This window comes from Aplidium turbinatum, chromosome 15 (assembly GCF_918807975.1).
Source record: "Aplidium turbinatum chromosome 15, kaAplTurb1.1, whole genome shotgun sequence".
Lineage (NCBI taxonomy): Eukaryota > Metazoa > Chordata > Ascidiacea > Aplousobranchia > Polyclinidae > Aplidium > Aplidium turbinatum.
The window spans coordinates 17,928,888-18,000,976 of NC_137486.1; the positions used below are offsets into that span (position 1 = coordinate 17,928,888).

A 72,089-nucleotide genomic window follows, 5' to 3' on the forward strand; every position below is an offset into this window, starting at 1 on the left:
CTGTTTGAAAAAGAACGCCACAAGCATTTCATTTTTTGTCACAATGATACGTAATAATACGTATTTCGTATTTTTATTTGTGATACAATTCTTTGAGTTCATTTTTAAATAAGCCCACTACTTTCTTCAGATGCAATGTTTGTTTTTTTTACCGAGGGCACAGAGCTACTCCGAAAACATTTAAATTTGTTTTGTTTTGTTACGATAGCTTATATCTGAAAAGTGTTGCTCAACCTCAATAGGCCTATACGTTCTTGTCGACTATTTACGTGAGGAATACGCATGTTAAATAAATTGGGTTTGCCGAGTTTACAACAACGTCTTCTAGCCAAGAATACGATAAATATCGTTGGAAAAATCGCAACACTTTGGCAACTAACAAAATCCACAATTAGACTTTCCGTTTACATCTTGAAAGTTCCGGACAGAACTTATGTCCGATCGAAATTGCTTGCACAGATATGCAAACCATTGAAACAGCAAATTTTATACACTGCAACTCTTCCACCAACAATATCAGTTGCGTTGCTCTTGTTTGTCAACTCATCTATTTTTATAAAAACTTTCGGGCAGCACAATTGTTAGGATAGTACCGGCACCGCATGCATTGGACTCTCTGTCTTCGACCTACAATTAACAAAGGTAAGGTATTTATAGATAATAGAATTCTGTGGTTTTTAAGTGGCCAAGAAGGCATATGGTGAGATCGCGCAGAGAATAAGGCCGCTTTCCAAAAATGTGAACGTAGTTTGACACCAGGTTTAGGCCGATTGCTAATAAACAGCCCTCACCTCTACCCAAAGTGTAATAAATTCGGTAGCCGTAGTTGTTGAAAGAAAAGCGATCCCTAGTCTCGTTAGTGCCGAGGGTCTAAGTGTGATAAGAACCTCATTTTTTCATCCTTCGAAGCTCAGTAGCCCAGTATGGGACCATCTTTACCTTTAAGGATATCAGTTCAGTAAATATAATATTTAATCATCTTAATAGCTGCCATAAAATAGCCTACAATGCTTTACAAGAGTTATTACTTACGATGTAATCGCCCACACATTTTCGGAAGAAGATATGGATGAGGCTTACTCTTTTGCCTGGCGCAAAAAGTCCTGCATAAGTTAACACCACGAACTATTTCATTTGCTATTTGTTCGAATCTCATTTCCTCCTCCAGAAGTTCTGCCTCAGTCATATTTCCTGGTTGTCGCAAGCGGTGATGTAGAAGATAGTCCAACAAAGCTTCGAGTGTGTATGGACACTTTTTCTGCGGGTACAGTATAAAGTTTTAAGTGAAGTTATAGTCTACTTTTCTTACAACCTTAGGCTACATCTGAACAGTAAGTTGATTTTATTATCATACACTGAAGGAAATAGATGTAAGCCTATAATATCTACACACAAAACATATCCTGTGTGACATCAACCGAGATTCATTTTATTGATATAGTTAAGTGGTTTCTTTTTTGTCTTGTTATGTTATAATTGTCAAAAATATTTTTCTCAAAAGTGTATAAAGCATCTCAAAGACCATCTTACCAGTTCCGTATCTTCGCATTGTGAAACAACGTCATCCAATAACAAGCATTGCACTTCTGTGAAGGAACCTTTTACGCAGTTTGATATATTTGTACCAACAAGTTGGTGTTTTTGTTTGCACTGGACTACACATTGAGAAGACGGCGAATTTGCGACACCAGTACAACTTTGTAGAATACTGTGGTTTGAATGAAGTTTAGTGGCATCGCAGGTCAACTTTGCATTCATAACTGAAAATTTTATATAAAAAATGGTTCAAGTCTAAATCAAAGGAACAAAGAATTCCCTAAAGTACATGAAAAGAATGAATTCAAAGTTAAAAGTTTGAATTACAGCATGAACATTATCAACTGTTATCATCTTTTGAACTGAAGTTTTTGAATTGCCTTAAAATTTTACTGAATAATAGCGAGCGAAGAGGAGAAAGCAAAATCCTTTACATATTTAAAGAGAGGATAACTTCCCAAACAACCACTTTTTCTGGATATGATCTTTATCAGATCTGATACGGATCTGACCAGATCTGGAACAGATAAGGTGGCTGTCTAACTTTATTTGACAATCGGATTCTTCCTCCACAACATTCATCAACATAACATATAACTTGCAATTCACATATAAAAAAACGCGTAGGTACCAGAAATGTACATGGACTTGAATCTGGATTTGTACTTCTGCTATTTTGGGTCTAACTTTAATGTCGTCCTAAAAACTACCAAAAAGTATGTTTTCATTATTTTGTATTCAATAAGCTGATTGCATAAAAACCTCTAACCATAATAATCCTTTTACTTTGACGAGTAATTTTACTTTCAGATTTATAGGCTAACGTTAATTCATTGTCGGATTTATAATCTTAAATTGGATTTGAATTTGAATTTAAAATCCGGAATTGGATTTGAATTTTAAATTCCAAAATATGAACATCTCTGTTCGGTGCGCTTATTGTTAAACAATTCAATTTGATTGGCCAGAAACAGTTAAAGACCATTTGGTCATCCAGTCAGCTGCTCCCAGATGAAGGTTAAGATGGATGGTAACAAAAATTGAGAACATCACAGAAGAAAACGTCATACTGCATGAGGAACTTACATTTGTAGCGAGCACGAAAACCTTTGTCTTCAGTTCTTCCATTTGTGATCATAAGGATTCGCAATCGATTTGTTGTCGAGAGGTAGACAAAGGGTGTACTTATTTTTCCATACAAAAATATTGGTTTAGTGTTTTCGACCAGCCGCCCTTCTTTCAGCTAAATAATGTTGAACAGCATTAGTGGTTTTAGTTTGGTATGCAACAAATGGTTACCAATACTAGACTACGTGGGTTACTGACTGTGGTACAGCAGACAAATCAGCGACGGAATTTTGTGTTTCAGCATTTGCTTTATTAAAGTTGCATTTTTACATGCAATAACATTATCTCCAACATTGGTTTAGGCCTACACAAAATTAAAACAAATCTTCATGTAGTCGCCACTTTACTATGTGATAGAGCTTTCATCTCACTCCAGAGCAAAGATTTTAACTGAAACTAGCCTATACTGAGACGCTACATTAAAACAGTCAATCTTTGAATTTGTCATCCAAGACAAGCAGACTATGTAGACTACAAATGATAAATGATATCATACAAAAGTACATAACTGCAGACAGTGCACACCCTTTCGGCCTCCCCAGTGCAGTAGGTACACTGGTATGGCCATGGAGATGTATACCTCCATGTGACACTTTCCTATTTGTGGAACCTAAGCTCCAAAGTAGGCTGCATATATATAAAACATATAAAAATACAAAAGTCACTAATAAAGAACGATATAAAGTTACAACAAAAGGCAACAATAAACATTTAGTTTTCTTAGGTACTTTTATGTAATCCGTCTTGATCCCACGCGTCACATCCTCAAGTTGAAAGTCGAGGAAAGTGACTTGAATAACTTGGTTTCTTCTTGCTTTGATGTAGAAACCAGTTGAATTGTTCTCCGGGTATGTGGCAGGGTACCCAGGACTGGTGAATTCTCCACCATCAGGATGGTCGAGCCTTAGAAATGTTGCTTGGGAATCTGGAAATAGAATAGGCATACTTAATTATAAATACGAGAACAGTAAATGAATCGTCTCGATCAATCATATACTTTGCAAACATAGCTGAGATCGATGGGTATCCTTAAAACTATGTCTTTCTCTATTTTTCGGTATCGTACTACATTTCCAAACTAAAAAAATGAATATGCTCGAATATAAGCTTACAATAGATTTCAGATTTTTCAATGTTGAGCACTTCATAAAGCAATTAGTTTCCTCACTTTCCTGGCTGCCTAATCCATGCATGCTATTTTTATTAGTCAAAGCTTTTCCCATAACCTCTTTAAGGGACTAAATAATTACAAAGTCGATTACAATTAGTCGTTCTCAGAAATGGAATACATTTGAATCTTCAATAGCAGTGATATATTTGAGCTGATGTGCTCTCATATCGCACAAGAAACGCTTGCATTTTCAACGGTAGCCTACAGCAGAAATTATCAAGTATATAGAACAAACGAGATACAAAAAGTCTTTACATGAAGGATGAAGCTGTCTAGGTTGTAGACTGCTGTAAGTTTGAAATCGTACCAAAATCACGGCAGTGGAGCAATGGAGAAGCCGTCAATACCAAATGCGAGTGATAGACTGTCAGTAGACTACTAATGATCTGGTCTAACTGTTTTAAGCTCAAGAGACAAACTTTTCGTTTAAGTTTGTTGACCAGTGGGAAGTGAATAATCCCTTGGTGAGAGTTTCCCGAGATCTAGTTTTTACCAATGTAGGTTGTTTGACAGAGTGATAAGTCATGATACTATTGTAGGCTAAATCGGCTGATTAAAAAGGGCTGATTTATGGACCGCTGCATAGAGAATATGATATATGAAGTAGTCCATGGCTGATTAGTGATTAGTTCTTTTCTACTAGCATAGAAACTTTTATGTTTTTAATTCGAAGTGACAAACAATGATAATAACTTCACAAATGTAGATAATCATTTGTGAAGTTAACAACAATCATGCTGCTAAAAGCAAAACTCACTCTTGTGATCATAACAATCAAAGGAAGTTTTAATAACAACAATATTGCATTGCCACAGTTTATGTGACATGACTAATTTCACACAAATTCGTGAGCAAGCAAAGTAATTTACAAACAACCAATGCTTTGTCTGTTTGCCTTCAACGCTGAAAAAAGTTGAGAAAGAAGTTGTTTCTGGTAGATAGGCCTAGTCTAGAAAATTTGCAAGTCAACAAAAACGCAAATACGAAATTGTATTAAATTTTCTAATCGGTTTACCTTTCCCAGGAGCATGCAAACTAAAGAGAAAAAACTCTTATCACTTGACACCAGTTTTAAAATAAGCGGTTTTCTCTCCAGAAGCAAATATTCACTGGAAGATGAGTAGTTACTATAAGTGTACGTTTTGTTTTATCGTATTCAGACTTTCGCCCGGTGGTTGAAAATATTGGATAAGTTGACAGGAAGGCAAGGAAGCCAATCTTGATGTCCATCTTCAGGCGTACCACTAAACGTTTTACCAGACACAGCTGCATGTTACTAAACGGTGTTGAACCTTGAACTGGATCCCTTTCGAGGGCCTATGGGCTATGCAGCCGACATGCAGCGTATAGGAAACGTGTAGTGCAAGAACGGCACAAATACGGACGAACCGTTTCTTTGCAAGCTTAAGTTTCCCTAACTAGATATCCTGTTGCATACATTTAGCATTGGTTTAAAAAAGCACTCGAGTCTTACTTATTTTGACCCTGAATTTAAACTTCTTGCACGCTTGATAGAAAGCATTCAAAATTTTCTGTAAGTCAAACTGAACTTCACTCGGGCTAACCACAACCCTATAACCCAAGCAAAAAGTATGTTAAATACTAAATACAGATGTCCTCTGATTACGGCTTCGGCTATTGTAGGCAGTTCATCAGAAAACGCAAAAAAAGCGGAAGTAGCTTTGAAAATGGAGCTTTTCCATTTCAAACATTTTAATCAATCAATGCTTTGTTTGCCTGAAGTAATACAAGTTAGAAATGTACAAGTTATATATACTGTACACTAAAACAGTTGCACAACTTTCCATATCGACAGGGCCTGGGAGGCGAGATGACCATACCGACCAGTACCGTTTGTTGGTGAATTGCCAGCAACTTAATACTGATTTTCTAATTTAAATACAAAATAAAAGTACTGTACCTTGAAACAAGAAGCCGAATACAATCGCTAGAGTAATAATCTGAAAATCCATTGTTGTCTGCTGATGACTCTTCTGCGGAAGATGTGTCGACAATAGATATATCTCATACGTTGACGTCTTGCTTTATATAAGGTACGACTCAACAGTTGTGAAAATAAAGAGAGCGGAAATCACCACACAAGTTTTGATTTTCTCGACATTTCCTTAAGCTCAGTTAAATTTTCTTTAAGAACATTTTTTTGCAAAAATGGTTGAAAAAAGGAAAGCGGTAATATATCGACTTTGGAGTAAAAGGCCAAAAAAAACAATTCTATTTTTCTTTTTTAAATTTTGTTAATGCTTTTACTTGGAGCATTAATATCTGTAAGTATAGTAGTCAAATAACAGTAGATAGCCCTAAGTGCATAGGTTTTGAAAACGCAAAAAAGGGAATTTCTCAAAATGTCACTTACAACTTTCTTGTTTTCGACCGTCGATATACTCGTGCAATTAATGGTTTCATGGCTTTTGTCGGAACAACAAAACACGGTTAAAATTCTGCCGATATAGGCCTACTGAGTATATTTCTGAAGAATTTTTTAAACAAAGTTTTATGGTTTTATGTACTGATACGCCTCGCAGAATATACCATTTAACGTAAACAGTAAAAATAAATTATACGAAAATCTATCAACGGCGTTTGCCGCGTTCTGTTGATAAGAATACTGCCGACTGTTGCTTTATTTCTTCTCTTGGGTCACACTGCACACAACCACCTTTAAAATAGACTAGAGACGCTGTTGCGTATCAAGGAGAGGCCAATTGGGGTGATTGCCCTTCACTAAAACACAAAAAAGTAACTTTATTCACGGTGCATTTGCAAGGTCGGATTAATGTAGACCTGCACAATGCACATCATTGTGTTTTGTGTTGAAATTGCCCCCCTCCTCCTTCCTAAAGCTGCCCTGACCCGCCCATGAGCGGACTTGAATCTAATACTCAGGTTGGTGATAGCCACCACATTTTATGATTTTAATAATGTCCTTCCGATAAAAAGGAACAATCAAATAAAGCTACAATTAATTTTGTACTTGTGAGTCATCTGGCCTTGGATTTTTATGTTGCCTGCCGAGATGAATTCCAAGATCTCTGCCAATTTATTTGCACCCCTATGCGGCTGCACTGCTAAGTCAGGTGGTTTCAGCGCATGGCGATTTAGATACCGTCTTGTCAACGTGTTAACGTATAAAAATGGCTGGATATTGATGTAGTTGTATGATCAAACTACAAAATGGGTTAAACTTCTTTGAAATTGTAGTTATGAGAAACTGAAAAATAAAAACCAAAGAAATAGCCTACAGTAGAAGTCAAACGTTATCTTGTTTTGTAGTTTTTATCAAAACATCCAAACAAACTAAACAACAGTGGCCTTCAACGGGGCAGGGGCTCCGAGAGGGGGGAAGTCGGGCAAGTTTCCCCCCTAGCAAAACGTTGTAAAGGAAAAACGAGTAATCTAATCAAAAAATAAAGAGCCCAAATTGTAGATACCAAACTCATGTTCAGCAAACAAACGTTTCGAAAACTATACTGTCTTCATCTTCAGTGCTATAAATGTGTATATAAATGTGTATAAATGTGAAAAACGAGTAGTTTTTTATTTTTGTACTTTTGAGAGGGGCCCATTTTTACTACTAAAATAAAAATGTACCAACTCAATAATAAACAAATTCTTAAATGAAGTCTGAATGAAGTGCGTACTTCCAAGTATTTCTCAATTACTGTAAATGTCACTTCAGATGGTTCTCATCAAGAACAAATCATTTTCGTGTTGAACGATGTAGGCGATGTTGAACAGCTTCAAGGCGTAAAATCTAAAGCTGAAATGATTTCTGTATCACTGAACGGTTTCGATTATGTGGATAGTTTCAACTTGAAAACTGGTGCTGCTTTGGCTAAGCGTGAACTATTTTTGCTTGATAACTGAACTTTAACTTCAAAATCTGCGTTGGCCAGGCATATGATGTTGTATCCAACATGGCCTATCTGGGAAAGGGAAAAGTATCAGTCCAAGCACAATTAAAAAAGTAAACCCTGTCTATTGTTTGTCTGTGAATGTGGTTGCTGCTTAAATCTCGTTGGAGTTCATAGTGTTGCCTAAAGCGTTGTTCAAAATGTCATATCATTTTTGGAGTAATTGATCGACTGTAAGCTTGTGGCATCTTTAAAGTTATAGTCCAGTCAGAGGGAAAATTCTGAAAAATCAAAAGAAAGCTGTCCTATCATCTTTGCAAAGAAAATTGACTTCGAGAAGGTAATCAAGGCGTGGTGTAGTCAAACCCAATGCTTTACATTACCCTTTTGCAATTTAAGCTCTAAAGACGTTACCGGTACTTAAATGCATCAAGTTGGAACCAACAATAACTTGGTCGGAAAATGAGTCCGTGCTAAAGTATAGCGTAGGCCCAGGCGGGGATTTGCGGTGGGCCCAGAGCGCGCGCCCCCACCCCCGAAATTTTGTGAGGAATTGTTGAAATTGTATGTTTCCGCATAAAATGATTTGATATGCTTCTAAACAGCTAATATTAGTCCCACGGCGGACTTAACTTATCCTGGGGGAGAGATATTTTTTTGTTATTATTATGGTTGAAATTATCCAATATCCATCGATCAGACTCCATTGTTTTCTTTCGTAAACAAATAACGTCAGTTGAAACTATCTAAAACCTTGAATGACTGTTTTATAGTTTTTAGTCTTCATTAGAATTTCAACCAATTTCCGTAACATACAAATATCCAATTGGTCATGGACACTGCATACAGGGTTTCAAACCAGATTTCAAGTTTACTTTGCATGCTTAGCAATTTTTATTCAAGCAAAATTTATTTTTTTTAAATTCACAATTGATGAAAATATCTGTTTTAATGTCTATTTATAGCATATCGTAGATGTCGTAGTATCATTGCTCATATCTGTTTTATCTTTTCAATTGATTTTCAAATTTTCTCCCCCCCCCCCAAAAAAAAACTCCTAGATCTGGGCCTGTGTAGGCCTATACTGAAATGCATCAAGTTGGAACCAACAATAGCTTGATCGAAAGCTGAGTTAGTGCTAAAGTAGCGTAGGCCTACAACTAGCAGTTTTAAATTTGTGACTGCTTTGCATTATGTGGATTACGGTCCTAAACAAGATTCACTGATGAATTGAAATTAAAGGAAGATGTAGTCTACATAAAAGAAAGCTGAGAAGAGAAGGCAACAACAACTTTAGCTTGCAACAACAACATACCTACCGTACATTGCAAAGGATTTGATAGTTGTCCCGTCTGGTTTGAGTTGACGATTGATATTATATGTGGTGCTGACTGCTGAAATTAAAAAGTTGTGTTTTGACCTTGGAAAGTAGATTTTGAAAATAAAGGTAAGTCCAATAACAATTTTTTTATACTTGGTTACTGAGATAGTTTCATTTAATTCGTTTGGTAGCTTACCAAATAAGCTACGTTCTGAATAAATAGCGGCATTGAGTGCCAAGAAGGTTTGCTGTAGTTGAAACATTTTCATGGCGGTTAGTTAAGGTGTTAGTTGAGCCACAGCCTTCGGTGTTAGTTGAGCCAGTGGCTGGTGTTATTTTGGATGCCGTAGCAATACCTTTATTGTTTTATCTGCACATTGAGTTACGAGCGACTCTTGGAACAATTGTTAACCTGTTTTCATATATTGATATTATTACTTTAAATATAAACTAAGACTTTGCAAAGAAACATGGTTAAATTTGTGTTTTCACAAATAATAAATGCGGCTCAACTAACCCTAGTCTTTGGCTCAACTAACCCTCACCGTGGTGTTAGTTGAGCCATTTGACTACTAGTTTTTAAGTTTTTAAACATCTGTGGACCCGGTTGTCGTCGTTCGATAAGGCTTATACTTCCTACAGATATCGTTTAATATACGTAGGATGTAAAGCACAGTGAATGAAGAAATAAAAGCAACTCATATAAAAAAAATGCAAAAAGTGGCTCAACTAACCCGACCTTCTCAACAAACTCAAACATGAATACTGCAAAGTTTAGGTGTTCATCAGGACAATTATCGTTTCTCGCACTAGTTATTGTCTCGACATGCAGGCTTCAAGCCTACTTAAACACAATTGGAAACGTTAATGCAATCTAATTTTGTCTCGAATTTCTAGTGGTCTTCAGTGCTTCGAATTTATGTTTATTGTTGGAAGTTTTTTACGTAATTCAACGTCAAAAGTAACCACACATCATTAGCCAATCTTTAAAACATTGTGTTCTATTTCTCTTGCCTTCAATCGCACTTTTTTTCTGTTGGTCGTCACTGCTTCGAATTTTTATGTTTATTGTTGGAAGCTTTTACGTAATTTAACGTGGAAAGTAACCGCTCACACATCATTGGCCAATTTTTTAAAATATTGCGTGTTTTATTTTTCTTGCCTTCAATCGCACTGCAGTATATAACCTGGTGAAATTTTATTTTGTATGTTATTCGCTCTGAGGATGCGCATTGTCATGGTGCGCAAAACGTCAGTGAAGCAATAAACCATCTTGTTTGTTGTTAATTTTACTTTCAATTTCATCAGATGAACGTAGCAACTAGTGCTAGAAACGAAAACTCAAACATATCGTCGATGAGTTTGAAGCTCCCTGAAAATTTCATCGTATGTCTGATGTGCAGTTGCAGGCATGTAGGACAAACTTAAACCATTTGTACAACAATGACATTTTGGATGAGTTGGTACTTTTGACAGAAAGCTACGCAGCAAACTTTAGCTGCAAACCAGAACGAACCACCCCATGATCTCTATACAAAGAAACCATCGATTGCAACTTTCGAAATGTTTTTCCAAATAGTTTTGTTATTATTTTTTTTTTTTTCCGGTAGCTGCCTCCAACGGTTGCGATTTGAGAACGCGGTTTTAGCCATTACTGAAATTTGTAAAGAATTGTTTGCGCTCCACTATCTCTCAAAACCGATTGAAAAGCCTAACTAGTAACTAATAGGCTACATGCTGTGCATTAATTCAGGCGTCGCAAAATGTTATCATTTGATGTTGCGATCCGTAACTTTGCATTGCAAAAAGTCTGGAAAGGGTTGAATTTAATCAGGGATGTCTAAATCCGGCCCGCGAGACGTTTTTGTACGGCCCACGCCTGTTGTTGTACAATGTGTTATTTTTGGCCTGCAAACACACAAAAATCATATAAATTCAACTTGCATTTATTAGAAAATTAATGTAGCTGTTGGCCCGCGAACACTTCAGTATTATCAAATCTGGCTCGCGTGGAAAAAATTTTGGACATTTCTGAATTAAATGCTTGGTTGAATTATTTTTGTTGCCTGTATTGTGTGTTTGCAAAGGTTTTTAGACAAAATAGTTTGCCTCAAAGGCATATTTGCTGCAAGTGTAATCCAGTGATTATTGTTGATTTTTACATTGAAGGAAGTTCTTTCATGCTGAGGAAAGTAGGCTAACTTCAGCTTGACACGAACATGCAACGTAGTTGTATATTTGCTAAAAACTATTGTGGGGCCCATTTTTCGCATTGTTTCCCGACCAGTGCTGACTTCTCTCGGAGGCCCTGCAATCTGGTAGGCTATACTCTAGGCCAGGGATGTCCAACCTGCGGCCTGCGGGCCACAGTGCGGCCCGCCTGAGATTTTTGTGCGGCCCGCCAGTCATTTTCACTCCAAGTAGTATTTTGAACTTTGAATCTTAGCCTAATTAAACTGTACCAGTTAGCTTTTAGGGCGAAGTAATAGTATGGGAGCATCAGGATTATATAAGACTAGAAGAGTTAAAGCACACCTTTAGTAGCCTGCTTGGGTAGCCTAGTATTATTTGTTCCTATTTTCAAAGATGAAATTAATGCTTTTTAATTGTTCCTTTATGTACCGATCTTTATTGAAATTTAAGGTTCTGCGGCTCATTGAATTATTTCAAGTAAAAATGCGGCCCAACATGATAAAAGATTGGACATTCCTGTTGTAGGCTAAGCTAGCTGTCAAATAGTGTAGGCCGATACGTAGGTTGAATAGCACAGTTCTTGGTTTCTATCATCATTATTTTTCGTATTTGTGAAAGATTAAAGTAAATTGTACATTAACAGTACGAAAGATCTCAAATCCTATTTATACAGGGTTCATGTTTTTGTTTTTCTGCTAATTTAAAATATCATTTACCCTGCTTTAAAGTTCGTCGTTTTAGGATTAGGCAACAAAGTTTTATCGAGTTTAGCAAAAGCACGTGATTTAGACAAGCCGCGTGATTGGGACAGCAAAAACACGTGATTGGGACAAGCCGCGTGATTGAGACAGCAAAAGCACGTGATTGGGACATATTGTATAGGCTACTGCGTGCAAGTGTGACGTGGTGTTGCTTCAAAAAGCGCACGCGCATAAGTGCATGCAACTAATCGCATTTTTAAATTCCACTTTGTATAAACATTGCCTTGTTAAAGAAATCTAATAACCTAAGATAATCTGAATGAGGGAAAGTTTTCCCTGAAAACAAACATGTTCACTCTCAGTCTCATGACTGGTTATGATGACTTGCTGCGTGTTAACTTGGCTGCAAAGCTTTCAAAAAAAAAGAAGGACGGTCTGGAAGAACACTCGTAGATACATCATGTGACCATAGCTTAAGTACGCTAATAATGAACTATCACAGGAAGAGGAATCATATTGGAGTTCTGGAAAAATTTATGTAATAAAAATTTTAATTGGAGAAATGGGTTTGTTGGGATTTCTTCTCAACTTTCCCAAATAGATAATTTATCTGTAATAAAGGCCATTGCTGTTTTAGTAACTTACAGATGTCTTTTACTTGTCTGGTCAAGAACAGTTTGCCTGTTTCATTGATTTCCAGTCAAAAACAAATAAACTCAATTTAAACTGAATACTTTAGTAGCTACAAGGGAAAGATAATTAAAAAGACCCAATGGCACAAAATATTTCTTTTAACTCGTCCCTTTTAGTAAAAATACGCCATTTGCTCCAAACGCAGCCAACAACATCTACCCAAACTAAGTAAAAACAACGATTGTAGCCTATCATTATCATTTTTTACGCTTTTGCATGATGTCTTGTATGATTTGTAGCAAACTGATAAGCCTACATTAGAATCCTTTATCAAGACGTAACAGGCCACCTAATTTAGGTAGGCCTAATGCCAATTTTTAGTTGGGTTGTCTTTTACAATTATTTTTTTATGAACACAATTAAACTTTATTTAGAGGTATAGCCTCCAATTTCTTAAAAAAATAGCAAAAGGTATTCTGCAAAAAAAGTTAAAAATTGTACAGCGCTACAATCAACATCAATCTATAACTCTTAACAAATATAAACATTTAACTTCAAATGAAAGCCACAAACAATACTTCTATCATCAACCCTACTTGACAACCAACAACAAAAATGATATTTACGTTGTGAGTTTCGTTAAAATGTAAAAGACAACGCAAGCGCAAAAAGTAACGAATTATCAAAACCACCGTCTGTTTTATGCTTCTTTGTTCTAACTTCGCGTGTTTTTTCATCAGATTTTCTCGCAGAAGATAGGTTAATGCATAGCCCATAACGGCCAAACTTACTTTGTTACACTATAGTTTTGGGTGCGTTAGAGGGACTTGTCATGCACTCCTACTCTCGTGATTTAAACTCATTGCAAAAATGTTACACGTTTTGAATGTTGTTAAATGTGCAATGTTGAATAATTACTTGGACGTAGAAAATATTTAAAAAAACTGTCCATTGCAGAAGTTGAGCAAGTCACGAACAACGGGAGAAGTGTTTTAACACTCGTCAAAAACTAATTCTTCAAATTAACTTCATTTCCGTCTGTTATGACATTTTGCATTCAGAAACAAATTCCACTTCAACCTTCCAAGGGAGAATAAAGGCTTAGTACGTGGCTGATGACATCACTGATAAACTACATCGTTGGCAAGGCAAACAGACAAGTTTAGAGGAAAGTATATTCAGTTAAGCTGCAGAAAATAACCAAGAGAAGTTGTAACCTAGCCTACTTGTGGCTAAAGACATTACGTTTGAGAGGGCAATAAGTGACCTATGGCCTTACTCAGGGGCGCCGGAAGCGGGGGGGGGGGGGGCAGGGGGGGAGATCACCCCCCCTGCCTTCAAACTTTCTCTGGATGGGGGGCAAGCGGAGCAAATGTGCCCTTTTAAAGTCATGTGAGCTACTGCACATTTTTCAATATAACAGTTTCTGCAATTCGCTTTTAGCCTAATTACAATCTTTCATTTTTGCCTCAAAATAATATTCACACACAAAATTTTGTATCACAGTAGGTTACATCATTATAACATAGCTTGATGCCCTTGCATGCCATTGTTTTTTGTATAGCAGTATGTAGTTCTTGTATCATTACTCGATAATGAGCTATTGTGTAGGTCACAAACATAATTTATTGAAATTCTACCACTCCTTTGCTTCTTCAAATACGGTTTTGTCACAACCATGTTTGATGTTACTACCAAGCTGTGAAAATCAAGCGCCAATGATTCGAGGCACCTCTAACAACCCTTTTACATTGCATAGGACCAGTCCAAAGGTGGGGCCGAATGGCCGAGTATTGTTGATGGCTGATTTATGAGAAAACAAAATGTTCCTCGTAGTCTTGGTTTTAGTTTGAAAAAAGATCCGAATTATACAGAATTGTAGGAAAGTTAAGGAATGGTATAAAGGTCTTAGCACAGCAAAGAGTGTGAAAACCTGAAAGTTAAAATTTTTTAGAAGGAAAAGTGTAAGTAAAGCCGTTATGAAAGTCAAATTAGTTATAATGTCGTTATAATGTCGTTATAATGTCAAATTAGGAAAGGTGAATGCTGAACGCAGTTTTAGCGCCATGAGGAGAGTAAAAATGTGGCTTCGTACTACAATAACAGACAACAGTTTAAACAACCGAATGTTTGCGACTATTCACAAACAGGTGATGGATAGGCTACCATTGACTTGGAAGCTGTTGCCAATGAGCTCATTTGAGCAACCGACGCGCGTAAAATGTACTTTGGATTGGTTTGATATTTGTCTATATACACATACAGTATACAAATTACCTCGTGGACACATTTTATACTTTGCAGCAGATGGTGACGCTATTAACGTGAAATTTATCTTTCCTTTCTTCTTGTTCAAGCTATTTCAATATATTTTATTCATTTATCTTCATCTGTCTCACATTTCGATTATAGCCTATGGCTAAAATAGGGGAAAAACGATTAACGAACTGCCCAGCATTATCGCTATATCTTATCTTAAAACTTAAAAAAAGTGCCCTTTTTCCATAATCCTGCCCCCCCAGCCAAAATCGTTCCGGCACCCCTGGCCTTAGCCTACTCCCCTTCCAAATTAAGTCGGCTGATATTCACTGATTGAATCTAGCCAAAGACAAATGGCACGATCCATGCGGTAGCGATCTTATCCATAAATGGAAATAGAAACTGAATGTCCCAATGCAAGCAGATAGATGCTTGCAAAAACAACATATAGAAAGTTTGTTTTTTCGAAATTTCAGACAAAACTAAATGAGGGTAGACGATTGTTTGAATAGGTGATTTATGCTACAGAACTTGAACAGTGAACATGGTGAGAAGAAAGGCTTTCATTTCCCGAAGCTGTGGTATTTCTGTCTGACTCGCAAGCTCCTGCAGAGAGTCAGACGAAAAGAATTGCAACTTCGAGCAATGAAAAACTTTCCCTTTGCTATATCGTGAGGATAGTAAAGCGCTGGCTACGTTTTTCAAAAGCAAAAACGATCTCATGGCCTGAACTAGTCTTCTGAATGATAGGCCTACTGTTATAAGAGTTATAAAGTTTTGGTTTTATTCATTTTAAAATGATAAAATTTCAAAGAGACTAAAGTTAAAAATAAAAGTGTAGGCTATTATGAAAAGTTCCCTTTTGGAAAGAGTTGTTTATACCATCATGCAAATCGAAACTAGGCTAAAAAATTTTCATTACTTTTAAATTAGATTTTTAAACAGTTAGAAAACCATAAAAGTCCCACATTTTTTGTCTGGAATAAAGTTTCAATTAAGCTAGACCAAGCGAAACCCAAAGAAATGGCAAGAGGCCAGCAAAGACGTGAAACGTGCAAGAAGACATTTTCATTGCGCGAAACCGTTTTCAAAGAAAAAACGTCATGAATATAGTTCTAGCTTTCATAAAACTAACAAGATTGCCAAATACAAATATAACCTCATCTTGGGTATATATAGACTTGCAACCACGAGGAACGATTTAGTCAGTAACAAGCAAGTCATTAAACTGAACTAGAAAAGCAAGATGAGACTACAAGACATCGTTTTGTTTATTGTCATCGGAGTTGCAGTTGAAGGTAAGGCAATATTTTAAAAATATCGTTTCCGAACATTTAATAAACAACTCAGCAGCTTGTACTTTGAATACAACATGACCATAAAAAATACAGCAGCCTGAAGAGTGTCTTCTGTAATAAATCAACATAGTGTGGCAGACTATACGGGTGTGGCAGACTTGATGACCAGTTCGGTCCTTCTGCCACTCCCATCATCATCAGCAAACAACCTAGCTCACATTGTAATCATGTATTGTTTTTTTCGCATGTGCTGGTGATGCAAAATAAAAAAACTTCTTCTAGTGGTAACTGTAGTAGTCTAATTTATCTCACAAGACAAAACAGCAGCCTATTTGAAATGTGCTTTTTCTATAAAATGTATTTTCCTTTTTGGTTGGTCAAGTTTTATTCTTTGGCTCACAACGTATAGGCTTCTGCATAGAATATTTGTAGCTGTAGGCTATTCCGCTATTGAGTATTCGGCGAACCACTGAGTAAGCATTATAAGCGTAGTCTTATCCAAATGCATTGACGTCAAGTTTGAAACGTCATGTGATGAAAGCAGTTTTTTATGATATTTTAAGGTAAAATCGATCCTATCAAGAAACAAAAGGATAGGCTACAACGTTTTGATACAATTTGTTATTCATTGAAAACATGCCATACAAGTGCTCACAATTTTGCAATGTTTCTGTAGGAAAAATGTGAAAAACTTTGTTTGCACTCCCAAATTGTTTTGTTTGCATGCAGCTATGCTGGCAAAAAAAGCTCAAGCAAAAAGAATCACTCAGAGCCCAAGTGGCAATAAGTTGCGCAAATGTGGCAACTACCGTACAGGCAGCAGTTTCAAAATTGTATGAGAAGTTTGCTTGGATACGATTTCCGTTAGAAAACCATTTTATATTTTCATTATAAAACCATGTCCAACGCTGAAATTTAATCTACGTTCTTGGTGCGTTAGGCTAGCCTGTTTAGCCTACTTGAAGTTTTCAAGCCACAGTTACAAACTTACAAGACATTCAGCTACATGGTGTGTGAGTGTGTGAGTCGCTCAAATTAATTTGAACAAACTGTTTTCAGTCAGGTTTTCAAAATGCTTCAGCACGCTACAAAGACTTGACAGTCAAGATGGAGGTGAATTTGCAAGTCCAGGTTATTTCGGCATGACGAACAGAGACCAAACAATTGGACACTACCTCAAAGCCCGTCGAAATCAAGTCATCCAAATCAATTTCTTAGATTTTGACATGGAAAACTTGATAGAAGACAACACAACAAGTTACATTCAAGTGAGTTGTAGGCTATGTTAGTTCGTTGATCTCAAATTGACCGAGTTTGAAGCTGATAGATTGAATTGTAATGTTCAAATCTAAGCTGGAAAGATGGAATACTTTGCTGATAGATTGAATCTTTATCCTCTGACCGAGAAACCTTCTTTGAGAGCTTAATCTTGACGGTTTTGCATACTTGTAGAAGGTTTGAACATCTGACGTATGTCAGATCACCAAGATTGACAGAATGTAGTTTGCGGTTTTTAAAGAGCTGGCATTGAATGATTCTATCTACCAAGTGCCTCTGGATAAAGAGCTATCCTTGGTTTAGTTTTGAATCTTTATTCTCGGACTGACAAAACCTTAATAGTTTATTCCTGGTAGTTTCGCATAATTGTAGAGGCTTTGACCCAGGGCCGGTTACCGAGATTGACAGAGTGAAATTTCCAATTGTTGAAGTCTCGTTGCCTGGGAAATATTCCATCCATTAGGTACCGCTGAATGGAGAGCAGTCTGAATGAGTTGCTCACGCGCACACCCCGAGAGTCGAACCAGCGCCGCCTGATCTTACCGTTTCTTCGTTCACAAAGTAGAGAGATTAACTAAGTAAACTAAGTAACTAAGTAAACATGGTAACTAAGTAAACATGGTAACTAAGTAAGTAACTAACTAAGTAACTAAGTAAACATGGTAAGCAATAAACATGGTAAACTAATGTAATAAAAGATATTTTTATTTATAGCTGATTGAAGGAAGAACAAAAGATTCGATGAAACCATTGACATTATCCCATGACTTACAAGCTCCATTCGTTTATATTTCCACAACCAACCGAATACGATTACAAATGGTCACAAACAGTAGCTCAATCCCGAAAGGCTATCGAGCTGAATACAAATGTACGTGGTGTCAATAGCAGAAATGACGGCATTAATGAAACGTAATTGCACATGTTGACCTACCTATTCCCTAAGCTTAGATGTAAGTGAAGAGATGCATTCCACACTTTCATAAGTTGATCTTATATGCATCAAAAGAGTACCATTGTAGCAATTCTTTGTGTATGAAGATTATTTTTCGCCTCAAACAAAACTGTGGGAGGATAGCAATAATTTTTCATCACTGCTATCTACAATGGCCATTTTCGAAAGTCTAAGTTACTTATAAACAGTTTGTAAACTTTAGCCTGGCCCATTGCAATCAAATGTTTCTGAACGGACAATAAAAAGAAGTCCGCCCCGATAGCTCAGTTGGTTAGCGCGTGATTTTGTGAACGAAGAAACTTCAAAATCAAGCGGCACTGGTTCGACTCTGGAGGTGTCCGCTTGAGCAACGCATTCTAAGAACTGCTCTCCATTCAGCATCACCTAATGAATGAAATATTTCTCCGGCAACAACACTATCGAAAACTTCACTCTGCCAATCTCGGTAACCGACCCTGCGTCAAAAGCCTCTACAAACAAGTATGAGAAACTACTAAGAGTAATCTGTGAGGGCTTTGTCAGTCTGAGGATGCAGATCCAAAAACCAAACCGAACCGATTACTACCAAAATATTCTCAAAGTCAAACCGTGGATCGAAAAGGAGCTATACCGCCAGCAAATAGGCTACATCACGGTTTAAAGATTCGATCAAAAATCGATAAATGGTGTTTAGCTATCTGTCAAATACAAAACATGCAAGAAAATCCATAACAAAATCCATATCCAGAATGTAGCAATGTCATATTCACTCAACATTGCAGCTATATATTCTGTGATTTAAAAGGGTACAAGCATCAGTGTTGACCCGATACGTTTTGCATGAACGAATTATTTTACCTAATGAAGTTCGCTAAAATATCCCAGTAATCATAGTGCTAGTCTGTTATCTTCTGTAGGCAGTGTTGGGCGCGATAACTCATTTTTCAGTTAAGCGATAACGATAATCGATAAACGAAAAATGCCTAAAGCGATAACGATAAACGATAAAATTATCGCCGATAATGTCCGATAACGATAATTTTGTTTTCTTGATTAGCGCTGCCCCATCCCATGCAGCACGAACTGTTTTCATCAACATGGCGAAAATCGAACATAATATACTGTGAAGAGACAAAACTTTTTGTAAGTTATGCATGAATAGAATTGCAACAGCGGCAGTGGGTATCGAATCTTCAACCTCTTGATCCAGAATCAAACCACTGAGGTAACCGCCGTGCTTATAATTATACCTTCAGATACCAGTTGGATGCTTTTATCAATTGAGTTAGGCTCAGGGTTGTTGGTATTTTACCCGACCCAAAAAAACCCGGGTGGTTTTTTTTTAAAAAACCCTAAAAACCCAGAGCATCATATTTGTCCAGTTTTTATTAGAAAATTAAAAAAAATGAACAAAAACACTACAAGGCACTTAAAACAAATTTTAAATTAGGACTTAAGGATGTGATTGTGAAGTAAATTTCCAAGAATAAACTGAAAACGCAGTGGATATTGATATACAGTACAGTAGGCTAGGCTACACAAAAATAGATATACAGTGGATATACAGTAGGCTACACAAAAATCAAGTAAAGCCACTTTGTGTATACTACACTAAAACTCATTTATGCAAAAAGGCCTTATAGTTAAACTGGTGAAAGTACTACTCTACTGTAGTCTGTAGCCTATATATGATGTGAAATACAATTTAGGAGGCTACCGTATTTTTAAAAAGTAAGCTATTTACCAATTACAGATTCTGGATTCTAACGCATGGCTGTTCTAACGCCACGCAATCGCTCAATTGCTCATCCATTACTAATATACACACAGTATATAAATGATAAAAAATATTTAAACATGATGGCATAAATGCTCCTTGCCTTCAAATCTAAAGCAAATGATGCAATAATGTGATTTCTAGTAAGGTAGCATCAACTTGGTATAGAAATCAGTGGATGATACAACATCCAACTTGATCTTGAAATTAATGAATGATGCAACATTCAAGCAACAACAGCCCTAGTGCATCATTTTATTGAGTTATGCAAGCATGTACTGTGAATGAGAGGCACTTCATTGCTAAAAAGTAGTATTTGAGGTGAAATAAGCATGAATCTACCTTTTTTGCATCTTTTTAAAAAAAAAACAATAAAACCCCAAAAAAACCTGGTTTTTTTTTAAAAAAACAGGTTTTTCTCAACCATGGTTATAGGCTACACTGCCGCTTTCGTGCAGTAGGCAAAATAATTAAATCAAATGAAAATACCATAAAAAATTCCAAACTTTGCATTTTGCTTTCTGTTAAAGGGCTGTTTACAGCAAAGTCAGCAATAATTGAAAAAATTCCAAAAAACGCAAAATCAAACCAAATTTATATCGGAACAACAATATTGGATTTTTCAGAGTTAAAATTGGCCATTTAATGTCAAAAACTCTCTGATAAACTCCCTGAGCTTCCGAACCTCGGTTTCTACTGAGTGAGTTTGCAGCGCTTTCCCAGTTCTCTGGCTGAATTTTAAATGATTTTTCATTCAAATTCACTAGGCTATTATTTGTTACGTTTTTGTCTCTGTGGCCTCTCCTTATAAACCGATTTCTTATTATGTTGATTAGTTATTTGTTAACTCTGATTTGCAAAATTACCATTCAGCATTCATAATATTGTTGCCCCACGAAAACTTATGGCGTTTATTATGTGACCGGCTTTTTTATGATTTGTTCATTAGGTTAACATTTTGGTGCTATCTCACTTTAGGCAGGTGCCCCCTCTCCCTACTTTTTTCGCTCTGGCGAGAGCACTGAACTATAGGCCTACTGTATTGTTCTTGCATCTTTTCTCGACGGTCATACATAGCCTACCTACTTCATACTTACTGCATGGCTAATTTTCTTTAACTTTAAACAGGAACAACTTTTAACTTGCTACGCCCCTAATCTAAGCCTATGCAATAAAATCCCACTCTCCAGAGTTTTGATCTTGAAAAGTGCAGTAAAATGCGCGATGCTGCAATCAGAGTTCTCTTTCTGCTGCAATGCTTACTTGAAAACGGCCTCGTATTCATAGGCGTAGCCAGGGGGGGCGAAAGGGGCCATACCCCCTCCCAAATTTTCCAAGTTTGGATTCCGAAGTTGAGCCTTTTGTTGAAAATGTAATAAAATTTGTAGAAATTTATTACGTATTCCAAGACATCTGGCTATTAACACCCCCAAGGACTTGTTTTAGACACACAGAAAGACACCAATAAATTATGCAAATCGTAAATCGCGCAAAAGTTACGCGATTTACGTTTCTTTGAACTAATTTGTGGAAGCAATTTCAGAATGACTTACTCTGTTGGGTTTTTGTGTAGTTATTGAGTTTTTGTGTAGCTGAGTTTTGGTGTTATCTAATTTTAGCCGCAGTTTTGCCCGTTCGTGTGTAAGAGCTACCTTTAATAAGTTAATAGTTGTTTATCTGCTAATAAATTTCATACAAATATTACCCTAAAAGTGTTTCCAGAAAGCGCTATAATCCATTATTTGAGTGCAATTTTTCAAAAAATTTCCGGGGGAGCATGCCCCCTAACCCCCTAGGATACGCGCGCCTTTGGCACGCTATAAACCCCAATCAGTTTTATTGCTTGCCTTGCTCAACCCACCAGGATACGCCACTGCACATCAGGTGGAGATGGCTTAAATCAAACACTTTGTTGTTCTCTTCAATTCATCAAATGTTTGGCCCCCCTCCAAATTTTTTTCTGGCTACGCCACTGCTCGTATTGCGACACTTTCCCAAACCACTTGCCAATTTCTTTCGCTGTGCTTCAGAGGAAGCTAGTTGACGCGCCTGTGCGCTTACATTTTAATTGTAAACTTCACTCGCAATTGTCGATTGCAGCAAAACAACAAGAGAATTGTTGCATGCATTTCATTGCATTGCAATTTGCAACTCTAAAAATTATTGTGTTGTCAGGGCCGTCGCTGCAGGAGGGGCGTGCCCCCTTCCCTGACAACGACCTGTGCACACACACTTCAGGCACTGAAGAAGAACTGGTTTCAATTTTAGTTTCATCAACTAAGTGGCTAGTAAAAATATTACTTTTTATGGTCCTTCCACTTGTGTGTTGATCCGAAATAAAATTTATCGGCGATTATCGGCGATAATCAAATATTGCCTTTGGCGATAACGATAAACGATAACTGAAACAATAATTGAGTGATAACGATAAGCGATAAAAATTTATCGCCGATAATTATCGCCGATAATGCCCATCACTGTCTGTAGGTAATAATAATTATTAAACTACAATTCAGCTATTTTAGATAAATATAAACAGTTGCATTGCGTCTTGCAGTTTTCAAAGCCAATTCCGTCTGCAATACTTCAAATCTCCGAACAGATAGAGGCATCGTGCGAACGTGCAACAGCATTGCTGACAAAAGCTCATCAAGATGCTTGGTGCAATGCAAGAAGAATTACCGACCTCAGTCTCAAAAAGTATCGACATGCAAAGATGGATCATTCACAAAGGTTACTTGCCAGCTGGTAGATGAAGTCGTTGCACAATGTGAAAAAAATGAATTGGTGAGCTAATCGTGCTGACAAATTTTGGGCATGTAATATCTAGCCTATTTTTAGTGATCCCTGTGATGTGAAAAAACGTGTAACAATCAAAAGACAATCGATAACAGATAAATGAGTTTCCGGAAAAACGTAAATGTCAGCCGGGCTGGAAATTAGCCTATTAACATTCTATTCGCAAGCTAATTTGGCGAAACCAGTCACTTTCGTTTCAGTCTGTTCTGCCTCGCAACTGCAATTCATCCTCAAAATAGTTGCTGTTGTAGGCCTACCAGCCTTTAACCTCACATGCACTACACTACAAACAAGATCAAGCTCGACCAGTTTAGATTGCCGATGGGGAGAAAAAAAAGTCACGTTTCCTTGTTTGCAGAAAATATCGAGTTTTTTTTAAAACGAAATTCTTCACAAAAAATTAACTTGAAAAAGTAAGACAACATTCACAAAACATTCCTTCGATTTTCTTTGCTATGAGGTTTTTGTGTTGGTTCATTGTTCTTTTGAATACAAAATAAGTTACTCATAGTTTCAAAAAAAAAACTTTCAATACATTTCATTTAAAAACAAAATATTTATTGTATTTTTTAATTATTTCCTGCTTGATAGGGGGACCAGGGGACGCTTTAGGACCAGGGAATGATTAATTTAGGGGCCGGTTAAACTCTCCAAAGGATCCGGGAACTTACAGAAACCATCGCGTATTCTTTAGATATAATATAATTAAGTTAGTGTATGTTTCTTAGAAGTGCTTTGATTTGGGGCCGAAAGATTTCCTCGGTACCCGGCCCAAATTATTCTCTTAACGGCCCTGGACAGTTTACAGTATATTTGCATTGGCTACACTCAACGTACAAATGTAAACTCTCATCCCTCTGTTAGCGTAAATTACATAAGCGTAAGTAGCTTAGTGAACCTCACAGGGCTACATCGCTTACCCCGGCATTGTTTCAACAGCGCGGCTGCCCATATTCAGCAGAAGACGTCTTGGAATACATTGTAGAAAATCGCTTGGAGCAAGAAGCTAATCTAACAGAAGCAGAACAACGCCAAGAGCGAATAGATTTGATCCGCCTCGAAGCAGGGATCGGCCGTCGTAGGGCAGGAACATGCCTGATATATTGCACCAGACGGTCTTGGTGGCCCAATCCTTTCAGGCTTCCTAAAACATGTGGAAGACTGTCCAGTAAGTCATTAGCTTTCAATAAAAATGCGTATTTTCTTGTTTAAATAGGCCAGGCTATTGCAGTTGATTTCGCCCAATGAAACTGTTTTTGTAGTGGTCCTAAGTCGTATTTTCTGTAGACTACAAACTCTTCATTAAATCAGGCCAGTTTGAAAGATTCAACTTATTTTTGCCCTCATATTTGAACAAAGTAATGTGAAACGTAGGCTGGCTAGAGTTGGGTATATAGGCCAAATAAAAAAAGCTGGCCACAAAGGATTAAGTGTTTATGTTTAGTCCACAATTTTCTCAATAGGCTCATTGAGCAAAAAAGCATTTAATCATTCTCAATTTGATAGAACATTTCATCTTTGCAGGGTGGCGAAAAAGAAGAAAATGCTTTCGCTGCCGCATCACCAGGGGTACTTGCACACACGGAGGTTACTTTGGATGATGAAAAATTGAAAGATTAGCTTGCTCTCCCAAAAGGCGACTTCTAATTTTGAAAGTGTTTTCTTTGTCTAAAATTTTTTTTCTAATTATATTTCATGTGAGTGTTCGATTACCCGTTAAACATTCCTTTAAGACAGTGGTCCTCAAACTGTGGTACGCATATAAGCTACCACTGGTAAATACAAAAGGATTCCAAACGGCACGCGAGCAACTTATTTGAATTGACAAGACTTAAAAATAAAGCACTGTAATATAGTTAGAGAAAACTTTCAGATTACGTGATATGCATCATGGTCACAATTATTTTTATTCGGGAGGGAGTTCAAGCCAAGGCTACATGACGCAACAGGAGTTATCGTCTTCGATAACCATCCAATCGAAAAGCAGGAATCGTCTTGTTGTGCCTGGAGGCTTGGGGGTGATTTTTCATCCGCTGTTATTCCTCGCATTGACCAAATGATGAAGAAAAAAAAAACGATTTGGCCACATCTGTCACGTTTAAAATTGTTCGATGTGTTTACGTCATTTTTTTTTGTTTCAATTTGTCTTTGAGCCTGCGCTGATATTTGTTAAACTGTCATGCCTATTATTGTATATTTTTGCGAGTTCGTTACTGGTATACGAAATTTTCGAATGGTATCCTACGTGATTGGAAAACGTTTGATGATTGTTCCAAGTATTGCTCGATCAACGATAGACCTAAATCAGGGGTGGGCACGTGCGGCCCGAATGCGGTACTTTTCCATTTTTTGTGCGGCCCTTCATCTTCTTCCAGCTATTTTTCCCCAAATAAGGCTATTTAAATGAAGGCTATTTTCATCTCGATTTACACAATTTCAAAGCTTAAAAAGTGATTTAACCGTTTTTTCACTCCCCTGCACCAGTGAAATAAGTTTGCGCCTGTAGAAATCCAGCTTGAATTAAATTCACTGCAGGAGGATGACATTCTTGTACAAAATTTTAATAAGAAAAACTCCATTGCTAAAACAATAAATTAGTGTTTATTTGATGTGCGGCCCTCCTGTAAGTATTACATTTTTTTAACTGGCCCTTGAGTTAAAAAGGTTGCCCACCCCTGGCCTAAATACTTTTCTAAACGTTTGTCAATAGGCAACAAAATTAGCATGCCAGGTTGCCAGCAATAATGTACCTAATAAAGATTTTTTTTCAAAAGGCAGATGTAATTAAACGGCGTTCTTTGGCTACATTTTTTATGCTAAATATAATCACGCAGATTCATGATTTAAACATGAAAAATATGGTTTTACTGAGCAAAAATAATGCTGCTACTATGACGTTCGAAATTGTCAATCGCTCTAATATAGTAAACCTTGTTCTTCGTCTATCGAGGTTGTTTGGAAATGCTTCTCCGTGCTGGACACCAATGGAAAGCATTGCTTATCAAAGCTTCCAACTCGGGGTAGTTTGATATGAAACAAAATTTAAACCAAACAATAAAAATTAAAAAAAAATCAGACAAAAATTCTTTTGAGAAATTTCAAGCATATGGAGGCAAAAGACTATCTTTGAAAGAGATTGATGCAGCAATGGAATTTGCTGATGGCATTTGTTTCCATATTTTGTCAGATATCTATAACTATGGTGCTAAAATAGGCCCTTCAAACCATACGTATTTCAGGGTGTGCTCAAAATGGTGAAACCTTTGACGTGGAGAAAATCTCAGTCTGACGAAGGCAGCAATGACATGTGCAAAGATGGTTTTGAGGATTTAGCGAGTGAAAGCTATCAGTGCAGATATTGAGCATGTTTCTTTTAGTTACTTTCGGCCTAATTCAATCTTAGGTTTGAAATTGACTGGGCACTGCAAAATTTGGAAGGTGATATTTGTGTACAAATTTCTCACGGCAAAATAAACTGCTAATTTTATTCATCTTAACTTTTGTTGTTTTGGTACGGCCTACTATTAAACTTTGGTTACAAAGCGTCTGATAGTATACAATTTGGGTAGAGAGGTAACTCTTTTAAACCATAAACAGACATAACTAAGCAACAACACTACATTTAACATTATAAAAACAAAAAACAACAAGCGAACGTTTTCGGCTAGTCATATAGCCCTTTTCAAGCCTATAAGAAAAATACATTATTGAAAGAAATGCTAAAGAATCATATAGTATCACAGCAAAAATATGGTCAAATCTAAACATTTGAGAAACTGCCTTGCTCACACAAAATGATAACTGAAAATTACACAGCGCAACGGGTCAAGTATTTCAGAGGTAAAAATAATTGATTGTTCAGACAAGGACTCAGGCAGATTACGCAAGAAAGACAGAAGCACAAGAGATAGTGGCACAAAACAAAGTAATGCGAAAAGCACAAGACGTGATAATTTAATCAAAAAACTGTTAAAAGGTAAGAAGCTCCGCAAGCAAATAATTGCCTATTGAGCCCTGGGTTTAAAGATTTGATGATCAATGCCTCATGAATTTTGGTTTCGAATTCGGACAAACACTTACGTACAATTTTGAAAGACTGCAATGACGGTTTATTATTTGAGCACGATTGGCAGTTTCTAATATGGTCTTTAATTGCACTGTTTTTATAAAAATTAGCCGTTTGTTGGCAAGGAATCCAAACGTTTTGCCACAAGTTTGTCCAGATTTATTGCATTGAAGTTTAACGTTAAGATTTTTCCCGTTTATAAAACATTTAAAGCTGGTTATTATTTTCAGTTAAAGTCCAAAACTCCTTTCCGCTTATGTTCTAACGTCGTGTATAAGTTCACTTGCTCGCATGATGCGAGATCGTCATACATTGGTATGACCACGCGACATTTGGTGACGAGAGTGGGAGAGCATTTGAATTTGGTTAATTTTAATAAAAACAGTGCAATTAAAGACCATATTAGAAACTGCCAATCGTGCTCAAATAATAAACCGTCATTGCAGACTTTCAAAATTGTACGTAAAGTGTTTGTCCGAATTCGAAACCAAAATTCATGAGGCATTGATCATCAAATCTTTAAACCCAGGGCTCAACAGGCAATTATTTGCTTGCGGAGCTTCTTACCTTCAGTTTTTTGATTAAATTATCACGTCTTGTGCTTTTCGCATTACTTTGTTTTGTGCCACTATCTCTTGTGCTTCTGTCTTTCTTGCGTAATCTGCCTGAGTCCTTGTCTGAACAATCAATTATTTTTACCTCTGAAATACTTGACCCGTTGCGCTGTGTAATTTTCAGTTATCATTTTGTGTGAGCAAGGCAGTTTCTCAAATGTTTAGATTTGACCATATTTTTGCTGTGATACTATATGATTCTTTAGCATTTCTTTCAATAATGTATTTTTCTTATAGGCTTGAAAAGGGCTATATGACTAGCCGAAAACGTTCGCTTGTTGTTTTTTGTTTTTATAATGTTAAATGTAGTGTTGTTGCTTAGTTATGTCTGTCTGATAGTATGCATCTGACTAGTAAAAAACAAAGTGATATGTGCTAACGAAGAAGGAAAGATCTGAGTTAACCTGCAAGTCTGATCAAATGAGTTCTGACATCAATCCTTATGATCAAATGTAAAACAACACAAATTAAAAATATAACCTAAGTGATTAATAGGCCAAAAGTTAACTGGTTACTAACGTTGACGCAGGATCGGTCATCGAGATTGACAGAGTGAAGTGGGGTTGCCTGTGAATTATTTGGTCCGATAGGTGTCGCTAAACAGAGAGCAGTCCTCAAAACGCGTTGTTCAAGCGCACAGCCAGAGAATCGAACCAGCGCTGCATGACTTTGAGGTTTCTTCGTACCAGGCGCTCAAGCAACTGAGCTACAGTATTGGAATACAATTCTATCAAATGTCCTATGAAGAGCCAGCCTTTCGATTGAACTTGAAATATAACTTTTAGAACAACTTTAGAACTCAGTGAGATGAGCTAAGTAGATTTAAATTCAATACAAAGTCAAAATAGCCAAACTGTTAAATCGCAATGAATCAGTTTAATAAGACGCCAAACCTTTCCGCCAAACAAGCATATTAGTAAAACGATACTGCAACCGGTAAATTGCAAAAAATATACATACACAATTACACATAGGCTATTGCATTGCACGATTAAAGAACATGTAGCACACAAAAACCTTTGAATCTACACATCGTCCACTGAAAGTCAGTCCAGTGATATCTTTACACACGGAATCGTTGCAAAAAATGTGTTGCCAATTGTTCTTTAAAAGAGATATAACATGTTAAACCCGCTGAAGTTACTTTATTTTGTTTGTCTATGGTTCAACAAAGCAAACTCTCTACCAAAGCTTTATTGTTCTTTAAAACTTTCAGTCAAAACATCATTTTTAATTAGCTAAGCTCAAAAAACAAATCAAAGCTTCCGTTTCATCATCATTGAGTGTTATTTCAAGTTGCTTATAAAGTTTAAACTTAGAAAAAAACTCCTAACATTTTGGATATTTCACTGAGCCAAAACACGAAGCGCTGGGAAACGTAGATTTGGCTGTCTCACGAGATTAAAACCTACAGTAGGCCTAATCTTAACGATCAAACCCTGGGCATACAATCACGCTTGTGTACAACAAACCATACTCTCATCCGCATGTCTCACAATCCGTGCTTCGTGGAAAGACTGCTTTGAATGAGCACTCACATTCAATTAAAGCAAATTATTTGAAATAGACAAGATGAAGACTACGCTTCAAGGATCCTGGTCTTCGGGGTTACACTTCAGCATAACTTTTATACCTTGTCCTGATCTTGAAACGTTAAAGGCTTCCTTAACTTCTTCCAGTGTGAAGCGATGCGTAACGAGCGGTTTGACGTTGACTTTTCCCGAGGAAAGCATTTGGATGGCAGTTGGATACCTGCAGATAGAAGAAGAGTGAAATATTTCAATTGGTGAAAAGTTAAAACCATAGGCGCCAACTTTTCAAAAAACCTTGGGGGGCGAGAAAGGTGATGACGTCATAACCATACCGCTACTTTACTTAATTAAAATAGTCTTTGGCTAAGCTTACTGTCTTGTTTATATTGACACCCAGGTCGCAAACCGAATTTATTAGAACCGCTGCTTGAAACGATTAGTTTTACGCATGCAATACGCCTAGTCGTAAAAATTTTGATATTGTTAGCTCATAATTGCAACAGTTGGAAAACAAACCGATTCGTTTCCTTTTCGTGCGAGTGAATAACAACGATCAAGACAGTGAAGTTATCGAAATAAAACGCAAAAAATCATGATCTCAAGCAGATTGGAAATCGAGATCAGTTTTACTACCTTTGTTTCGCTTCTTTGCTAATTAGATACCTTTAAAATGTTAACAATGACGAAGTGTTTTCTTTTCTGGAAGTGGTGAAAATGTGAACATATACCGTACACATTACACATGTAGCCTATACACATATCTTGGACTGAAATGATGAGTAATGACGAAGTTATGAAATTGGTAAGAGCAGAATAGAGATTAATAACAGTTAGTAGGCGTCAGATGCAATTTGTAGGTCATATTCACAGAAATGTAGATTTAGAAAAATTAGCACTACTGGGGATAATACAGGGAAAAAGAAACAGAGGTCGACAAAGATTAACTTATTTAAACAGCTTGAATCAATGGGCCACAAACACAACAGTCAAAACGAACGATTTTATACGAATGTCAAATGACAGAGAAGTTTGGAAGACCATGATCGCCAACGTCTGTACCAGATCAGGCACATAATCATCATACACATTAACAGTTTTTTTTAAGGTTTGGTTTGGGTGACCGCTAAGTAGTTTTAAGAGACCGCAAGTGTTTCGTTTCATTTAAATACCAAAAAACAGCCATATTTGCTTAAACGAATTATTTATTAGGCTACTGGCAGGCTTCTGCTTGTTATGTTTCCACACGTAAAAACTGATCATTATGCGCCATAAATCAGAAATAAACATTGACGAGTATCGAAGGTGCACTTCTTTTGTGAATAACTCTTTGATTCAGCTGTTAGCTGTAGGCTACCTCCACTTATTCTTTTTTCCGGACGTGAACTATTGATCGTAGGCTATATTCGTATTATCGACAAGACATAGCGAGAAACAACCATTACTTTTCTACTGTAGTTGCAAGTCCAAATTTTGGGAAACCGCTGGAGAAATTTGGGGGACCGTTTCGGTCTCCCAAAACACCTTAAAAAAAACACTGCACATTAATACAGTGGTTATTGAAGCTAAACACAGATGACAGTTTTAAAAAATGCATTTTTTCTTTAAGCTGTATTCACGTAACTGTTCGTTATGTCGTAGTTTTAATTCGATAAAGTTTGCTAAAATCGATGATGACAGTTTTAAAAAATGCATTTTTTCTTTAAGCTGTATTCACGTAACTGTTCGTTATGTCGTAGTTTTAATTCGATAAAGTTTGCTAAAATCGATTTCATGTTTGAAGTCACAGAAAACCTAACGGACGTTTGGATAACTCGTAAAATGAGAATAAACATTCAACATCGCATTCGCTTTTTCGCTGCCACGCGTTTTGACTTTGAAGTTGCGCCTCACGCGTGGGAAGAAAAGCAGTGTGTGACTGTGAGCGTGCAATTCACCTTCCCAGAGAAAGCCTTGCGATCAGCGGACAAGAACAACGTAGGCTGTTTTTCGCTTTCGGCATTCTTTTAGTCCGTTTAAATGATCTAAATCTATTTAGCAAAATATTTTATCTTTAAAACACCAATTGTAATAGCGATTTTTTGTTGCCCCTTAATCATAAATTTACGGGGGGCGCCCCCCCCCCGGAAGTCGGCGCGTATGGTTAAAACGTGTACAATACTTCAATGGAGTAATAATATAATGCGTGTTTTTAGCGCTGCACCCATCGCAGAATGCGTTGCTCCTCAGCGCTTTACAAAGCAGACAGTGTCAATGCAGCCGTAGAGGCGCAACCGATTACATGATTACCCGAATCCATTGCGTCGCTGAGTGCCAAACAGGAATAAGATTCAGTACCACTTTTAAAAATTCTTTGGTGTGACCCGACAGAGTATCGAACACATGTCTACCGATTCAGAAGCGGACGCACTAACCACAAAGCCACCGAGGCTGTATCTTCATTTTTACGCACAATCTCGAGTCTAACGGAAATAGCAAACTTTCCTTTTGTGCAACTTGACAATAAGATAACTACAATAGAAACATAAATCTAGATAGACTTAAAGATGTAAAATATCAAATCAGTACTTACGTGTTGCAATAACGGGAAACACCGCTAATATCAACTTCTCTGACGGCAGCGTGAACGATCGGTATATTCACTGTATCCTGACCCAGGCCAACGATAGCCAGGCATCCACCCGACTTGGTAGCCTGGTAGATCAACAATAAATCTTAGAATTTCACACTGTAGGTACTGACGCCTTGTTTTACCCTGACCCTGCGAGTTCACTGTGGTAATAGCGATTTGCACTAGCTTTCAGAACACAGTTGCCTAGTCATGTGCTATGTTGCTATTACCACAGCGAGCTCGCGGCATCAAGCTAAAACAGGTCGTTTATATCTACGTTGTAAAGTAAGCAACAATCATGTTGCTTAAAGCGAAACTCAATATATTGCATAACCTTAGAATTGTTGGGGATGAGAATGGAAAGCTGAAAACTTGACACCAGGAAGATGTACAGAATTATGTTGTGCTTGAGACTAAATGCACAACTGAATTTGCAAGTTCTAATCACACAAATTTGTCATGACTGCAATGATACATTATACAAAATTTTGAATTAGAACTCTCCACAAATTGCACACAACAGGAGATTTACAGCATAATCTAAAATTGAAATAAATTAAATTATATCAATACCACGGCATCCATTATGATAGAAAAAGAATCATGGTAAAATAATTTTTTTTTAAAGTATATATCTTATAAAACTTGCGCCCACAAGGTCTTAACCAACCAAGTCTTCAATAGTGTGCCTTCGATGATGTCACAAATCAGTTCTCGTATCTAAACGTAATTGTACTTACATATATTCCAGTTTGGATAGCCGATTCCGCGCCGGTACATTCGATGGTTACGTTAGGCATACAACCAAGCAACTCTTCCACCTGCTTTGCAACGTCTTGAGCGGCCACACCATGTTCTATCTTAACCGTGTCATCTGCGCCAAGCTTCTTTGCCATCTCAAGGCGACTTTCAAACAAATCTGTTGGCAATGTACAATGTTTTAATGTAGCGTGTAGGCAGAGGTGGTACGCAGTTTGTGACTCGCTCAAACTTAAACCAATGCTTGCTTGCCAAATTAAATTCAAACTCTGCAAAACTTCAAAAACCAGTATATCTAAGGGTAGCGTACCATTTACTGATTCTATAAGCATTGCGCTAACTCGAAAATTTCGATTTGTGATTTCTGTTGGGTTATTTGGTCTACATTTACCAAGACAATTATGCTGATAAGTTGATTTTTTACATCCAAGTTCACACCTAATTCATGAGTTGAAAATCTACCACTTTAGATCAGGGCTTCTCAAACGTTTTTATTGTGCGATGTTATTTCCAAAAACAATTTTCTATGAAACCCCTTCAAGGGCAGTTTACAGTGTAAACTACCTACTATAGGTTCATTTTTAATTTGTTTGGCAACCCTTAAATTATAACTTGCGACCTCATTAGGGGTTGCGACCCATAGTTTGAGAAGCCCTGCATTAGATTGTTTAGCAGAGGTGGGCACCCGCTACTTTTAAAGTAGCGCGCTACCCGATACCGCTACTTGGGCCAAAGTAGCGCGCGCTACCGCTACCAATTTACAAAGTAGCGCGCTACCCGCTACCGCTACTTTTGTCTAAAATGACACTAGGAAACACTCAAGTTCCTAGTGACGCAAAAATGATCTTGAAAACGAATAGCCTATTATCATTCGTTTACGCTGTCATTTTAACGTCGTTATAGAAAACACATTCTAAGGGAAATTTATTGTTACGCAATCTACGCATTTTTCAAAAACACGAGCATTTCAAAATGAGAGTCACTAAGTCCTGCCCGCTTTCGCTTAAGCACATCGTTTCCAACAGAGAAAAGTCTCTCCACCGCAGCACTGGAAGGAATGGGGGTGTTGTATTTAATGAACAGATGTTTTAACTCGGTATTCGAAAAGCTCAAGGACTTGCTCTTGTCCGAAAAAAAGACGTCCACAATTGCTGCTTCCTTCTGCACCGACGTTTCACGGGATGGCCCAAACACTCCAAAAAATACATCCTCGGAGTCATGACTGGTGTTGGTGTCACTCTTCTCGGTATCAACCTGGCTTGATGTCTCCCTCAACACTCAATTTACATCTGTCTTGACTTTTTCTCGCAGTGCGTCAGCATCATCTGTGGAGACATAGTGCAGAAATTGTAGCCACGACGTCTTGAAAGAGGGATGAAGACATGATGCCATAACACATTTCATGTTGTTGAAGCACTTGTTGAATCGTTTCTTCACCCCTTCAAGGACTTTCACTTTCAACTCCTTACAGGTCACAAGATCACTGATCTCGGTCAACTTCTTCCCGCAAATTGTGATGATTGGAAGCAAGACTCCGTAATATGCCTTGGACTCGCCCTGGAGAATGTCTAAAGCCTGGCAGATAGGCTTCATCACATGGAGATATTCGCCGAAGAAGTTGACGTCAGCTAGAAAAGACCGAAACTTTGCAACCAAGCCGATTATATAGCTGCTTGACCACGCCAGTATCGCAAAAAAAACAAGCATTATTTCAATTTAAATTAAAAAGTAGCGGGTAGCGGGAGTGCAACTGAAAAAAGTAGCGCCTCTCCCGCTACCGCTACTTTGGAAAAAAAATAGCGCCGCTACTGCATCCGCTACTCCAACTAAAAAGTAGCGCCGCTACCACTACTTTTACCAAAAAAGTAGCGCCGCTAGTGGCGCCGCTACAAAAGTAGCGCGCTACTGCCCACCTCTGTTGTTTAGTACAAATTTTTCAGTTTGTTCGAGACTTGACTGCAAAGCATTGGTTTATTTTTGAGCTAAATGATTAAAAATAGCATTTGGTCTGGAAAATACCAAAAATCTTTCAATATGTTTTCATAGTTCACCGTACTCTCAGGATCAAAATGGTGTAAGTTTCGTTTCTCGGTATGCTCTTGATTTCTTTGGTGCAAAGATACAGTTAAAACGTGTTGACAAAACAATTGCAGCTTATATCTCGCACTACCTGTTACAATCACTTTTGCAGCACCCATCGCTTTAGCAACAAGCAGAGAAACGAGCCCAATGGGTCCAGATCCACAAATCAAAACATTTTGACCCAAAGTGACCTCTGCGCGGCGACATGCATGGATGCCCACAGATAAAGGTTCCATCAATGCACCTTCTTCATACGTCACATTGTCAGGAAGTCTAGTATAAAAAATAGAGCCTTTTGTCGTAACTTTTACAAATTGCAGCTGGCAAGCCTTGTGTATCAATGAGTATGTACAAAACCATAGGGAAAAGTGTCGAGTTAGACAAAACGTCGAGTTAGGCGAATTCTACAATATCAATTTTAACCAAGGAAACGTTGCAGAAACATAAAAGCAAATACAACTTGATATTAATAAAAGCTACAAACTTGTAACAAAAATCTCCTCTGTGAGTGTAATATCTTGACAGGTTGCCATGATTGGGTGGTGCAGAACAGAAATATATAATACTTCACTTAAGTTGTATCGACCAGCTTTAGCAAATTCATCATTTTTCAGAGGATAACCAGGCTCTACAGCAACCCTATCGCCTAGAAATGCAATTTTAAGCAAATAGGTGAACTTAATGATATGCTAAAATGGAAGAAACCAACTCATTATCTGTATATCATATTACATTGCATCTGCTATTGTGCTTTATTCTGATGATGCAAACATATTTTCTCACAATAAATCAAAAATGTTATTATATATAAACACACCATAACAATTTCTTCACTGCAACACAAATTCATAACATTAAGCTCTATACATTGTTATATACAAAACCCTTGAGTGCTTTTGCTATGATGTACCAGGTGCTAAATGCTTGACATTTTTTCCACACTTCACTACACAGCCAGCTGCTTTGTGGCCGGTAACCATAGGGTCTTTCACAATAAAGTCCCCAATGTGACCTTTGACCCATAATGACACATCTGATCCGCAAATGCCCACAGAATGCATTTGTAGCAAAACATCTAAAAACATGGAAAAAAGCTTACATATCTGTATGATGATGGCAGAAGTATGTAAATGAAAGAATAGACAGTGTGCAGCAATATAAAATATATATATATAATTGAATTGAAAATTAATAATACTACAAAAAGTGCTCAATGCTAAGCAAAAAAGCAAAGCAGAGTGAATTAAATCAAATATAGTTATTACTATCTAAACCCTTGACAGCCTGTTTCACCTAAAGGAGGATTATCAGAAGGTCCTGAAAAACATGCAAAAGCAATTAATCGGTAATTCATCTTCAAGTACTGATCTTAATAACCGGATCGCAGTATCAAACGAGAGGGCTCAACTAGCTCTTTTGATACTGCGATCCGGTTATCATGAATCTGGAAAACATTAACTTCGGTTGTTCTTTGAAAGACATCGCAATTCCAAGTAAAGATCGGTACTTGAAGATGAAATACCAATTTATTGCTTTTGCATGTTTTTCAGGACCTTCTGATGATCCTCCTTTAGGTGAAACAGGCTGTCAAGGGTTTATAGTAATAAATATATTTGATTTAATTTGCTCTGCTTTGCTTTTTTCTTTAGCATTGAGCACTTTTTGTAGTACTGTATTAATAGTTTTCATTGTTTAATCTTGCTCCTAGCACTGAGCTAGTTGAGCACTCTCTTTTGATACTGCGATCCGGTTGTTATGAATCTGGAAAACATTAAGTTTGGTTATTTTTTGAAAACATTGCAATTCCAAGTAAAGATTGGTACTTGAAGATGAATTACCGATTTATTGCTTTTACATGTTTTTCAGGACCTTGTGATGATCCTCCTTTAGGTGAAACAGGCTGTCAAGAGTTTAGAGAGTAATAACTATATTTGATATAATTGAACTGATTAATTATTATCTAAGAGCAGCCAAGGAATATCTGTTCATCTATCCAGCAACTCCACTGCAACAGTTAGTAAATATTTTATGAAATTGCTATTTCAACAACAGTATGTTTTTATGAAAAGGCGTTAATACTGGCAACATTTACTGCTTAAACGTTTACTGATTAAAATTGTCGATTGATATCTCTTAAACTCCACTCACAATTAATTCATTCAGTAGCACGGTAAACCTGCTTAGTTTGTTTGCTTTTTTTTTCTTTTTTTTTTTTCTCTTTTGCATAATGAAAACATGTGTATCTGTATCACCAAATGCTTGATTTTCTTTTTTTGTATGTGTGTTTGTGTATTTACTGTATATATGTTATTTAGGCCTACATCACCAAGCTTGAGGTGGCTGCTGACTAGATGACCGTTTGGTCTTTTCGCAGTCTCCTCGTCATATGACACACAACCGATTATTATTGTATACTTTGTATTCTTTTCATGTTAGTGTTTGTGACAAATAAATGAATGAACTCAGTGAACTCAGCAACAATATGACCATTTTTAATTCTTTTAATCTTTCTAAGATAATGTTCAAATACAGACAGTTTGATACAGGTTAATTTTACACCTCTAACAAATTAATGCACTTTTGTTTAGAAAAAATAGTGTATCTAAAACATTAAATTAAAATACCAGTCAACTATATTCATACAGTAGGCTATATCAATAGGCTACCATTTTGTAAATTTCATCTTACCATTATCTCCAGGCTCTCTGACCGATCGATTTTCCTAAAACCATATTGCAAATAAAGTAAAAGCTAACTCAAACACAGCTATAAACCACAGTACTTACGGCTGAGCTATTTCAAATTTAAATGTGTCACACACAGTCGGCTAATAAAGTTGCATTATTATAAGGCCACAAACTCAGCTTACCAGTTGAAAAATTTTCAAAAAGTATTTTTATTTTAGAGTGTCCAGGTTTATAACACACATTTGTTTTTTCAGTATGGTAGTAAGCCCAATATTTTCTTTGTTGCAGAGTAAAACAATTTTAACACTGTATAAGCAAACCTTGGATAGAGTGCTGTGCAAATTTTGCATAGACAGGTCTAATCAATTATAATAGCTCAGTCGGTTAAATGCCTGACTTTAATACAAAGAAAACTCGACAGGTGCTTGTTTTGCCTCTTGGGGTGTGCGCTGAAACAATGCATTTCAGGACAGCTCTCTATTCAGCGGCACCTACTGGATGGAATAATTTACAGACAAGCATCGGAAGCTTCAATCTGCCAAACTAGGTGGCCGGGCCTGCATCAGTGGTTCAAAGACTGTTTAAGAATGCAAAACTGAAGAATTAGTGGTGCAATACTAAAAAAAAGCAAAACTGCCAGGATTAAGCTCTCAAAGAAGCTTCCCAGTCCAAGAATAAAGATTCAATCAATCAATTATTACAGGCAGATACTCACCAATACAATGTCACACTGTGGAGTTTCTTCTCTTCGTTTGTACAAAACTGCACTGAGATTATTTTGAATCATTCTGTATTTTTGCTCTTATGAAATTCAGGTTTAGCTTTTAGTATAATTTTATGGAACAGCTTGAGTTCGTTTGTCAGTCAGCTGATCAGCATTCAGCAATAATTGCAGACTGCAGTCTGCACTTGTCTCTCCTGCTGAAGTTGTGTTGCCAGTTCATGAGACAATAAAAATAAGGGTTAACTTAAAGTTGTGGCAAACTCTTGAAAAATTGAGACCTAATACTGTACTACCATTTATAATTGAGTAGAAGTATTCTTTTTTGTAGTGTGAGCCTCTGGTCTATCCTTTTATTACCCCAGGTTCAGATCTTCCCGAACTACACTGGAAAGCTACCAGAGAGCAGCCAGTCTTTAGTTCATCATCCCAAAAGTGATGAAGAGCAACTAAGTAATAATAGCCTACTTATCATTCGCTTAGCTTGAACACATTTTCTCAAAAAGTTTGTAGGCGGGTAAGCCTATGTGTTTTACTACATTGATATGTTATTGCTGATGTATTTGCATTTAGGTTCTCTTCATGAACTAGCTAAAACAGTTTTTATACTTACAAACACAACTTTTAGCCAGTGGCTCTGGTACTATGACTCCGGCAGCAGTGACCGAGTGGTTAGCGCGTTGGGCTCGCAGTCGAGAGCCTGCATGTTCGACTCCAGCCACCCGCACTTGCTGTTGTTTCTCTGGGCAAGAAACTTTACGATAATTGCCTCTACCCAGTGATCGATTTCGAGTAATGGGTAGTACCGTACCAAATTTAAGTCATAAGTAGAGTAGACAACCGGAAACAGACATTGCAGTCGGCTGCAGCGTGGGTCAGGTGTACGTCGGAAGGCGTACACCGATGCATAGCGCTCAAGCCCGCTTTCCCGCAATGCATCGCAGGATAAATAGATGAAAAACAAACAAACAAAAAAACCCACACAACTTATACAAGCTTCTGAAGCTTGCTTGATAGCATAAAATCTAAATTGGCAACACTGTACTAGAATATCAAAGTAACGGCCGCCTTGCGTGATTTGTGAAGCTTCACCAGCGTAAAATTGGATTTAATCCAAGACGTAACTAGGGATAAATCTAGAACCGAGGGCTACCCTTTCAATAACGTTCACACAAAGAGTATAAAAAATATACATGGTTGATAGCAGAGTTGGATCAATTTAATGTAATGAATTATACATTTTCTTGTAACTAAGACTTTTTGTTGTGTAGCCTAATTGTAGGCTACCGTAGCCTAATTTCAAAAAATTTGGTCAAAATAACAATTGGTAAGTTGTACGTATGATATCAGTACCGTACTTTTGTTGAGGTTCAAAAGATTCTTCTACATTGCAACTTTATAGGCCTACACTCCTACTTGTGAGCAAAATGGTTGGAACACCTGGTTAGAGTCCAAAATGTTGATACCGCACTAAACTCATGTTCAGCAAACGTTTCGAAAACTATGCTGTCTTTATTTCTAGCACTGAAGATGAAAACAATTTAGTTTTCGAAACGTTTGTTTGCTGAACATGAGTTTAGTATCTACATTTTGGGTTCTTTATTTTTTGATTAGATTTCTACTTGTCTTTACAAAAATCAAACTAAAAAATCACCGATAGGCTATAACTTAGGCTACATAAATTTTGAAACCTTTCATTTTTGTTATTGAAACTTGTAATGGATTTGGAACTAAATGTAATTGATCAAATTCTGGTTGATAGGTATAGTAGGCTAGAGTTGAACTTTGCACAGGCTAGGTGTATTTTAAGCGATTCGTAGCTTAAGCATTGGCAGATCCAAAATAGCTCCAAAACAATTTTTTACAGTATATTTACAAGGTCGGATTAATGCAAACCTACACATTATTGTGTTTTGTTGAAATCTTCGTGCGTTTTTTTTCTTTGCCCTTATAATGAAATTGCTTGAATTACAAAGCACAATTCTTCTTCTCTAAGATGAAATAAAACTTAAATTTTTTCCCCGAAGAATTAGGCTACTTTCCGAAAGTTAACTGAAATCTACACTGTGTAGCCTAACTGACTGCAATATTACACACAAGACGTAAAAACAGAATGAAAGTACTTTCTTGATTGATGAGGTAATTAACATATGGGCTACCTTACATTTTTTGAAAAACATGCACGCAGTGGGCACTTCTTCAAGAACTACCACACAAGGTTGATTAAAATTGCACACACGAACACGAAGCACATATGATATAAAGTTCGAGGTAAAGAAGAACGACTTCTTCTTTGCATGAGTGATTGCATATTAACAAGGTAAATTATTTTTACATTGAAATAATGAGAATGCTTTCAAAGATTGACCCTTTGTTTCAAGGCATCTGGTCTGCGGGGTCACACTTCAGCATAACTTTTATGCCTTCCCCAGACCTCGTGATTTGAAAAGCTTTTTCAGCTTCTTCCAGTGTGAAGCGATGCGTAACGAGCGGTTTGACGTTTATCATCCCCGAAGAAAGCATTTGAATGGCAGTTGGATACCTGTAGATGGAAGTGGGGTAAAATATTTCAATTGATACAAGGTCAACACAGATGTGTCAAGTGTCACCATGGCCTTTTAGTGCACTATCTCTATTCTCTATGCCAATAGACCTACAAATCAATGAAGAATGTCGCTTTCTAGCTAAAAGAAAACAAGAAAAAATTGCTTTAGGCCTATTACCCAACATTACGTCATTTTTACATACTTTTTAGTAGATTTGCACACAAAACTGCCATTACCGAAAGTCTATACGCTTTTTATGAGTCAATAAATCAATAATTAACGGTTTTTCTTTGCATGATTTTTCCGCTGCGTAGTCTATTCATTCTACGACACAATTGCTGTATATCGTGGGAAAAGCACAACTGCAATTAAATAGACTAGGAAAGACTAAACAGTAAACATATCAAATCCGTGCTTACGTGTTACAATATCTGAAGACGCCGCGAATATCAACTTCTCTGACGGCCGCGTTTACTATCGGTACATTGACTGTTGCCGGACCGAGGCCAACTAAAACCAGACATCCTCCCGACTTGGTAGCCTATAAAATCAGTCAGCAATAAAATTAAGAACATCATATGAGTCGACCCAACAAACGATATAGCTAGCTCAATTGATCAAACACTTTAACAATAAAAAATTAAACTGCACAAACAATGACATCTAAGTTTAATCAAACTAATGATTAGATGATAGTCAAAAAGCTCCAAAGCAGCATTAAATCATTTGTGCAGACTACAGCTAATAAGATTCGTGCAGTAATCACATCACAAACTCTTTCCCGTGACAAAATATAGCATATTTTTCTTGTTTTTGCACGTAGGCTACTACCAATTAAATTACCGTAAACCACTTTCACTTACACGCACAGTCATTTTTCAGGACTTCGTTGCACTACTAAATGAATACAACTGTTGTAGAGGGCGTCTTCCACAAAAAAACTTGATTACAACAAAACCTCCCCGTGTATGTTAGAACCGTTATGTGGGATTATATGAGTTAACACCAAACGTCATCTTTGGCGTCTGCTAAGGAACCCAAAGGAAGTTAGAGAAAGGAAAAATGGTTTGATATGATATTCAAACAGCCTGAGCCCCCAAAAGGAGGCATACTTACATATATTCCAGTTTGGATAGCCGATTCCGCGCCGGTACATTCGATGGTTACGTTAGGCATACAACCAAGCAACTCTTCCACCTGCTTTGCAACGTCTTGAGCGGCCACACCACGTTCGATCTTAACCGTGTCATCTGCGCCAAGCTTCTTTGCCATCTCAAGGCGACTTTCAAACAAATCTGTTTGCAATGTACAACGTTTGGTAGCAAGACATGAACGTGTAACTGGCCTTCCATGCGGGCTACATTATGTAATTTTCTCATGACACTCTGAAAATGATGGCAATGTGCAAAGATGGGGAAAACATGACAAAGTACAGCATAAAAGACAATTACAGGCATATAAAAAACAATAGTACATAGTTGCGTCTTTTTGTCATGAAAAAATCTTAAGGTCGTCTGGTTTTTAATGCACTATTGACATGATTCAGATAATGAACAATGCACAGCCAGACAAGCGCTACAATAAAATAAATGCAAATGTTTACAAATAAATCTTTCAAATGACATTGTATGGTTAAAACTTGTCTGAATTCTTTTACCTGTTACAATCACTTTTGCAGCACCCATCGCTTTAGCGACAAGCAGAGAAACGAGCCCGATTGGTCCAGCTCCACAAATCAAAACGTTTTGACCCAAAGAGACCCCTGCGCGGCGACACGCATGGATGCCGACAGACAGAGGCTCAATCAACGCACCTTCTTCATACGTCACATTGTCAGGAAGTCTAGTGTGTAACATAACATCTTTTAAACGGTAAAGCGTATATAATACAGTTTCATCCGGCTACTAAGCATGGCCTGAGACCAGAGCTACTTCTCGGCAGTTAAAATAAAAAAAAATTGTTAAAATTCGTGTAATTAAAAATCTGTTAATTAATATCGTGTTTTTGCAGTTACTCGGGTAAAAAAACGCAAACAAGGCCCTAAAAAATATTTGCAGTCGTGGTCTAATGCATTGCTTCCCAAGTACTGCAAAGCTAGTCTTCGTCTTTTTATAAGTCGACGCTCAGCCTTTTTGTGAAAGTTATATCGCGAAACACGGTGTCTATCGCTATCAATTCTTGTTACAAATCGGCTGCCGAGAAACATGCAGTTGATTGGATGCTAAATGGGTAGCATGGAAACTACACCGTTATGGTTAGCGAATCGCAACTGCTCGCTGTACGAGTGAGTGCTCGGCCTTGTGCTGATAGCCGGGAAGAACGCTCCCTTCTTTACAACTTTTATCAGCAATATTGCTCGTCAGCGTGTGAAAGACTTTGCCTTGTTTGTGAAAAAGGTGGCGAATGGGAGTGGAGAAAAAAGTCTCAAATACCTACGGAGTGGAGAAATCTTGACTTGTGGAAGCCGGCGACCAAACATGGCCTAAATGACAGTATATGCAACATGCAGTAGGCTAAGGTCTATCAGATAGTTGTGTTAGGCAGTGATGGAACAACCTTCGGCTACTTTTTTCAACTACGGCTCCTGGCCGGAAGTGATAGTGGTTCCGGCCTGAAGATGTGTATGCTAACTGAGTGTGGCTGTGGTCAAGTTTATGACCTTGGATAAATGTAGTTTTATGTATCGTTGTGGTATTGTAGTAATGCAAGAATACTCAATTACACATGTTGACTGTAAGATTGGTCTAAAATGTAAGATGGAAAATGGGTTGAAGAAAGACTAAGAGAATCGAAAATTTAATACCTTGAAAACTATACTCCATCACGGAATGGCCCGTTTCGGTGAGTCCGATTCGGTAAGTTCAATTCGGTGAGTCCGATTCGGTGAGTCCGATCCCTTAACGGGGAATTTTTTCAATTTTTTTTTTAAATTATTGGGTATCGTAGCCGAATTATCATTGCCGTTTTAGGGTTAGGGGTTTGGGGTTAGGGGTTAAAGGTTAGAAACTCACCGAATCGGAGTCACCGAATAGTAGCAGACCCACTCCATCAGGTGGATAGGAAACACAGCCAAATTTGCAATCTACCCACATGTTTGCTTCTAAATAAACCCTTTTAAAAAACCGTAAGTATTGCCATAAAGCACCTTCTTTAAGAGTGCCTGGTTATCGCCTTACTGCTTGATAAGAGTGGTGTACCAACAACCAGGGCCGTTGAGAGGATAATTTAGGCGCTGTATTAATGAGACACTCAGGTACCAAACTCAGACACTTCCAAGAAAAACGCATATTACCCAACAATTTAGGGGTGGTCCGGGGCCCTTGGAATGAATACAGACCTTAAAAGTCATCCCGGGTCCAAAAGTACCCTCACTGTTCTAGTGGGTCATGGTACCCTTTAGACCTCCCGTCCTCCCTGTTAACTTATTGCTAACAACCGCAAGTGTGTGAGGTCTTAGTTTCTGTATCGGGGACCACATATGATGCTGTTTGTTCAATCCTGAAAATGTTTTATTGAGCAATCTGGCAGGCTTATAGGCTATTATTAGTTTGTGTGATAAACAAAAGTTCGGATTAGTTAAGTGGTACCATCAAAGAGTTATGATATGATATAATTCTGTAATAAAAAGTTTCATATTAAACTTAATATGAAAATAATCGAATTTGTATGTTATGTGATTCAAACTACAAATACAACTCATGCTACAAACTTGTAACAAAAATCTCCTCTGTGAGTGTAGTATCTTGAAAGGTTTCCGTGATCGGGTGGTGTTGCACAGAAAAATACTTCACTCAAGTTGTATCGACCAGCTTTACTGAATTCATCATTTTTCAGTGGATAACCAGGCTCTATAGCGACCCTATCACCTAGAAATATAACTTTAAAATAAAAACTAAAAAAACTTTAATAACTATGAAGTGTTGTCGTTTGAGGATGATCTTATAGTGTGAAATAGATCACAACACTAACCGAGTAGAAATATCAAAAACATTTCATCATTGTACCATTCAACAAATATTACCCATAACTGAAAGCCAGTTGACCAGAAACACCAGTAACATAAACAAATTTAACCAAAGTCTGCAACACTTAGCCAATCATGTTTAACAAAAAAGCTTTAAGTTAAAGTAAATGACTTAGTTCTTACAAACCAGGTGACAAATGCTTGACATTTTTTCCACACTTCACCACACGTCCAGCTGCTTCATGGCCAATAACCATCGAGTCTTTCACAATAAAGTCCCCAATGCGACCTCTGACCCAATACGACACATCTGATCCACAAATGCCCACGGAATGCATTTGCAACAAAACATCTAAAACATTTATTTATATCACAATGAATGATATATATGTGAGCTAGGGTGTTTCATTTGCTCCCTTTATTTGAATTTTAATCTGTCCCTATACTAATTCTGTTCCATTTGGGAAAAAATAACCTTAAAATAATTTTAATTTCATGGCCCCCTGTTTACCCCCCCACCGCGACTCCGAAATTTCTGCCTACTCCAATTGCTATAACTCAAAAACCACTTTAGATAGACATGGGTTGTTGGGTATCAAAGTTATTGGCGTACCCCACTTTAATTCAAAAATGCTGCCAAAATAAAAATCTGAGCAAAAAAAATTTTTTTTTCATTTTTGCACAGCATAAGAACTAGCATAAGAACAGCATAAGAACATAAGAGCTAAGCACAACTAGTGGTGCGGTACTGATGAGCCCAGCCTCATGGGCGAAACACGTGTCTATCGCTGAGTTCCTGCTACACTCGACTGCCGAGAAACATAAGAAAAGCAGTTAGCATGATTATTGAATAGCCAAACATACGATGTGAACAACCAAACATAAGTGGCAACTGACACAACACCAAAATTAATCACATGACACAATATTATCAAAAACTATCTATGAAGTAATAGGACATCACAACAAGTAATAGCACAGCAGGGGCTCACACAACCTCCATTAAGCAGGCAGCAATGTGGTGTGTTGTGCTTAGCGCATTGGTCTTTGCACCAAAGAGTGTTTACATTAATTACAGCTAACGGTACTGAAACCACTGTGCTGCTGTTTTCTTGTGCAAGAAAGGTCAAAATGATTGCTTCCATCCAGTAATGGGTAGTTTAAAAAAATTCCAGTCATACTAATGTAAGTCACTGGAAACAGTGTATTACAGTCAACTCCAAAGCGAGTGCTGCAAAAATTGCCTACTATGTGCTGTGCTTTAATGATGTTTTTCCGTCCTGGAGGATAAAAATTAAATGACGACAGCACAAGTGGGACATGAATCATGAATAGTAACACAGCAACAGCTAACGCTCATTAAGTAGGACATGGATAGGATACTAAGGCCCGTATTCTAAGATCCAACTTGAGTACAAGCTGGAACACAAGTTGAACTTGGGCTATGGTATACCAAATACATGGACCAAGTCAAACTTGAGTTTCAGCTTGAACTCAATAACTCTTAGAATACGGGCTTTAAGTTATCTATAATCCTGCAAATAGTTACATTTTTTCAAAAACTGCAAGTACGAATAGTATCCAAGCCAGTTGATTTACATATTATCATGATTGATGATGCATGCATATAATCGTCAAGGAGGCAGTTGGGCATCATCAACAGTGGGTGCTTCTTTTGCGAAGGAATGGTTGACACTTTCTGTGTTTTTCTGCCACTTGCAGGGTGTCTTGGTAATGGTCTTCACTGCGAAAAGATCTCAAGAAGTCTTAGCTTAATTTTATATACCTTTCAGCACAGTCATTAATTACATTGATTCCTAGGACATTTACCAGGTTTTCTTTTAAGATGCTGTTATCATGCCATTCATTAATAGGCAGGTGCTAAAAATTTATGGTTCAGGTTCAACAAGTTGATAAAATAGCATGAATCTTGTTCAACTAAATCACCAAGCCTCGTTGATGGCCCAAGGTGTTGTGGAAATTTTGGTTTTTTAAACCCAGATCCATGTCGCTGTTTTGGGATGGCTGAGTGTGTATCAATGCATTGTAGCATTCTATCAGCAATAAATCAAGTTTCTTCAACAGGAGTGTGTTCTCTGAAAAGAGAAAGAGAAATCATTTCTTCTGTCAAGTAACAAAGGTGTCTCTTTAATGCCTTCAGAGCAATACAGTTATTGATGTTGCTGTAAGTGAACAGCATCTTGTAAAACTTTAAATCATTCCATGGAGCATCAGTGGGTGATGAACATGTCAACCACCACTGAGAATACACATGACATGAGTGACGAAGTTGACAAAGCCTCTTATCTTTGAGGTTTGTTGAGTGGTAGTAACAGTGCCAAGTGGAAGCTCTTCAATGTACTTTCCCAGAAGATATATCTTAATGGAGTAAATCAGCTTTGACGTCCATCCGGTTTTATGCAAAGCTCCTGGGTTTTTGAAGGTTATTGGATTTTGCAGTGAATTTTCCAGGAAAATACGACAGAGTTCAATGAACTCTAATTAATCACCCCTCTGGAAACTATGCTGAGCAGTACAGCGTATCATCAGGAGACTTGGTAATTTCAAATTTTACGTAAATCATTAAAAATTTGAGACAAAGTGACTTCCCCTATATGGTGTCTACAGGCAGACCACAAGGGACGCTGCAGACTATTTTGAATCTTGATACATGCTGCTGAATACATCAGAAAGTTGGACTTGGGCTATGGTATACCAAATACATGGACCAAGCCAAACTTGAGTATCAGTTTGAACTCAAGTTGGATCTTAGAATACGGGCCTTAGTATCCTATCCATGTCCTACTTAATGAGCGTTAGCTGTTGCTGTGTTACTATTCATGATTCATGTCTCACTTGTGTTGTCGTCATTGAATTTTTATCCTCCAGGACGAAAAAACATCATTGAAGCACAGCACATAGTAGGCAATTTTTGCAGCACTTGCTTTCAGGGTTGGCCAAGGAGGTTTCCCCACTTTAGTTTTACCCGGATAAAACCCTGGGGGAAACTGGGAAAAACCTTTTGGGGGAAACTGGGAAAAACTGGGGGAGACTGGGTAAAACTTGAGTTGTTGAAATTTTCAAATGTGAATGACTAATAATGATTACTCCTCATAGTTAATGTTTATTACCATCATATTTTGAATGAACCTATAAGATTTCCTATGCTCATCTTACAAAAAAATAAAAATACTGAGATTTACTAATATCTAATAATAGATAGGTCCAATCATTAGTTTACATAGATGAACATACGTATGATACCAGTATGTTATCAAGTTAGATGGTCACCTGTGCCTAACATGCAGTCAGCGAACAAAATTGTAAACATTGAACAAAAAAAGCCAAAGAAAGAAAGATTAAGAGCCGGTATAATCTCAGTCATTGATAACATGTCGGCAGTCTTCATTGTCGACATTGAACAGCTCTTCATCTGGGGTTTCAGATTCTTTCCATCCGAAGTGTCTATAAACATGCACTAATTTGGCAACCCTCTAATTGCCCAGTCTATTTCTTTGCTTTGTGTGGATTAAAGCCATGCTACTGAACAAGCGTTCTATTCCAGCACTGGATGGTGGGCATGATGATATTGCAATCATCAATGAACAAAACTTCTTTACTGGCTCATTGTTTGCAACTTTTCTTATGTATTGCCAATATTTAAGCACTTGGTGACAATTGATTTGATAAGAGATGTTTGGAAAAATAGATGTAATATCCTTAGTCCTTAGTTTCATATCCTGCCAGTAGGAGAATAAATTGTCATCTTTTTCAAACACAAAGTTGCGTGCAGTTTCTTGCTCATATGCAGATAAAGTCATATATTTTTGAAACTGATCAACATTGTCTCCTTCAGTTTTCTCCATTTTTCTTCTCACTTTTCTCCTTCCCTGAGAGTAGCACACTAGACATCGTTTTTGAGGCCTTTCTTTTTTTTTTGTGCGAGGAAGCGTTTTAGGAAAGTGCTTACCACTGAGGGACTCGGACTGGGAAGGCTATGTGGACGACCTCTACTGCTTTCTGGCAAAAGGCTGGAAGATATCAGTTGGTTCGCAAGCTGCAATTTAAACTGAAGCAATTAGTCACAACAGCACAACACTGACTGGCGTGGTCTTTGAGCTGGGGGTAGACCATCTGAATTCAATAAGAAATTACTATTGGTACTGGTAGTTTGGTACTGCCAGCAGACAGTGGGTCAGTACGCATTGAGAAAGTGTCAAAAGAAAAACCTGAAATATCACTCTGTGATGATCCAAAGCTATATCTATTTTATCTAAGTATTGATGCAATTCAATTGGAAAATGTCATGAGATAACAGCTAAACAGCTGGCTAGTCATTATATTGCATAAGAAACTCCGCAAACAACACATTTAGAAGTTTTAAGGGTTTCCCCCAGTTTTACCCGGTTTCCCCCAGTTTTACCCGGGGGAAACTGGGAAAAACCTCCCAGAGGTTTTACCCAACCAACCCTGCTTGCTTTGGAGTTGCCTGTAATGCACTGTTTCCAGTGACTTACATTGCTGACTGGAATTTTTTTTTAACTACCCATTACTGGATGGAGGCAATCATTTTGACGTTTCTTGCACAAGAAAACAGCAGCACAGTGGTTACAGTGCCGTTAGCTGTAATTAATGTAAACACTCTTTGGTGCAAAGACCAATGCGCTAAGCACAACACACCATGATGCTGCCTGCTTAATGGAGGTTGTGTGAGCCCCTGCTGTGCTATTACTTGTTGTGATGTCCTATTACTTCATAGATGGTTTTTGATAATATTGTGTCATGTGATGAATTTTGGTGTTGTGTCAGTTGCCACTTATGTTTGGTTGTTCACATCGTATGTTTGGCTATTCAATATTCATGCTAACTGCTTTTCTTATGTTGTGCAAAAATGAAAAAAAATTTTTTTTTGCGCTGATTGTTATTTTGGCAGCATTTTTGAATTAAAGTGGGGTGTGTCAATAACTTTGATACCCAACAACCCATGTCTATCTAAAGCGTTTTTTGAGTTATGACGATTGGAGTAGGCAGAAATTTCAGAGTCGCGGTGGGGGGGGGGGGTAAATGGGGGGCCATGAAATTAAAAATTATTTCCAGGTTATTTTTTCCAAAATGGAACAGAATTAGCTTAGGGACAGATCAAAATTCAAATAAAGGGAGCAAATGAAACACCCTAATGTGAGCACAACAATGAGATGTTGTAACAAACTTGGACAACTACATAATTGTCTAATTCGATGAATTAAAGCAAAATGTTGATAATTCTAATATAATTTCGTAAAAACTTGTTTAGCCTAATCTAATTGTAGTTCTAATCTAATGTCCACTATTGCCAAAAATTCTAGTTTGTCCAACACAATTTTTCGGCAAATGAAAGGAAATTGTGGCTTTATCAATTTCATGCAGGGAAAATGATAACAAAACGATCAAGATCAAAGTGGCATGTTCTCATTCCATCGCTTAAGCAGCAAGTGGTTTTAAGCTGTGATGGTGAAATGACATTTTGAGGCAGAGTAGCCATATTGGCGTTTTTAATCAAATAGAAAAAATATATCTGACAAATGCGTCTAACTACCGGTAACTCTAATCTAGTTTCGGGGAGAGTTTGCTTTCTTGGACCAAAGCCAGGCAAGATACAACAATACAACAGGGTTAAGCATTATACAGTAACAATACATTTTACATATTTACAAATAGTTTTAACAGTCGAACAGTTTCGGCTTAACTTAAGGCCTCATCAGGGGGTCTGCTACTATTCGGCGAGTCCAATTCGGCTAATCCGATTCGGCAAGTTTCCTATTCGGCGAGAGCCTTTTTCGGCGAGTGCCCTATTTGGCAAGTTTTTGAAATTTTATTTTTGAAAGGGAATTATCGGGTACTGTAGCCTAATCATAATTGCCGTTTTTACATTGTTAAACGTTGAAATTGCACAGAAAGGAATAAAAATAAAATGTTTGAACTATTAAATTAAAATTCGTTATGTCAGTTCAGTTGAGTTGTTTTTATTTCTAACCATCATATGAAAAACAATACACGTCAACATAGCAAAGGTAGAAGCGACAAAACGCGAACGTTAAAACGTGCTTGAATTCGTCATGTCAGTTCAGTTGTTTTTATTTTTGATCATGATATCAAAAACAAAACACGTCAACATAACAAAGGTGTAGAAAAAGGTAGAAGCGACAAAACGCGACTGTTAAAACGTGCTTGTGACCGAAGTAAGTTATTGAGTTGAAAGAAATTTAGCACGATTGCAACACCTTCAGAAAAATTTAAGAAATGAAGGGAAATTAAGAAAAAGAAAATGTTACAAAAAAAAAATCATGTTTAATGTCTATAAGTTAGTACTTTTGAATAGTTAAAATGAGTAGTTTGGATCAACGAACGTGTGGCCTACAGATGGGATTGAAAGGAAATTATCGGGTACCGTAGCCTAGTTATCCCAACCAGCAGAAATTGCCGTTTTTACATCGTTTTAACGTCGCTAAACGTAGAAATCGTGTAGAAAAGAGAACTTTGCTGACTAGGATACGTTGAAACTGGGAAACATTCACAGAAGCCCTTCAATTTATTCCAAGAACCCATTTAGCCTAACAGTTCATTTGTAGGCTACATTGATTCAACGTCTGAATACATTATCTTAAAAATGCATAATCTTAAAAATGCAACGTATCGAAGGGCTTCTGTGAATGTTTCTCAGTTTCAACGTATCCTAGTCATCAAAGTTTTCTTTTCTACACGATTTCAACGTTTAGCGACGTTAAAACGATAGGCCACACATTTGGTTAGCCTTTTCATTCTGTTACTAGAATGTAAAAATGAACTGTTAGGCTAACTGGGTTCTTGGAACAAATTTTTGCTGGTAGGGATAACTAGGCTACGGTACCCGATAATTTCCTTTCAATCCAAGCTGTAGGCCACACATTTGTTGATCCAAACTAATCATTTTAACTATTCAAAAGTACTAACTTATAGATATAAACATAAATTTTTTTGTAACATTTACTTTTTTTTATTTTCCCTTTATATCTTAAATTTTTCTGAAGGTGTTGCGACCGTGCCAAATTTCTTTCAACTCAATAACTTACTTCGGTCACAAGCACGTTTTAACATCCGCGTTTTGTCGCTTCTACTTTAAAAACAACTGAACGGACATGACGAATTCAAGCACGTTTTAGCGTTCGCGTTTTGTCGCTTCTACCTTTGCTATGTTGATGTGTATTGTTTTTGATATGATGGTTAGAAATAAAAACAACTCAACTGAACTGACATGACGAATTTTAATTTAATAGTTCATACATTTTATTTTTATTCCTTTCTGCACGATCAGCGACGTTAAAACGATGTGAAAACAGTTAGGCTACGGTACCCGATAATTCCCTTTCAAAAATAAAATTTCAAAAACTCGCCGAATAGGGCACTCGCCGAAAAAGGCTCTCGCCGAATAGGGAACTCGCCGAATCGGACTAGCCGAATCGGATTAGCCGAATTGAGCCATTCCGCTCATCAGGAACATGAAAATATTTATACAATATGCAATAAATTTCAACTTCATGAAGGTAACTACCAGTAGCTAACTGAGTATAAACATCAACAAATACGCAGCAATAAAAAAAACAAACAGACGGAAAACAAATTACATTAAAAAAAGGCAACTAATTAACTACAAAAGAAGTTGCAACATTTACTAGATGTATCATGTACCCTGTGGTGCAAATTCTTTTGTAGTCTTGCCTGTCTTTAATTCTAATCTTGTTTAAATTCTACTCTAATTTATGAAAACTGGGGTAGGCCTATCTAATTCTAGTCTAATTTGTAAAAACTTGAATAGATCTAACTATAATTCCAATCTAATTTTAAAAATCTAAAAAAGTTTAGTTGTCCAAGACTGGTTGTAAAGCAGGATGCTTATTCATCTTTCAATTATATACAGTAAACAAACTAGTAAAGACAATAAAGTACTTGCTGTTCTAACAAGTAAAACTTAACAGAAGGTCACTGCAAATAGAATCAAATAAGCTACAAAGAGGAACGTATACCAACTATAGCTAATAGCTATTTCAAATCTAATCTCACATTAGTGATATTAATGTGATAAACTATTATATAAATTCTAAATGTGATAAACTAGTAAATATCAACAATTAATAATATAATGTCATATCACACAACAATGTAGGGGGCCTGGTCTCTATTGATAAAGACCATAGCAGTGGCTAAATCTATCCATACAATTTAACGTCTCTTGTTCTCCGTATTGCAAGGGTTGGAAGCCAACAAATGAATGACAAAGTTAATGACATCATCATCATAATCCATCGTCGGTTTGTTCCCCACTAGTGGGGGTGGCCGATTGTTTCCGCGCAGCAATTGTTTTAATCCCTTTTCTCCATTTCACCCTGTCCCTTGCATCTTCCTCCTTTAGTCCGACTTTTTTAAATTCATCCTTCACTTGTTGTTTCCACGTTCTTCTTGGACGACCGCGTTTCCTCTTCCCATCCACCTTTAGATCTAGTGCCTTTCTAAGAAAACTTCCTTCCTCCCTCCTTATCACATGTCCATACCATCTTACTCCATTTGCCCTTGCCAGTTGGTCTATGGTCTCTCTCATCTCTAGCATATCCAACAATTCTTCAGTCCTTTTTTCCCTTCTCGTTTTCACCCCACACATTGCTCTCACCATTGACCTTTCCGTTCTTCTCAGGATTGCCAGTTCACTCTCTCTCAATATCCATGTCTCGCTACCATATAGCATTGCAGGCCGCACACAGCTCCGATATACTTTCCCTTTCATCCTTAGTGAGAATTTTCTGCCATACAACATTTCCCCACATTCCCTGAACTTTGCCCAGCCCAATCTTGCCCTTGTTGTCACCGCTGCTTCACATCCACCACTTCCATTTATCCGATCACCCAGATAACAGAAGTCTGTCACTGTTTCGATGCCATGGCAGAACTCATCATCATGGCCTTCCACTTCATTCCTTCCTTTACTGCATTTCCCACAAACAAAACACTTCGCCAATCTTGTTGCGGCTCTCTTGACATTATCACATCTTGCATGTACCCACTTTCCACATTCCTTGCATTGCATTGAATTTCTCATCACTCTCTTGCCACATATTCCACAGGGATCTACTTTGCTCTCAACAACTGTTCCTTCTGCTCCACTCACCATCACTTTTGTTTTTTCAAGATTCACCTTCATACCCTTAGTTTCAAATGCTTCTTTCCATTTCTCAAACTTTCTCTCCAGTCCCTCCATACTAATACTTGTCAAGACCAGGTCGTCTGATTCTTCGCACCCCTTGCCCATCTAAGGGCTGCTGGGGACTAGGGGCCATTTTTAGCTTTTGCTGCATTTAAATAATACAAAATATTCATTGTCTATTAATAACGTGCAGCTTGTCCACTTGGGCAGGTCTATTTAACAGCACACTTTCAAAATTTTTACAACACAGAAGCTGTGAATCATTGCCTGTATCTAATGGGTCTTACCATTGTCTCCTGGCTCTACGATTGGACGATTTTCCTAAACAACATATGAAGGTAAATAGATCATCAATTGTAAGACACTTAAGAAGGGCATATTTCAGTTAAACATACCCTAGGATGGCTGTATAAACCAATAGTTTATTTTCCACTGTTGTGACCTCATACAGTTGGCCAGGCTACACACAATTGCAAGGCTTACATAACTAATAAAACTTAATATGAAAAAATAACATATGTCCATATAATATATAGGCTAGTCTTTGTACGTATTTGCAACCTATTTTTTCAAGGACATCTGAAAAGCGTACTTGCTAACTTAAAGAGTTAGTTTTTTTTATAGAATATTTTCATGCTCTTCAGCAAATTTGGTGACATTATTGTGTGTATTAAACTTACAATAGCGCATTTTGTGATTGTGATTTTAATTCCAAAATGCGTCCAAACACCACTGTCATTCTGGCGGAATAATTCTGCGCAATTCGCCTACTAAAACAATCCATATAAAAAGCGTGGTAATTAATATGACAACAGAAACAACACGTGAACCCTCATAAAAGCACTTCTTATTGACATATTTATTTTTATGCCACTTGAAAGTTAGGATGCCGTTTTAAATTTTTTTTCATGAAAAACATAATTTGAAAACCAAAACACAAGTCACATAGTCTACCGTAGTTAGCAAAAAAATAAAACTTACACGAGTTGATATAACATTATTGATAAATAAAATGTTCCATTTTTTTCTGTCAAATTATTTTCAATAGCAAAATATTTACCAATTTGTGAAGTTGACGCAATTACCTCGATGGTCGCAAATATACACATCGACCCTATAGCCTAAAGTTGTGCAGTACAACACACCCTATCAGAAAAGATATAATATACAATTTACTTCATTTGATAAAAGTTATAGACTCTCTTACTTTTACTCTATTTAATGTTACATGTTACATTCCTTCATTAATAATTACATAATATATAATTATAAAAATTTGTTTCCATGGTGGCACAACATGCATTCTTATGCCAATATACCTAAACTTAAAATCTTTGAAAAATTTTATTATTATTTTTGCTCTTGACATGATCGTACTGAGGATGCTGTGATAGCAAAATCGATTTATGATTAAAAAAAGAGGCTTGTTAACTGTTTGTTGCATTGAGGAACAAAGCTTATACTACAGAAAAGATGCAGCACAACATATAACAAAAAGCTGAAAAATACCATCAAGTCAGTCAGTTGGTCTCATCTTAGAGCACCATTCTGGGTTTTACAGACAAACACACCTTTCATTGTAGGTCATTTACAGTCAAATACTTTTACTTTTCAGGTACCGTACCTATGTAATCAACATGATTGGATCAAAATATGAGTTATTCCAACTTTAAACTATTCACTGTATAGGACAAGAGTGATGAGTGACTATCATCAGTTCCTTTTTATAAAAATTGAAAAAAAATCTTTATTTGATCATTTATACTAGCTCAACTGGGCTAAAGCAACACAGCCTTAGTTGCTTTAAACATTGAATTATACTCACCAATACGATATCACACTGTGGAGCTTCTTCTCTTCGTTTGTATAAAACTGCACTGAGATTATTAGATAGCATTCTGTATATTTATTAGAGGGATTTTATTACTACAACGCTCAATGCTCACCACATTTGCAAAAAACCTGCGCCAAATCGGCATTCGGCAATTGTTAGCAAAATCTTTATGTTGGATAGGTTGCCAAGTAAAAAATTTATTTTCTCCAAGCAGGGTCGAAAAAAATCTGCCTACATGCGTTTTCAAGACAATGTAGTTTTCTAATGTGAGATGAAATAATCTTAAAAAACTGTAGAAACTACATTCAAACCTTTAAAAGGGCTAATTTTGCGAAACTGTTAAATTGCTTTTTGCTTGCCAAACCATGTACCATAGCCTACAAGTGACAAATCCACTGCTCACTGCTTTTTGCTTAGCAGCTTGCAAGTTTTTCTCCTGCGTTTGCGTATCGGTTACTTGACCACTCATTAAGGTTAGTTAGAGTAGGACCAGTGCACAAACAAAAACTCAAGATCAAGCGGGCCTGGTTCGGATCTCAGGGTGTGCGCTTGAGCAACGCACTTCAAGCACAGCTTTCCATTCTGCAGCATCATTGGGTGGAATTATTCAGACAACAATACCTATAGGCTACTTCACTCTATCAATCTCGATAACAGAGCTTGCGTCAGTGGTTCAATTCATAGCCTCTAGCATACAAATATGCGAAACTGCTCTCAGGATTGTACACTCGAAGAAGTTTTCTCAGTCAATGGATAAAGATTCAATCCAAACCCAGTTGTAAATCTAACGTCGATTAAAGAGATACGGTAGGCTACTAAAGGAAAAACCTGACTTAGCGATTGTAGCATAAACGTTCTTTGTGTTTAACATGCTACCAGAAAACGATGTTCAAGAAATTTTTGCCCCATTGCGGTCTGATCAGCAATGCGCGCGTGCTTTTGTCAGAGCTTTCAAAACGGGAATGGGCGTGAGCAGCGAAGCGTGCGACTGTACAGTCTACGTCACTATAGACTAGCAATCAGCTGATCAAGCAATAGTTGTTACTGCAGGTGATTTAACTGTGGGTTGTGTACAGGCCCGCAACCAGCAAATATTTTTGGGGGGGGCATTTAATTTTTATCAAAAAACAAACATTAAAATGATGCATTGTGACATTTTTATGTTAATGTCCACGCCCATTGATAAGGGACAAGAGTGTGTGGCACTACCATGTTACGGTTCAGTGGTCATAACTTATGTCAATCACGTTTTTGTTTAGTAGGCCTACAGCATTAAAGGAAACTAGCCTTTGTAACCTTTTCTCATTTAGCTATGACTACCCAAGGAAGAAAATTACGATAATACAGTAATGTGTTCAGTCGATTACAAATAAAATACAACATCTGTAGGCTACGAACTGCATTGGCAGGACTGGAGTCATAAATTAGGAATTAATAACATTTATTTACATCAACATAAACAAACAGATACATATGAGTAGCCTAAACTCAATATGGTAATTACAAATTACAATCCTGAAATATTTTGTTGGCTCAACAAGTTTTTATGTTTGTAGGCCCAAAGAAGTTGACTTTGCAAACGCAAAAGGACATTTTAATTTAGAGCATAATGTCTAACTTTCTACTTGATTTGGCAAGTTCGTTTAACACTAATTCCGCGCTTGGAATTTGAGTACGATGAGGATTTGAGTATAATGAGGATGCCAGCCTAATTTATCGAACAAAATCGTTAGCATGGCTTCCAACCAGCGTAGCCTACTTTCGGTTTCGATAATCTACACTCAGTGGCGTAGCCAGAAAAAAAAATTTGGGGGGGGGGGGCAAATATTTGATGAATTGAAGAGAACGACAATTTTATGTAAGCCATCGCCACCTGATGTGCAGTGACGTATCTTAGAGCGTGCCAAAGGCACGCGTATTCTAGGGGGTCCGAGGGCTTGCTCCCCCGGAAAATTTTTGAAAAATTACACTCAAATAATGGATTATAGCACTTTCTGGAAACACTTTTAGGGTAATATTTGTATGAACTTTACTTGCAGATAAACAGCTATTAACTTTTTAAAGGTAGCTCTTACATACGAACGGGCAAAAACTGAACTGCGGCTAAAATTAGAGAACACCAAAAACTCAACAAAGTAAGCCATTCTGAAATTGCTTCTACAAATTAGTTAAAAGAAACGTAAGTCGCGTAAATTTTGCGCGAATTTCGATTTGCAAAATTTATTGGTGTCTTTCTGTGTGTCTAAAACATGTCCAATAGCCAGATGTCTTGGAAAACGTTGTAAATTTCTACAAATTGTATTATATTTTCAACAAAGGGCTCAATTTCGGAATCCAAAGTTTAAAACTTGGGGGGGGGCATGGCTCCTTTCGCCCCCCTGGCTACGCCTATGTCTACACTCTACAGTATGGCTGTGTCTATTCATAGTACATTTCATACTGCATAGAACGCTTAAAAAATTTTCAAAAAATTTCGGGGGGGGCAAATGCCCCCAATGCCCCCCCCTGGTTGCGGGCTTGGTTGTGTATGTATGTAGGCTACATCAAAACATCAGATTTTAACATCAAACATTTTGCTCAAAACATCAGATATGATAAGGGAACGTTCAAATATTACGTAACGCTTTTTTTCCGAATTTTTGACCCCCCCCCTCCCCCATGTAACGCTTTTTCACTACAAATTCAGCACAAAAAACTACCATTCCGTACTCGAAAGCGTTACGTAACGTTTTGTTTGAAGCCCCTCCCCCCCCGATGTGACGCTAACGTAACGCTTTGCATAAACCCCCCCCTCCCCCTCGAAGGCGTTACGTAATATTTGAACGTTCCCTAACATGGTTTTTGTTATGGCTGTCGATAGTGACGTATTCTCGAGCAGTGTTTTCACTTTTTAATCATTTTGAAAAAATTAAAAATAAATGAAACATTGGACTTTGGGCCTTGCCAGTGCCATTAAAAACTTTTTTTTTTTCGGTAATTTTTTTGAAATGTATTCTTGAATGTTCAGTTTACGCATTTTAATGCTTAATTCCCGTTTGAAAATTTCATTTAGTAGCCTATGCCTTTAAGTAGGCTACCGTACCGTAATCAACAAGTAATGCGCAACTGAACGTTTCAACAACACTGGGATGAATTACAGGTTAAGTAACCGAACTATACAGTAATTTTCTGAGTAGTCTGTTCTTAGAGTTTACATCATATGCTTTTAACCATAGGCTAATACAGTAGTTTATTCTTTAGGCTAATGATAATAAATCAATGGTTTGCTTCTCCAAGTTGTCGATGTTTCCGCAGACTCGACCGAGGCTACAAAAAACAGTTAGGCCTAGCGTTTCTTTCTGGAAAACACTTTTTGAATTTTTAGACCTACCTTTAACTTATTGCAGTCGCAACATCGTCCAGTTTTGAACGCAATTTAGTGTAGAGCTAGTTTTAGCATTTTATATGTCAACCATCTTACAACGCGTCAGTAGCCTACATTGTTTCTAGCGCTCTATTTCTGTGAAATCTTTTCCTCAACGACAAACGACTTTCTTATGAGTACGATAATATCATTCAATCGAAAGTGGGATTACGTCCGAAAGTGAAAAGAGCTACAACTGTCACCATAAACAAATAAATCGCTCCAGTCTAAAAGATAAAAGAAAGGTAGGCTATCGTCCTATCGATATAGATGAACTGACGATTTAGGCAAAGTCATAGGCAAACTAGAATGCCCGTAAAATACAGGAATTTCACGGAAATCAACAAAAAGTTTCGACATGAGCGAACTGTCGATAACGTTTTCACGCGATTTCGCGTCAGCATCATCCAAATTCGGTTTAGCCCCATTAGTGGGTGTGGCCAATTCTTTCTTAGCAGCGATTGCCTTCACTCCTACTCAGGGCCTCTGAGAGAAGTTTTCATCAAGGGTACGAAGAGTCATTCCGGCCCCCCTCTCACTCCGGGCCCCCTTGGGCAAAGCGCGTGATGTTTGCTTAGGCGTACCGCGTATTGCACACCATAGGGGAGATGCAGGACCTATTATAAAGTTTTTTTGTTTTTGCTCTCTTATCTTCAGTTTACATCAAAATTACACAAAATTTTCAGGGAATAGAGCCAAGGTCAATGATTATTAACCGTATAAATATCTTGAGAACCAAATTTTTTTTTGCGAAGTTAGAGCTTATACAAACTTTTCTGAAAAGTGTATAAAGTCCTGCGCCGAAGGACCTATTATACACAAATAAACATTGAAAAACAGAGCTTATTTTTATCTTTTTATTACAAAAACAAGCACAGAAAGATGTGAAATATAAGCAATAGACCTTTCCCGCAGCCAACCAATGAAGCGTGACGTTGAAAACAAACCACTTCATAAACTGCAATCGTAGTAGTGAACCACAGCTTTTGAACGTTTTGATCGAACCATCGCTCATTTTAGGCGTACATTTTGTACTAAAAATACTTTTTTGACTGAGTATTACAGTTGAGTTAATTATTTTTAGAAAAAAATTTGAATTTACTACAGGGCCTTAGCCCATAGGCCTAAATACCGCCGGCACAAAGCTATAGCCAACTGCACGGGACCACTGAACGAAAGGACCTCGCATTGATAATTTTTGCTTTAAAATATTTCAGTAACAACTAAAATAGGTAGCCTAAACGTGTTACCATTTCATTTAGAATCTACACTTATATTTTTTTTCATGCAGCTTTTCTGTATATTACTTGATGTTTTTGTCCTAGCTTACCCTATGCTTTTAGTCACTCCAGGTTTCTAGCCACTTAATGTTTGTGTTTGGTTCGGCTTCTTTTATTTTTATGGAATTAATATATTGAGACAGCATAAGCCTATGTATTTTTGGCAATTATTACTTTCTGTCGAAATAGGAATAATCACATCACAAGTTTGCAACACACACGCATTCATTTTAAATTGAACTACAGCGCAAGTGGAATCCCCAATAGGGCCAATACCATACTTTTTGGTTAGGCTAGGCTGATACAATTTTATTAAATTATTAGCCTACTAACTGTTGTCTAAAATTTTAGTAAACTTTTTAACATTATAAAACTCTAATTAAGTAAAAACAATTTATAATAATGTAGGAACTGCATGGTTGAGTGATGAAAACGTTTGCGCGACGTTCGCAAAGGACGTCGGTTCGACACCGCTCCAGAGTTTGCGGGTGTGTCTCGGCAAAGACACTAATCAAACAAATATTTGAAATTCTTTTGTGGTCAGAAAAAAAGATTAAAACGTAGCTTCGATTTCATATGTAAAGTAATCACCAAACTTCTGCGGAAATCCAGTTTTATTGGATGAGTTTGGGCAAATGGGAAGTGTGTGCCCATACGTCTTTATCAATAAGTTGACCCGTTAGACAATAATGAACAAAGGAAAGGAATAAAATGCCTCATGTGCATTGTGAATCGAGACTGGTTTAACAGCAATTAAGTAACTTCAATCATCACTAGATCTCTATGCAGGCGCGGATCTATGGGGAGGGCCCAAGGGGCCCGGGCCCCCCCGAAATTTTGTGAGAAATTGTTGAATGGTTTGATATCCTTCTAAACAGCTGATATTAGTCCCACAGCGGACTTAACTTATCCCGGGGAGGGGGAAATTATTTTTTGTTATTATTAAGGTTGAAATTATCCATCAATTATACATTTTAATAGCAACATTTGTTGGAGCTGGCTCAGCTGAAACCAACGCTGAGCCAAATGACGTCAGTTGAAACAATCTGAAACCTGAATTGTTTTATATTTTTTAGTCTTCATCATAATTTCAATCAATTACCGTAGGCTATATGTCTGCAAACATACAAATATCCAATTGGTCATGGACACTACATACAGGGTTTTAAACCCGATTTCAAGTTTACTTTGCATGCTTAGCAATTTTTATTCCATCAAAATTTATTGATGAACATGGCTGTTTTAATGTCTATTTTATAGCATATCGTATATGTCGTAGTATCATTGTTCACAGTGGCGTAGCCGAGGGGGGGGGGGTTAAAACCCCCATTTGGCACGCGTGTGACATCACGATATTGAGAATGATGCTTTCAGTCTCTATGTCTCTAAAACGAAGTTTGCCTAATTTTAAGCAAAACTGCATTAAAAGAGCGAGTTTTGCCAATACCAAACATTCAAACATCTCAGCCAGGAATTAGCAACAAGAAAACATAGAGACTTGGCTTTATTACCGATAAAATGCCGAAGAAAGCATGATCTTATCCTTTTGCTATGCCACCGGACAGCACCATTTTACAGGAATATTTATACCCACATTTTTGTTGAAAATGCTCTCAGAATGCACCAAATTCAAAGTAATTTTTCAAAATTTTCTGGGGGAGGCCCCCCAGACCCCCCGCCGGCCGTCAAAACCCCCCAAATTCCTGGCTACGCCCCTGATTATTCTTATCTGTTTTATCTTTTTCTTAGTTTTTAATTTATTTTCAAATTTTCTGGCCCCCCCCCCGAAAAAAAACCTAGATCCGCGCCTGTCTCTATGTATTAATCAATTAATTGTTTCGAATTATCATACGCTGCCTTCGCTTTGTGACGCTGTTTTTGCCCGCTCGGATCAACCTCGCTTTGCTTTCAACGTATTGATCAACACGATCCCCTGATCAACTCGATGCAGCCTCAAACTTTTCACCTCTATTTTCTACTTCTACCGGTAATGTAGCCTATCAGTGCCTCTGGTTTCGATCGCTAGCCTCCCCGACCCAGCTGGGCGAACCTGCCTCAACGTCTGGTCAGTGCACATCCGTGCTCGCCGAATCAAAGCTTGCTCTTCTCCAGTGAGTATTTAGCCTATTACACTCCCACCTATATTTTTTTGTTTCTATTGATTAATCGAGCCTCTGCTCCACATTTTTATTCGAATTTTGTCTGCCACGAGAGCCAAATTATCCTTAAATAGTTCGACTCTCTTCCCCGTGGTAGACCATAATTTTATCCGCTCTGCCTACTGGCAGACCGGATATAAGAGTCAAAGTACCTGCGCCGAGGATGCGTGAAGGAAACGTGGGCGCCGCCCAGCAGTCAATTATTGCCGGTTCCAGCGTCCACACGCGACGGGTCGCCCGGCCCGTCGCAGGTCATCTTTCTAGGCTATGCAGAAAGAGCCTGTCTCCCTGGCCCGATCCGCCATTGTAAATTTGTGGACGGGTCATGTAACGTTTTCGATCTACACTCTCCCTCCACAGGTACCTCGACTCCCCAGCCTGGCCCCAGCGACCTAAGCTGGTGGACTTACCCCTGTGTGTGCATCGTCACCCCTAAATCATGCCGCTCTCCGCCGCCGCGGGGTGTGGCAGGCCGGTTTTTTAAAGTCTTTGACCTGGCTATGTTTGTTTGTGCTCTCTCGCCGTGTCAATCTTTTGTACCCGTGCGCTGTTGATGCGAATAAAACAGTTGAACACTGCCAAAACAAGGTATAAGCTTATAGTAACAATAAATGTTTGTCAGCAGCTGATTGTAGCAAGAATAGACAACGATAGACACCGGTGTTTCGTGGTGTGTAGCTCATGCCAGCTTTACATGCGTCATTTCTACATTCTATAGGCTAATAGCCTAAGCACAAAAACAAATGGAGGCCTCTTATTGTATCGGAGCCCCAATTGACGAAGTTAGGCTACGGCCCTGATTGAATGGCAGTCCAGCTTATTAGCCTACTTCAGTTGGTTCATATTTAGTGCAAGTAGGCCATAAGTGATAGGCTGCATTGCTTTCACTAGTAAAGAAGCAAAAAAGGCTACAAACTGAAAACCACTTACCCTACTTATTGTAGCAAATAAGACAGTAATTCTCACTTATTATTATAAGACATAGGAGCTAAAGCAGAAAGAAATTTCAAGTCTATCATAATTGCAGATCAACAGCGTTTTGCTTAGACATTAACACACTTCCCGCAGTTCCTTCAAGCGCCATAGCTTATGCGCAGTTACTAGAGCCCACTAAATAAGTGGCTTATCATTGTATCACTTGGCTTGTTTTTCATACAAAAGTAACTTGAATAAAATTTAACAGTCAAATCCTTGTTTTTTAACGTTGATTTCATGTTTTTACGCAGATTCTACTAACTACTCAACAAGTTATCAAGTATTCACAAGCAATTTGGTGTTTGCTAATGAAGCAGCCAGCGTGATTGTTTTCAACGTCACGCTTCATTGCACAGAGCTGCGGGAAAGGTCTATTAATGTTTATGGATACTTTAACTGCCAAAGTAAGATTGTTATGATGTTTATGCAATACAGGAAGTGCCATCGAAAGAAAATTTGAAGATTCCAGACAACCTGGCTGTGTGAGCCATTGGCTGTGGCTCTGGCAAAACACTAACAATGTCTTCATATGAAACAGAGGCAAGCTCCTCTATTTCAGGAAAGATGAAAGCATATTTACAGAAAATTAAGCTTTAGTTCTAAAACATGCAAAAGTTAATTCTTTTGAATCACTGTATAATTGGTCCTGGGAGTCACTGTACAATAGGTCCTTCAATCAACTATTTTTACTTTCTAGTTAATAAAAAAGTATTCACAAAAGCAATCACTCTGATATATTGTAACAGCTTAGACTAATCACCACATAAGCACAAACAAATGCTAATTTTTGTGAAGAACCCTAACCACAAAAATTATCACCTTATTGATTAACTCCCAAAAATTTGCTTTTTGAACCAAAAATTGAAAATCCGGATTTTCTCTTGAACGGTAAGCTCTGACCACACGAAATTTTCGAGAATTCATTTGGTTCAAAATCTCGATCCAAAACCACAAAAAGTGAAAATATTTATTTTATAGCAAGGAAAATACAGCGCTGTATAATAGGTCCTTCTGTATAATAGGTCCTGCATCTCCCCTACAACATTTTACTGCAGAATTAGACATCTGTGCGATATAATAGTATCAGGCTGCAATAAAACTATTACTTAATTTTAATAGGCTATGCACAATAATATTGAATATGAAAGATAAATATGTCACTTACCTCATTGTTCCAGACAATTGTTCACCTAATCAAACGTCATATAAAAACCGTTCAGGTCTACTGAATCTTAGCGTATTACGTCATGGAATTTTTCCTAAAAATGAGCCAAAATTGCACCATCGTTCGTAAGACTTGTGTCAAACCTGTTTAAACATGAAACATTGGATCACCAGCTTTGAACACCTGTTTGAATTGCGTGACAATGTTTTTCATTATTGCGTCACAGTACTGCGTACGTGAGTTTGAGATATTGCTATCTATTCTGGTCATTCGTGAAATGGTTGCTTGAGAGTTAGTCGCACATTTAACTGTTTGCTTAGTGCTTGCTAGCTGGACAAAAATTCCGTCTTTATCTAAGTAGTTTGTATTGTAGTGACAGTTTTTAGAGGCGTACGGCGTTGCGTTCCATTTTCGATAGCCGCGGGCTAATTTTACAGAAATACACTTTTTGAATAGAAGTTTCAGAAGAGTGTTTCTCTTTCGGTCATTACATACAGACGAACGGATCCGGGAACTTTATGTTACAATTTTCCCACGAAGAGATTATGGTTTACCGCTGTGACCACTCATATGATATAGGCCTACCCTGCCCTGCTGCCAGATAAGAAAAAACTGAGCATCATAAAATACAAGTTTATAGGAATAGAGAATGGGATTGGCCTATTCTAAATTAAATTCTATTCCTATGCATCTGAATAATGACAGTTCAGTTTATTTTTGTTTTGTTGGCGAAAAAGAAAAGAACAAAAATATACAAAAACACAATAAACACAAATAATTTGCACAACAAGGATGGCAGGGAAAGACCAAAAGGTCACCAAAGTCAGCTGCCACCCAAACACTTAAACAAAAGACCCAAAATTGAGAATATTAACACATATAGCACAATACCAGCACTTTACAATACATTAACAGTGGAGTAACACAGGGCAACATAATAAAAAAAAAAACTGTGCAGAGAAATAAGCAGATGATATGTTTCAGGAGTGATCATTGTACAAATTCTTTAATAAACATTTAAATTTAAAAGCATTATAGCCTAACACTTTCCTGTATTTCTTTTGGTATTTGATTTCATAGTTTCACTCCATTAAAACATAGCATCTTCTTACCAGAGTTTGACGTTGCAGAACATAAATGACCGAGCACCACAATGCTCTGCACCTAAATATCCTGACACCACAGTGTGCGCGCCTATTTGACCGGCGCCTAATTGTCTGCACCTAAAAGACGTGGACCACATACAGCCAGTAGGCTACTATTGTACAAAGAGGACAATTTGTAAAGTTTAACAACTACTGTACATAACAGTATAATGTGCTATTACTGTAGAACTCTGATGCAGTGGACCAACACTCTGGTCAGTTTTTTTTCTCCAAGGCATTTGGATGTAACAGATGTCAGATTTCTGATACAGGAAAGGACAAAAAATGCTGCCCATGAATAGTCCATTATATCCAAATTCTGCTGAACATAAAAAATTCACTATTTATATATAGTTATTAAACAATCAGTCCGTCATTTAACTTGAACATGCACAAAATTCTGCTGAGAATGACAATGACCGTCCAAAAGCAAAAAAGCTCAAGTACTTTCAAAAGTTCACGCTTCAACAGGCTCAAGAGCATCCAATTAGTAGCTGTAGTAGCCTATGGTATGATTGCAAGTTAGCCCACAATCAAAACTAAATATACTGTAATACTTGTACTACAATAACTTCATGATCGGTATTTAGTTACTAGTTAGCATAACAGCTTGTCTGGACTTTTCTTTCAAAAACTTTTATAACTTGGCCAAAATAAACTTTGTCAGGGTCTTCTTTAACTCTTAGCCAATGCTTGCATGTCAACTATATACCAAAAGCAGTATTTTGTACATCGCTGAGTTCATTTATTCAGCAAAACAGATTTTTCTTGCCTTTTTTTCTGCAAAAACTTTAATAACTTTATCAAAGTTAACTTGTCTGGCTAACTTTGATTCTATGCTGAGCCTTGCCAGATTGACTAAACGCTCTTCACCTGTTGTTGATCTTAAATAATTTTTGATCAGCTTTAGTTTACACAAACTTACCATCTTGCTTTGGGTTTTTAATTAGTGGTTTGTGTCGTGCATATCATGTGAATTGTCACACACAATTTGTGTTTGCCAGTTGTTGATGGTGCTGTTGAAAGGTGTCGCTTGTACAGCTTTAATGTAAAATTTTCAAACTTAGTTATTTATCTTAGATGTAGCCTATAATTATTCCAAATGAGGACACTATGTGGTGTCGAAAACGTTGGATTTAGTAGTTTTTTATTGTTTTTTTTTTGTGTTTAATAAATAATGTTAAATCCGTTAACGTTACTGAGTGTCATATGTATCTCGTACAACAACTCAAGTTCTCTACCAATGCTCAAACACAACATCAGGTCAAAACATAATCAAATTAATCATCTGACCAATAACCTTTCTTCATTAACTTTTGCTCCTGTCCGGGGGGGGGGGCATAGCGTAGCAAAAGCAAGGTTGAGATTGCCTAACCCGCCAGATTTTTTTTTAAAAGCCCAGGTGTTTTGGGTTTTTTAAAAGGAAGTGGCTATATTTTCACAATCAGGTGTTGCCAGAGTTAGGATTAAAATTAGGAAGGGTTAAGGTAAGGGTTAGAGTTAGGAATAAGATTAGGGTTTAGATCTTCCCAGGACTAAAAAAAATTTCAAAAATACAAGTTTTTGTTTTCAACAGCTTGAAACTTTTCTCAAATTAGAGCAGAATTCCTTATCTGGCAACACTATTCAGGCTATTATTACACTATATAGTGTAAATATAGCCACAGCCTTTTTAAAAACTATTTAAAAAAGGAAGTTTCACGCTTATTTTACTTTAAAATGAATTTAAGAGTTGTAGCAGGAGCCAGAGTCAATACTTTCGGAGCTGGAGCGGAGCCAAAGTAAAAAAAAGTGGCTTCATTCACCTCTGCTAAGCATGTGGTGAATAACTAACTAACTTTTATGATTTAATTTAGGGTGCTTTTAACAGAACATTTTTAACGTAAAGCATTAAATCACCACTTTGGGTCCCTAATTTGCGCACAATTCACTTAGTTACCTTTCCGGGCCCTCTTGCTACATTACGGGCCCCCCCTAGGACTAAATAATAACAACTTTTATGCTTGAATTTAGTCGTTTAGGATGGTTTTAACCAAACATTTTTGCGCGTAAACTATAAAATCACAATTCCGGGCCCCCAACAATCACAGGTCTGGGCTCTCAAGAGTACGCCGTACCCTCCGTACCCCCCTCTCATAGGCCCTGCTCCTACTCTCCATCTCGTTCTGTCCACCGCATCTTCTTTCTTCAGTCCGACTTTGTCTGCCTCATTCTTCGCCTGTTCATTTTGGACGTGTGTTGATTTAGTGTTGGATTTTTATTGGGAACAAAAAACAGCGAAAAATAAACCAGCACACACACACACAGTGTTAAATGAAATAATGAAAAAAAAGCTTACGATTACTATAGGATTACGATAACATAGAATACTACTAGGCCTACAAAAATTTTACTGGCAAGAAAGTATTCTTTTTTATGAGTGTGTTTTGCTAGAAAAGCTTGCAGATGGCTGAACTTCTATGAAATCGTTTTGAACAATATTTTTTTGTAATAATGACATCAGGTTCATATAATTACGTTTTAATCTTCAAAGTAGCTAGATATGTGGCTATGTTTCGTTGAATATTTTGATATGTTTTCTAACTTTTAGCCATTTGGTTGCAGCTTTGTCTAACAAAATGGGCAAATCAACACTTGATGAACTTTCATATAATAAACTTCGCAAATCATGTCATAGGTGAGAACGAGAAAACATATCGAATAAAAGATAAAGTTATACTGTAGGTTGGAATGAAAAAGCTACAACTCGCAACTCCTGTTAGTGCAGTGATTACGTAATCAGATCTGCAATTAAATTCTGAAGATAAAATAGGTTTTTAAATAAATTTGTGGTATTTTACCTGTGAACAAAGCATAGTTAGATAAGATGAACATGTGGATGCCACCTTGCCAAGTTTATACTCATTTATTTTGGTTTCTAGTTGATAAATAATAGCACATAGATCAACTCTATTTGAGTAAGGACCTTCTGATGATCCCCCTTTTAGGGTGAAACAGGCTGTAAAGGTTTTAGAGAGTAGTAACTATATTTGATGTAATAGCACAAGAAATATGATAACACGAGATGGTACAAACTGCAATGGAATGATGAAATCTATAAGCACAAGATTAAAGGCAATAACAAAACAAGAGTCATGAGAATATGATTTTCTGAACTAATGCTTCCCCACCGGTCAACCAGGTTAGAAAAGGAAGAGAAAAAGGCAAACGAGTGAACCTTATTCTCCTTGCCAAACCAACAGCGCCATCATTCTGTGATGTTTGGAGCTGTTTCTTGTAATTTAACTTGCGCCATACTCAGTGATCCATTCAATATGTCGCGCACCTAAAACGACCAAACGCGATCAAATGTTAAGCGTTTCTGGTTTGGAATGAGCTTTGTTTTCGATTAAGCTTTTCAGACGATTCTGTGTTGTTAAATAAACATGCTGTAGCAGGCTAGTAAAACGAACATTGTAATTAAACAGCAAAGATTGTCGTGCACATATTCAGCAATGTATCTGATTTACTTGACAAGGTTCTTTCAAAGGAGAAGTTTTCACGAAATATCGGTCTTCCAATGATCGCGGCTATGTTAAAACGTGAAATGCTACCTAATCCATAGGCGCGACGTCATATTACGTCATAATACTACAGACAATACAATACGTAAAAATTTAACTTTTAAAACACCAATTTGTGTTCAATATCGCAAACAGTTTGTATGTATAATTGTATATACTGTAGCCTAATACCAAAAACAGTCGAAAGTGCAAAGTCATAGTTTTTGAAAAAATAAACAAATTTTACTAAACATCAACTGGTTGTAGGCCTACTGCACTTCTAATTTCATGCAATAAAAGGAGATTGAGATAGGATAGCTTTAAAAAAACGCAAAACAAGGAAAAATTCAATTTTTGAAATATTTGGGCTTAAGACAATGTTTGCTATCAATGACGAAATTATGTTCCAGCATTACAATAGACGTTGTTGATAAATAAATCAAAGCATCGGTAACTGTGTCGTTTGTAGTTTCAAAAGATTGTGTTAAAGACTGAAATTGTGGAAAGGACAGCGCAGTATAACAACAACAAAAAATATTCCAACTGACCTGTATCAGACCGATTATGGCCAAATGCGTTTCTTCATTGTGTTTCACTGATGACTCTTTGTGTGTGGCGTCCAGAGTCGCTTCAGCTTGATCAGAAAGATCCTTTTTTCCATGAGGAAGCAATAAGTTGATGGTTGCATTCAGCCTGGCGGAACAGAAGCGACGCTGTTCTTGTAACTCTGTGATCTGTTTCTTCAAAGCCATCGCTTCGTGCCATAACATTTCTTTCTGAAAAACAAAAAAAATGATGCAACTTGAAAAAAAAAGTTTTGATTGAGAAACCTGGGGGTCTTAAATGTTTAACTTCATGTCCAATTGCCCTCGGTAAGTATCGAACAGATGTCGATGTCTTTTGAGCGTCGAATAGGCATTCTCAACACTCAGTCAAGCAGCCGACCAACAAGAGAAGGCAATAAAAATTACTTGATGCGGTTAGTCTTCAGCGTGTGCGGCAAAACCAAACTTTCAAAACACTACTGGTAGTCCTGGAAAGATTGTGGAAATAGTTATCGTTTTTGAACCTCTACGCTGGCAGTTCTTAGTCACTATAATAAGCATGACAAAATGAAATTGCTTAAATTTCAAAACGAAATTCTTCACTGAGACACTTCCTTGAAACAAAAAGACCTTCGCTTCGAATAACAATTAAAGTAAAGCCAAATATTATTGCATTTTTTTTTCATTGGTCACGTGATGAATTGCTACTTGGCTCTATACCTTTCTGTCCACTTTATATAAAATTAACTACCAAGCACTTGTCTGATACAATAAAAGTGTAATATTTTAAAACTTTTGTATGCTCAGCCGTTTGCTACCGCACCTTTAGTTTCTTTTTATCTAACTCTGACTGTGAGCGAACTCTTTCAGAGCGAAGCAATTCAGCGCGTTCACCGGACGGCAAAGAGGTGTCTGAAACATGGTAAAAAACATTGATCGATAACCTTGAAGAAATAAATGTAAAGCTTGTAACAATAAAACAAGCAAGCTCAGTTTTATGTTTGCCACACAATAAACTAAAGGTGTTTAATCACAACTCCAAAAAATATCTTACCACTGTCTTTTAGAGCTTTTTCAGATGAAGATGTAAAGGGATTTTTGAATTTTCTAAACAAAAACAGATAAACCGCATTCAGACTGACTTCAGTTCAATTTTATCAAAAATTGCATAAATTTTTTGACCAATCATACCGATGCACCTGAATGGCATTGACGTAAAACTGCCTTTAAACGACAACACTTGCTGCAATATAGCAGGACGGACATGAATTTGTTTATAACATGCTCATATGATTCATTTGTTAAAGCTAAATGCTTTACAAAAACAACTGGTTATGTTTAACCAGACGGTGATAACTTTAGTAACGGACCCAGATAGTGAAACTGGTTTTCGTTACATTTCAGCAGACGTTGACTCCATGTGAAAAAAAAGACCAATTTCGAAAATCTAAATCGACTTACTGTGACATGGTTGAAAAGAAATTGTCTAATTTGAAACTTGGAAATCGTCCATCCTTTTTCGCAGCAGTTTGCGTGCCAATTTCCGAAGTTGCTGCTTTGGCCTAAGATGAAAAATTTTGATTAATAAGCAACTCTCCAACTATTTGAATTAAAATGCATTTACTTTTCCACTTAAACAATAGATACAAATAACCAAACCTAAAGGGCTGGATAGAATTAACTACACTCATCATAACAATGCACTCCCAATCTACCTGTTTGAGGTAGAGGCAAATGGGGAAGTCGTCTCGGGCCCTGCCACAATCAATATGCGAGGCCTCACAGGCTACATTGTGTGTCTTGACCAAGCGTACTGTTTTGATTGTATAATTCTTACGAAATGTTACTATCGGTTACTGTCCTATAGTGACCTTTGATTGCGAAATTCTTATTATGTAATGTATTATATAATAAGAAATTTTCTATACGATTCTGCATCCGCGCAAGACTAGAAGGTTCTCCAACTAGACCGAACAATTTGTCAGGTAGTAGGTTGTTATGACGCCACAAAGATGTTTACGGGTAGTAAAACTTGTTCAGGGCAATGAGTTCTTATGACCTAACATTATCGTACCTTCTGGAAGTTACTGCTCAAAATAAACCTGCAATAAATAGTGGCGTAGTATGCGTAATTGATATATTACTGACATGATTATTGATTGAGACTTGAATTGAAGTTAAAGTAATTCTAAATACGACTAGTAGATGAGAGTTGGTGCTATTAGAAGTTGTGATCCAAATTAGTTAGAGTTGTATGAGAAGCTGTGAGTAAAAAAGAAAACAGCAGCAAAACCGTCGCGACATACTGTAAATTTAATAAACTGACAAATCTAAGTTGAAGCATATTGTGA

General features: G+C 37.3%; 3 protein-coding genes and 1 pseudogene across 4 annotated transcripts in view; all 4 read right to left on the reverse strand.

Moving 5' to 3' along the window:
• Positions 1–63: 63 nt before the first annotated feature.
• On the reverse strand, positions 64–5,838 carry LOC145784879 (uncharacterized). Its single transcript, XM_082596714.1, has 6 exons — positions 5,757–5,838; positions 3,393–3,589; positions 2,623–2,779; positions 1,531–1,760; positions 1,033–1,258; positions 64–627 (listed from the first exon to the last, which is right to left on the reverse strand). Exons 1-6 carry the CDS (start codon positions 5,806–5,808, stop codon positions 554–556), a joined length of 936 nt encoding a protein of 311 aa, XP_082452840.1. The 5' UTR covers positions 5,809–5,838; the 3' UTR covers positions 64–553.
• Positions 5,839–28,448: 22,610 nt separating this feature from the next.
• LOC145784780 (sorbitol dehydrogenase-like) lies at positions 28,449–38,112 on the reverse strand (annotated as a pseudogene). The gene is made up of 8 exons (XR_014291044.1): positions 37,964–38,112; positions 37,250–37,283; positions 35,472–35,636; positions 35,046–35,207; positions 34,650–34,834; positions 32,461–32,639; positions 31,682–31,803; positions 28,449–29,332 (listed from the first exon to the last, which is right to left on the reverse strand). The product of XR_014291044.1 is annotated as a sorbitol dehydrogenase-like (transcript).
• A 1,964-nt stretch (positions 38,113–40,076) lies between these two features.
• On the reverse strand, positions 40,077–55,661 carry LOC145784779 (sorbitol dehydrogenase-like). The gene is made up of 8 exons (XM_082596630.1): positions 55,516–55,661; positions 53,978–54,011; positions 44,667–44,831; positions 44,225–44,381; positions 42,173–42,357; positions 41,632–41,810; positions 40,935–41,056; positions 40,077–40,511 (listed from the first exon to the last, which is right to left on the reverse strand). Exons 1-8 carry the CDS (start codon positions 55,585–55,587, stop codon positions 40,346–40,348), a joined length of 1,080 nt encoding a protein of 359 aa, XP_082452756.1. The 5' UTR covers positions 55,588–55,661; the 3' UTR covers positions 40,077–40,345.
• Positions 55,662–67,895: 12,234 nt separating this feature from the next.
• Positions 67,896–72,089, reverse strand: part of LOC145784523 (TBC1 domain family member 5-like) — a 9,382-nt gene continuing 5,188 nt past the window's right edge. The window contains exons 10-14 of the mRNA XM_082596359.1: positions 71,200–71,300; positions 70,793–70,845; positions 70,562–70,650; positions 69,742–69,969; positions 67,896–68,976 (exon numbers count right to left, since the gene is read on the reverse strand). Coding sequence (XP_082452485.1) covers positions 68,899–68,976; positions 69,742–69,969; positions 70,562–70,650; positions 70,793–70,845; positions 71,200–71,300 — 549 coding nt within the window. The 3' untranslated portion in view covers positions 67,896–68,898. The remainder of the gene's footprint in view (positions 68,977–69,741; positions 69,970–70,561; positions 70,651–70,792; positions 70,846–71,199; positions 71,301–72,089) is intronic.

Excerpts from the sequence above, each read along its gene's own strand:
- LOC145784879 (XM_082596714.1), bottom strand. The coding sequence starts at position 5,808 with ATGGATTTTCAGATTATTACTCTAGCGATTGTATTCGGCTTCTTGTTT. Across the intron at positions 3,590-5,756 it reads ATTCGGCTTCTTGTTTCAAG|ATTCCCAAGCAACATTTCTA; the intron begins GTACAGTACTTT and ends TTCTATTTCCAG. Across the intron at positions 1,761-2,622 it reads TTTTCGTGCTCGCTACAAAT|TTATGAATGCAAAGTTGACC; the intron begins GTAAGTTCCTCA and ends TAAAATTTTCAG.
- LOC145784779 (XM_082596630.1), bottom strand. The coding sequence starts at position 55,587 with ATGCTATCTAATAATCTCAGTGCAGTTTTATACAAACGAAGAGAAGAA. Across the intron at positions 41,811-42,172 it reads TGCAAAAGTGATTGTAACAG|ATTTGTTTGAAAGTCGCCTT; the intron begins GTAAAAGAATTC and ends CATTGCAAACAG. Across the intron at positions 40,512-40,934 it reads GTCTTCAGATATTGTAACAC|GTATCCAACTGCCATTCAAA; the intron begins GTAAGCACGGAT and ends TTCCATCTACAG.